The 72,089-nt window shown below is 43.8% G+C and overlaps 2 long non-coding RNA genes across 3 annotated transcripts; both read right to left on the reverse strand.

Annotated features, from left to right (window-relative positions):
- Positions 1 to 4,944: 4,944 nt before the first annotated feature.
- Positions 4,945 to 57,635, reverse strand: LOC137334776 (uncharacterized). 2 transcript variants are annotated; one of them, XR_010966235.1, is made up of 3 exons: positions 57,386 to 57,635; positions 56,702 to 56,916; positions 4,945 to 5,901 (listed from the first exon to the last, which is right to left on the reverse strand). It is a non-coding gene; the product is annotated as an uncharacterized lncRNA (long non-coding RNA). The 2 variants fall into 2 exon arrangements; XR_010966236.1 differs by lacking the exon at positions 57,386 to 57,635 and adding an exon at positions 57,205 to 57,339.
- LOC137334777 (uncharacterized) lies at positions 36,480 to 41,979 on the reverse strand. Its single transcript, XR_010966237.1, has 2 exons — positions 41,868 to 41,979; positions 36,480 to 38,253 (listed from the first exon to the last, which is right to left on the reverse strand). It is a non-coding gene; the product is annotated as an uncharacterized lncRNA (long non-coding RNA).
- Positions 57,636 to 72,089: the final 14,454 nt, after the last annotated feature.

The raw sequence follows: 72,089 nt of genomic DNA on the forward strand, positions 1-72,089 counted from the left end.
GCCTTGGGACGTTTTATTACGTTAAAGGTACTATATAAATGCAAGTTGTTGTTCTATAAGGAGATTTTTTTTTTCTTTGCCAATTCTGCAAAACCCCAATGCATAGCATGTTGGAGCACCAACAGAATAAAAATTTTAAAAGTAATACTCAAATTTCCCACAGCTGAAGGTTGCAAGTTACTGCTTTTAAAGTGATGAAGACCTATAGGATAAGACCACCCAATGAGAATCCTCAGATAGAAATTGTCAATCTGATTAAGGCTCAACACAATTTGGATGAAGTCACATTAGTCTGGCAAGATATATGTCACCGTTTTCGTATTCCATAAAGTTTGTCTGCCGCTCCCTTCTGTGGAATAACCTGGAAACCCTCCTTTGGAGTGATTTCTGTAGGTGGCGTGATTAGGTGGGTCATTCATGGCTCTCCCACTTGTTGGAGGTTGACATGAACCGATTCTTCATTTTTCTAAGGGGTGAGTATTCTCTTAAAGGTAGTGATTTTTAGATATCCCCAGGCGCACCATTTCTTTCCACATCAGAAGCCATGGGTCCAGGGTTGAGGCTGGAGCCCATTTTTTGGTTTAATGAAGAAGAATGGGTTGATTTTACAGCTCTGTTCCATATTGATTTCTTTGTTTATAGTGAGCTTGTCTCACTTATGAGAGATGAGAGGAGAAAATGTAAGTGTACAGTTTCAAATAAGTAATGGGAGATTATTTTGTCTGGCAGCCACTTGCATGAGAGATATCTTAAAGTTCACCAAACCTGCCGAACACCCAGTGTGGCTGCATTGTTGGCATCCTGAGATAATGGATCAATGTACAATGTACAATCTTAGCCATGACCTGAACATGCCCCATAGAGTGTCACTTCTGGTGATGTTTCTAAATAATGCTCACTCACACCAAAGAAACATCATTGTAATTTGCATGGGATGACTTTCAAATAGTTTGTGAAAACACAAGTTTAAGAGTTCCTGCAATGATGTTTGTAGTCCAGTTTTCCACTCAGAAATAATTTTTTTTGTCTTATAATTTTAAAAATCCATTTGAGGTAACGTGAGCATTGCCTGTTTATAGTCAATGCTATTAGAACTTTGAAACAGCCAGTTACATTAAATATGTGCTGTAAGGAATAAGGCTAATCCCAATTCAGCCAGTTTGTAAAATTAGGTGCAAGACCTTTACCTGTTGTTTCAGTGGCATTGGCAGGTGAGGGGAGAGAGCAACAAATTCATGCAGAAGTAGCTTGTCACTAATATGTGGCAACTATGTGCAGTTCAGAAGTGGATGGTAGGGTGGTTTAACTCATTGGTGTCCAATACACTATGCTGTGGTGTGGCAGGTTGCAGGCTCACGCCCAAGTTCTCCATGTGTTGAGTTCCTGATCTCAAGTGTAATGTCAGGGAAGGCAGTGAACATGGGCAAGACACTTCCACGCAGTAAGGAAAATTTGATGGTTGAATCACTCTGGGTCATCCTTTGTGTATTTTCTGGAGGTCTTCTCAAGAGCAGCATAGCTAGAGGCCGGAAAATGGTCAGTGGTGTAAGGGACAGAAAAAGAAGGAAAATTATCGATCTAATAAAATGATTTATGTTTGTATAATTGTAGGAAAGGTGTTTTTCTTTGGTCACTGCTGGACCAATCAAGATGCAATGATTTTGCAGAACCAGGAGAAAAAGCAGTCATGGTAGTTAACTGTGTAAGGACTAGTAATGTAGTGCATTTGACACTAAACAGTGTTGCTGCTTACATTGAAGACCAGACACTCACCCTCTGCTACTGTAAAGTTACAGTCATCTCTGGCTGTAATCTATTGTTATGTTAAGTAATGTAACTAATACGTTTTGTATCTATTGGAATGTTTGAAGGTAGCATTGTAGAGTTCCTTTCTAATTGGTCTATGCTAGCCATATGGGATTATACACAGTCCAATCATAACCAAGAACCACATTATAGATGAGTTACTGTCCTGATTGTGCTCATGTCTCCATAACTTGAATCAACAGCAACAACTTGTATTTATATAGTGCCTTTAACGAATTAAAAAGTCCCAAGGCACTTCACAGGAGCGTTATCAGATAAAATCTGACACCAAGCCACATAAAGAGATATTAGGATAGGTGACCAAAAGCTTGGTCAAAGAGGTAGGTTTTAATGAGCATCTTAAAAGAGGAGAGGTAGAGAGGCGGAGAGATTTAAGGAGGGTATTCCAGAGCTTGGGGCCTAGACAGCTGAAGACATTGCCGCTAACAGTGGGGATGCACAAGAGACCAGAATTGGAGGAATGCAGAGTTCTTGGAGGGTTATAGAGCTAGAAGAAGTTACAGAGATAGGGATGGGTGAAACCAGGGAGGTATTTGAACACAAGGTTGAGAATTTTAAAATTGAGGCAATGCAGGACCAGTGTATTTCATGTATTTCATTGAGCACAAGGCTGATGGGTGAATGAGACTTGGTGCAAGTTAGGGATACAGGCAGCAGAGTTTTGGATGAGCTGAAGTTTATGGAGGGTGGAAGATGGGAGGCCGGCCAGGAAAGCATTGGAATAGTTGAATCTGGAGGTAACAAAATATATAATTATATTAATATATAACATTAATATATTAATGACTTGGACTTGAGTGTACAGGGCACAATTTCCAAATTTGCAGATGACAGAAAATTTGGAAGTGTAGTGAACAGTGAGGAGGATAGTGATAAACTTCAAGAGGATATAGACAGGCTGGTGAAATGGGCGGACACATGGCAGATGAAATTGAATGCAGAAAAATGCGAAGTGATACATTTCGGTAGGAAGAACGAGGAGAGGCAATATAAACTAGAGGGGACAATTCTAAAAGGGGTGCAGGAACATTGAGATCTGGGGATATATCTGCGCAAATCGTTGAAGACGGCAGGGCAGGTTGAGAAAGCGGTTAAAAAAGCACACGGGATACTGGGCTTTATAAATAGAGGCATAGAGTACAAAAGCAAGGCAGTCCTGATGAACCTTTTATAAAAGACTGGTTCGACCACAACTGGAGTATTGTGTCCAGTCCTGGGCACCGCACCTTCGGAAAGATGTGAAGGCCTTAGAGTGGGTGCAGAGGAGATTTACTGGAATGATTCCAGGGATGAAGGACTTTAGTTATGTGGATAGACTGGAGAAGTTGGGATTGTTCTCCTTGGAACAGAGAAGATTGAGAGGAGATTTGATAGAGGTATTTAAAATTATGAAGGGCCTAGACAGAATAGATAGAGAGAAACTGTTCCCATTGGCGGAAGGGCCAAGAACTAGAGGAAATAGATTTAAGGTGATTGGCAAAAGAACCAAAGGTGACATGAGGAAAAGCTTTTTTACACAGTGAGTGGTTATGATCTGGAATGCACTGCCTGAGGGGGTGGTGGAGGCAGATTCAACCATGGCTTTCAAAGGGAACTGGATAAGTACTTGAAAGGAAAAAATTTACAGGGCAGGGGAGTGGGACTAGCTGGATTGCTTTTGCATAGAGCCGACACGGACTCAATGGGCCGAATGGCCTCCTTCTGTGCTGTAACCATTCTATGATTCTAAAAGCATGGATGATGGTTTTAGTAGAAGATGCTTTGAGGCAGGGGTGGAGACGGGTGATATTACGGAGGTCGAAGTAGGCAGCCTTCGTGATGGAGAGGATGTGGGGTCGGAAGCTCATCTCAGAGTCAAATAGAATCTCACTTTTTTTATCCTTAATTATTTTTAATCTCACCCTGTTTCTGTTGTACACAAAGGGATCTGGGCAGCTGTGTGAGTGGGGATAGTGTTTGTGAGGATGATGGCACGCCCCGCCCCGTGTATAGAACAGTGAGCATCACCCAAACTCAGTGAAATTGTGAGCACACAAGTCTCAGCCTGTGTATGAGGGGAGAGTTATGGGTCTAAGAAGAATAGTGATGGACCATGAGAGAAAAGGAAGGAGCAGTGGGGAGACCATCCATCCGAGCACATTGAGCGGTACATGCAAGGGACTCTTGGCTTTGACAGTGCAAATTTTATTCTTTTTTTGTCCCTGAGCAATGCCATAAGAAATCTAGTAGTACAAAAAAACAAACTGCACATTCCAAAGCCCTGCTGAATCGATTGTTTCACTTGAAGAGTACCATCTGTATTTTGTTATTGAAAAATAATGAAGACAAATATGCAAGCACAATGGTACAAATAATTTCAAATATAAACTGAACAATGTTCTAGTGAATTCTTGTATTCATTAAAGTGAAGCAATCTGAGATGGAGAGCCAAATACTTTCCCACTTTGGACACTCCAGATATCCAGATTCACAGTAAAGCTCAATGATTAGTTATTTATATGCATATGTTGTATAGAACTTGCAATAATTCACTTACATTCAGAACTATCAGACTGTATTAAAACTCAAGTTTTCACACAAATTATTTCAAGACACAGTGCATGTTGGGATCAATACATTCGCTCCCCCCCACTGCCTCACCAACCTTTTTCTCTTGTCAATTTCCTCACTTCCTTTCTGCTCCTGAAGTGTTGACTCCTTGCTTGGGATTTGGTTTCAGAAGTGATGGTGTAACCTCAAGTGCCTCGTCAAAGGGGTTATTCTTGATGTGTGAGCCTTGATGATGACCAGCAGACCTTTGGCCTGTGAGGCTTCACAGCTGAGTGCGATGATGTCCAGCTTCCAACAGGTATCATTGGATAGTGATCAGATAGTGGGCATCCTGGATGATTTTCCCCACTCTAAGCCAGCAGAGCTTAGGTCAATGATAGTACCGTGACTGTGGCCCCGGCTGGGATCAGTGAACCCAGTCCTGATTGGGCATTGAACGTGGGACTTTCCTGGGTCTGAATGGATAAACTCACCGAGTCATCAGGACTGGAAGGGTGGATGTTATGTGTTGTACTTATTGGGTATTTTCTTTAAAAATAATAAATTTGAAATCAAAAGAAACTCCAGTTTAAGTGTTTTTGTTTGTCTTTAATTACTAAAGCATAATTATCAGAATCACATTCAAATACAGTATGTTACTTATCCCAAATCACAGATTATTTATAGGCTGATGTTTGTTCACCTAACATTTGACCTATAGAGAGCTGAAAAAGTATTTCTGCAGCTTTAAAACAAATCGCAATTCTCTCAGCTGCATTTACACTACAGCTAGTGGTCTGAGAGTGGTTTACATTGTTTGGTTCCTGCCTTGCTGATACACCATTCATCCTGCCTTGGATACATGTACGGAGCTCTCCCTAGCAGTTAGAAATTTAAACATTTAGAGAGCATGGAGAGGAGAATTCCTGCTCTCTAGGTATTCAAATTAAAGTCAGGTAGGTTTCAAAAATGCCCAGGAGATCAAACATAGCCCCTGAGCACATTGTAAACCAGGTGTGCCACTATACTAGATTTATACTCTGTGCAGTGTCAAACCCAGATTGCTGTCTCAAGGGACTCAGTCTCACTCTGCTTTGTTCAGTTGGGTAAGGCCCTGACTCTGGGTTTACACCTCAAGTTTAGCATCAGTAAGGAAGAGAAAATGTGTTTTGTACTAACACTAAACTTATAAATGCACCCTTGGATTCACTGATCTATGGGTCTGATTACTCTGTTGCCTGATCAAACGACTCAATTATGCTCTTGACCATAATACTTAACATGTGCCACTTCTCATCTTGTTTACTCTGTCCATTCTCTATCGGTGAAGATTTTGTTTCCAGATACTTTGATCTTCCATTGGTTTTATTGCATTGACTCCTTTGTCAAGTGATGGGGCAACACAGCACCCAACCCTTCATTTGATGACTGATAAAGTGAAGGTTCTGTTTGGCACTTCAGGGCACCATCACCAGAGGACAGCAATGCAGTACACTGAGAGTAGACAGCAGCCAAAATCAATGCTGTGTACAGCAGCCACAGAATCTGGAAACAGATATGGAAGAAAATGGCACATCTTAATGAAGCTGCCAAGGTAAGACGACTCAACAGCTATTTACCAGTTAGGTATTCCAAGTATGCATGCCACAAATGTTACCTGTCAATCTGTCCCACATTTATTACTGCCCATATCAAACCATCATAGAACTTTACAGCTTTTCCATTACTTATCATGCATACCAATAATCCAAAGGGGAAAGAAGATGAAAGTGCTGGCAAGGTTGAGCGATGCAGTAGTAATATGTTTGAAACATGTGTGGACAGCATATTGGCTGATACTGAAGATTGAGTTGTTGCAAGTTGTTGTTCTGTTGTGCCTCCCAAACACACAGCTATAAGGTGTTTTTTGTTTTACCTACTGAGCCAGCTTTTCTTCCTTCCACTGCCAATGACCTTGTCACCAGTCCGTCTGCTTTTCAGGCACTGCTGGCAGTCTTGCTTTCCCATTATTCCCGAACTGGGCATTGAAGTTAGGGGGGTTAGGTTAAAATTTCAAAAATCTGAAACCCAATTCCCAACCTGCCTTGAACGCGCACTTCAGGTTTTAACAGAGGTGGGTTTAGGGGTGGGCGAGTAACCTGATCACGAGAGGCGGGCCAGTAATTTAAATATGTTAATGAGGCTGTGTGCCTCATATTTTGGCAGACCTTTACATTTAACGGCTGCGGGCGGCGTTTCCCAGGGCTCTAGAAAAGCGGCAGCTGAAGAGTGGCGAGAACTGCCGGATCCAGCTGGTAAATGCTTTTCCAGAACTGCTTGTGGGCCAGGAGGAGCACGAGTGACCCATGATCTCGTTCCCCACCTCCGCGATCTCATTCCCCCCCCCCCCCGTGATCTCGTTCCCTCCCCGTGATCTCGTTCCCTCCCCGTGATCTCGTTTCCCCCCCCCGTGATCTCATTTCCCCCCCCGTGATCTCATGTTCCCCCCACCGTGATCTCGTTCCTCCCCCGTGATCTCGTTTCCCCTCCCCGTGATCTCGTTTCCCCTCCCCGTGATCTCGTTTCCCCTCCCCGTGATCTCGTTCCTCCCCCGTGATCTCGTTTCCCCTCCCCGTGATCTCGTTTCCCCTCCCCGTGATCTCGTTTCCCCTCCCCGTGATCTCGTTCCTCCCCCGTGATCTCGTTTCCCCTCCCCGTGATCTCGTTTCCTCCCCCCGTGATCTCGTTTCCTCCCCCCGTGATCTCGTTTCCCCCCCCCGTGATCTCGTTTCCCCCCCCCGTGATCTCGTTCCCTCCCCGTGATCTCGTTCGCGCCCCGTGATCTCGTCCCCGCCCCGTGATCTCGTCCTCCCCCCCCCCCCCCCGGTGATGTCGTTTCCCCCCCCGTGATGTCGTTTCCCCCCTGTGATCTTGTTCTGCCCCCCGTGATCTCGTTCCCACCCCTGATCTCGTTCCCACCCCTGATCTCGTTCCCACCCCTGATCTCGTTTTCCGCCCCCCCCCGTGATGTCGTTCCCCCCCCGTGATGTCGTTCCTCCCCCCGTGATGTCGTTCCTCCCCCCGTGATGTCGTTCCTCCCCCGCCCCATGATCTCGTTCCCTCCCCGTGATCTTGCTCCCCCCTCACTGTGAGCTCGTTCCCCGGCCCCCCTCCCTCCCCCCCCCGTGATATCTCTCCCCGGGCTATTAATCCAGTGACTGAAGTTTGCACTTCATGTCTCTTTACAGGTGCCCTTTTATTAGTTTGGTGCCTGTTGCTGCTGCATAAAAAGCTATCATTCTTTGTATACACAGACTTTGGAACTCTTTCCACATATTCGACCGATCCAGAAAACCGGATAGTGATGGTGAACCTTTTTCAGAGATGCAACTTGCAAAGATAAGGTAACAAAAACAGCAATTTAAGTTTTGGGTTTGGATGAAGGTATCGTGTCCCAGGTTGAAGTTCTTGAAAAGCTCAAAATAAAAGGAATCCCTAAAGACTTCATTATTTATTTGTGACTTTTTATTAACCAGTACTGGTAGTAATCAGTATTTTAAGTTTTGTTAATATTTACTATCATTGATCAAACCAGTCGATCACATGGAGAAATGTGTTAAATTTTCCCAGTGTACACCCCACTCCTGAAGGTGCTGACTCATGTTGAGCTACAATTTTGTGTGTGATAGCCAAATTTTGGTGCCATGTGATTCTGAACAGTAGGCCCCGATATTAGCAGGGAGGTGGATGGCAGCGGGGGCGGGGTGGGGGGGGGGTGGCGGGGGGGCGGGGATGGTGATTGGGCACGTGGGTAACCCGCCCAATAAAAAATGTCAATTTCCCATGCGATCACGAGTCAATTGGAGCGGCTTCTGGGTTTGCCGTCCGAAGCTGCGCAGCGGGCGGACTGCGCACCCCACATCACAGTCTGTCAGCTGGAGGAGCTCTATTTAAAGGGGCAGTCCTCCAATGGCTGTTCCTGGAGCAAACACCCACACACCACAATGGAGCAGCACAGGCTGCCTTCTACCCGGCAGACGGGAGGAAGTGACCTGCCTCTGCCACCAAGAAGGCCTGGCTCAAGGTGGCAGAGGAGGTCACCAGCAGCAAGCAACAATCTCCCGTACCTGGATCCAGTGCAGAAAGTGCTTCAGTGACCTAACTAAGTCAGCAAAAGTGAGTACACTTACTGATTCTCCTACATTCCGTCTTCCACGTCACCCGCCCCCACTCCCCAACTTATTCTGCACTGCTAACACTACCTCTATCACATTACTCCTCACACACACTGAAAGCTCATCCTCAACGTACCTGCACTTCCTCACCTCCCCATTAGTAAACCCACCTTTACCACTCAACCCAATCCTCATACAATGTCACAGCTCTGTCTCATACTCACCCTCTGATGCATCTTTTTCACGGTCAGCTGCACCCAAGCCAATGCATTCATCAATTGGCCACGTCACCAAACTCACTCACGCATCTGTACTTTCTCCCCTTATAGAAGAGAGCCCAGAATGCACGGGAGAGGGCGAGGACCGAGAGGGGGCTGCAACAAATCGTTGTCCTCACAGACGCGAGCAGGAAGCACTGGAGCTCAGCAGAACCTTGCGTGCCTGTCCGTCGGGGATGCCGAGACTGCCACCTGACAAACGTCTGGTGACAGAACTTTAACGTTTGGCACACACAATATGAATTGATGTTAACATGCCTTGCCATCTTCCCATCTTCAGCACCTCAGTATACTAATCGCAACATGACACATCTGTGATCATGCTTAATATCGCCATCTGTTCTCTTACAGGGCCTTCAGCGACCGCTGTGATGGCAAGAGGCGATTCCTCAGAGGACATGGTGAGTTACCACACACGAGCATGAGCAGACACTGGTGGCAGGGGCAGCTGCGGAGAGTCTACGTCGGTGGGAGCACTCCTCTCCAGGCTCTGCTCAGCTGGACACAGATGATGAACCCTGGGGGCCATCCTTTAAAAAGGAGAATGATCGAAGGGCATCAGCACATTTGCGAAGTGCTGGAACAGGTGCCACGCACATTCTCCACAATAGCGCAGAGGATGGAGGAGTCCAATTCCTGCATGAGTGGAATGGTGGCACAGGTATGGAGGGAATCTCTGAGATAGTGTCACAGGGACATGAACATCTCCCTGAGATACTATCACAGGGATGTGCAGGCATCTCTGAGATACTGTCGCGGGTAAGTGCAGAATGTCTGCGATGGAGAGAAGGCTAGTCTCCATTGAGCTTCAAGCACGGTTCACAAATGAGTCCATTCAGACCCTGACAACGACCGTTCGGACTCATGATGAGCAACATTCTGCCGCCTTAAATAGGCAGGCAGATACATTAGCACTGGCCTTACAAGGCTTCGCACATGTCCTTCAAACTGTTGTCCAGCAGAGTGGTAGGAGCAGTGTAGATCTGGCACAGGGGAGGGATGATGGCCAAAAGGGACATGGAAGTGGGGACGCACTCAAAGCGCTCCCACATCTCATCTGTTCCCCCCCTCTCAATCAATACCCGCAATGCTGCCTCCTCTCCAAGTGGCTGAGTCTGCCCCTGCACAGGTGCAGGTGGAGCAGTCTTTGAAGGGGCCCTTACAGGCACCAAACCCAGAGGGCATAGGCCCCAAAGCATCTAATCGGTCAGGGCCATGAACAAGAGCAACCTGCAGCCATAGGGGATGCACACCATGTAGAAGTAGTCAGAAGCGAAAGGCGAAGGTTTTGTAAGCACGTAGGATATGAACAAGGGTGTTTGACAGTTGGATTTGATTTTTGTTAAACTCACATTAAATATTATTATTGTCACCACTACTGCCACGTCTTGGCCATTCTTGACTGGCTTCTGTAATAGGGCCCTTTCATGATGTTCACCATTAACACCGACACTTGTTGCCACCGATTGGGTCACTCTACAGTGGGTTATGTGTAGTTGCAGGACTGTTTTGTACAAGGAGGGGTGGGAGGGGGGATGGGGAGGCTTGCATGGGCACTGATCTCTCCAGGTGGGGTGAGGACTGGACTCTTCACACTGTCTGATGTTAGGAGAACCCGTTCACATATCAGTGACTCCCTGGCCTCACGAGCAGCCAGGTGAGTCGCTGCTCTGCCCATGGGTTGCTCCCCCTCCTCCTCCTTCTCCTCCACCTCCTCCTCAATGTGGATGGCAGATGTGGATGGGGCCTTCTCAAGCAGCACCCGTCTCTGTTGTGCCATGTTGTGCAGGGCACAACTCACGACTATAATGCATCCCACTCTGTCTGGTGTGTATTGAAGCGCTCCCCCTGAACGATCAAGGCACCCGAAGCGCATCTTGAGCAGCCCTGTGGCATGCTCAATTGTAGACCTGGTGGTGATTGTGGCTGTCGTTATATCGACGCTGTTGCTCAGTGATGGGGTTCCTCAGAGGTGTCATGAGCACATATGCAGGGGCTATCCCTTGTCTCCGAGAAGCAGCCCTTAAGGATGTTCGGTGCGTGGAAGAGGGGCGGGATTTTGGATTCCCGAAGATGTAGGAATCGTGGCAGCTGCCAGGGAATCTGGCGCATACATGAAGGAATCCTAATTGTGGTGGTCACAAACGAGCTGAGTGTTGATGGAGTGATACCCCTTCCTGTTGATGAACAGATCTGGCTCGTGTGGAGGTGCTCGTATTGCTATATGGGTGCAATCGATTACACCCTGCACCCGTGGGAAGCCAGCCACAGTGTGGAATTCCACTGCCCTCTCCGTCTGGCTGAGGTCGTCCATGGGGAAGTTGATGTAGTGCGAGGTCCTGCGAAACAAGCACTTGTATGCAGACGACTGAGCGACCCCGGAGATGTCCCAAGTGGCACCCTGGAATGATCCGGAGGCAAAGAAGTTGAGGGCAGTGGTGACTTTGACAGCGACAGGTAAGGAGATGCTGCTCAGCCCAGCCGTGAGCAGCTTGGCACAAAGGAGGCTGCAGATGTCTGCGACCATCTAGCGACTGACTCTGAGCCTCCGTATGCACTGCTCCTCAGAGAGGTCCAGGAAGCTGAGCTTTGGTCTGTAGACTCTGTTGGAAAGGTACTGCCTCCTGCAACGGTGTTCTCTCTGTTGTTGCCCTCCGTGCTCTTGTGCAGGTGCCTGTGGTGCAGCACTGTGTTGTGGAGCTCCACGTAGCGGAGGTAGACCAGAGCCTGGCGAGGTTGGTGATGTTACTCGTCCTCGGATGTAGTGATGAATGCAGCCATGGCGCTCCCCATCCTGACGGTGTGAGTTTGAGGGGTCCGCAAAGTAGTTAAATATGTTTGCACAGCAGAGTTCTGGGTGGAAAGTAAGAATTTTGAGTGAAAACACAAAAATCTTGCAGCCAAAACTTTGTCAGAAGTGTCAGAGTGCCCTGCTGCAATAAATGAGGTTTTCTCCCCATCTGTCAAATAAGCATTTGCATCACCCACTGGCTGCTGGCTGAAATACGTCTGTTGCAACAGGGAATGTTTCCCACAGCACCGGAAACATGCTGAGGATGCTTCAAAATCACACCCCTGCCAAAATGTGGAGACAATCAAGTACTTCAACTAGCTCAATAACTATGCAAAAGTATCATCCCGTCGGCTTTAATTGCCGGTGGGACTTCCGCATTCAGGAGGCGCGCACGCACCCAGACGCGTTAATTGGGAACCCAGAAGTCTGCAGGTTGGAGCCGGGCTCCAAACCCGCTCAGGATTTCCGCAATTTTCGGAGCACCTCCACCCCCCCCCCGCCCGCCCCCAATGCATCCACTACTTCACCCGAAAATCAAGCCCTAAGTGTCAATAGTCTATTCAACTGTGGAGAAAACTAATTGAAACCAATTCTATCTTTACCTCATGTGCACTGGATAACAATTAGGAGTGGCAATCCTGGCTGATTTTTACTCCTTTTTAACCCAAGGTCACTGAGACCACTGCTGCCCAGGCTGAGATCAATTAATTCAGCACTGAGCAAGGATCAAAACTGGTATTTCTCAATGTGTGTGACTCAGCACCAGTTAGCACATTTACCTGGTGATCCATGGTGGGGAGGGGAGGGGGTCTGGAAATCTGGTATTTATTATTTATTAAAAGCTGCATTGTGTGTTCAGTCTCAGGAACTCTTCATTTGCTGGCTGTGACTGAGACTGTCGATGAAAAGCAGCCAGAAAAAAAAACTTTGAATAAACCTCAAAACGAAGGAAAAAGATCAAACATATAATAGAGTAACGAAATAATTGTAAAATGCAAAAATTGTTTTTGGTGCATTTTGGGGCCATTATGATGAGGGATAGGGTGTGAGGTAATGGAATACTTTTACAATTTTGCATCTAGTGTAAACAATATGACAGGCAGGAAAGTTCAGGAGCTGATGCAGATGAGCAGATAGGGGTCTGGTATGGATGTTTGGCAGGAGCCTGGTCTACCAGACTCATTCCAGTAAATGGGTGGCTGTGTCCAGTCCACTTTTCTGCATCTTAATGTCATGTGGAGTAAACCAAATTGGATGGACACTAGTATCTATGACGCTGGGGACTTTGGGAGGAGGCAAAATAGAATCATCCAGCTGGCATTTTTGGCTGAAATCACTTGCAAACACTTCAGCCTTGTCTTACATGTTGGGCTCCAACACAGTTGAGGATGAGAATTTATTTTACAAAATATGAACAAGCATATAAATAAGTTATATAATACATTTGTATATTTATAGTAAACAACCTTCTGCCTAACTCCTCAGGTGGACAAAATAATAAAAAGATTGCAATTGTTAGAAATAAGCTAATCTTTGTAAATAATTTTTAAATAATAGTATTTCTTTTGAATTTCTTACCACTGTGGGAGCCTAATTAATGTTCACTGTGTCTTGGAAATTCAAACCGATTTTTCCTTTCTTTCAGGAGTTTCAAACTAAACTTACCTGGTTTACTTCCCAACTTGGACAGAATCGGACTTTTTATATCCTAGAAAAGTCCTAGTTACCAGGATTTTGAATACCTGATAATTTTAGAAAGGCGAACCGTCAGTCACATACGAATCGAACCAATCACACCGCAGTGTTTAAGTTTGAATTATATTTCTCTCCAGCCTATAATTAACAAAATAATGCAACATTGTGTTGAAGTAAGCTTGGTTCAAGAATCAGAACTGCAGTTATTTTTTACAACTGCTTATATTCTGTGATTGGATTTGAAAAAGCAACTACCAAACCAAAACAAAAATACCTCATTTTTGTCAGTAAGCTATACTGAGAATTAACTGTTCATATAACCTGTTTGCATCTTTTTCTTCAAGAACTGTTTTTGGGGGGGGGGTGGTACGCAGTGGTAAATCTGGTGCTGTGACATCTATCAGCAGGAATGGTCAATAAAAGGGGTAGATAATGACAGGTCACATAACATGGGCCTCAGTTGACTCGAGTCGGGTTACAAGTGCAAGGACCTGAGCATTTTATAAAATCCCCTTAAATAAGTAGGAAACTTGTGCTCTGATACCAGCATCTGGAGAGCATTTCATCAATCTGTCCTGGTTAATTCAGCTTTTCCCACATTGAGCAGAAAAAGTATAAATCTCAATGTTTCAACTTCTGGAATATGTGCCACTGCACCCTGGAGATGACAGGGGTATAGAGGCAATCACTGGGGGAATGAAGCAGACCTGTATTCTCTCCCTCCATAATATTTTTTGCTTGGATTATGTGCCTCTTTCACCACCCCCTCCCCACCCCCACTTCAAATCTTGGAATTGCACCTGACGTCTATTCAAACTTATTATATTTGGAGGTTGAGTAGATGGCATCTCAATGACTTCCTTTTCCATTACCCTCAATTTGAACATTTTTTTTAGAGCACAATATCCCTGAGACCACATCTATTCCATCCTGGGAGTCAGCCTCAACAGTTTTGTTATTGCCCACAATAAAAAAGGAAACACAGGTTTGGCAGCTTCAATTGAAATTGTGGATTTGTGTGTTTGAGGTCCTTCTTGCCCTTTCGGAAGTCCAGAGAGAACTAGAGTCTCTCCTAGGATAAAGCATTGAGTAACTAATTTGACATACCAATACTCATTTCTATTAGCACAGAGATAAACTGGGCCAATCAGTCAGCTCCTCCCGGTTTTGCACTGTGGCAGATTGTGATGAATCCCAAAGACGTTAACTGGGAGTTTAGCTGGTTGTATAAACAAGAAGCCAAAGCATCTCCCGCTGTACACACTCTCTTGATGTGCCTGAATGAACCAAACTTTGTGGCTTTGGATGCACCCACCACTATTGAGGTACTCCAAATTCTAAGTTCCCTTCAATCTTAACAAGGCTTATAGCACAGATGGTTTCTCTACTGACTTTTGCAAAACAATGACTGAATTGCCTCCCATACCCCTGAAAGTGTTTCATGAAATTACTAACACTGCTCCCACCCTAACACTTAGAGAGATGTTGATACTGAAAAAGGGCAAGGACCCGGTGAATGCTCCTTTTTTCCTAATTCTCCTCTTAGTCATGACTCCAAAATTTTTACAAAAATCTTGCAACTCCTCTGAGCAGTTTGGTTTCCAAATTAATTCACCCCATCAGACAGGTTTTATTTGTGGAATGCACTCATGGTAATGCCTGGCAGCTTCTCATCATTGTGTCAGGTAAATCTAGTCTTGCCTTCTCTTTAGAAAAGATGCTTGACAGAATGGAGTGGCCTTTCTTGCTGGGGTTAGCCATGGGCTCCATAGGAATCGACACGCCTCCTGCCCCCACTATCATGTCATTAAAGGGATTGTGTCTCCTTCAATTGAACTGCTTTAAGGCAATCAGCACAGGTGTCCTCTGCAAAACCTGTTTTTTGCCTTGGCTATTGAACAGCTAGCTGCTAGCATTCATGTCACTCCAGTCATTAAAGGGATTGGAATGGCATGGAAAGAATACAAAATATTCCTGCATGTGGGCAATAGTCTGCAGCTCTCCCTCCCCATGTTCTAGAGTGCAATCAACACTATAGTTCTTTGTTGTGCAACAATAAGCAATTTTACCAAATCAAAGTCCATGGTTCTGGATAAAGCTGTACCTTCCGCAGTTTGAGAATTTTTATCATGACATTGGTCTAGCAGGTTTTCGGTATTTGGAATATGGATCATTTGTGATGACATAAGCAAATGAACCCATCTCCACTTTCCTTCCTGGGCAGAGTCAGTGGGCCCGATATGAGGAGGGAGGCGGGTTGGCAGCGGGGGGGTCGACTGGGCGCGTGGGTAACGCGCCCAGTGAATTCGGGGTGCTCCGTACGCAATCGCAGCCTAATTGAAAGCACTTACCATGGCTTCCGGGTTTCCCGTTCCAGACCTGCGCGGTGGGCGCACTGCGCACCCGCATCACAGGCTGTCAGCAGGAGGAGCCCTATTTAAAGGGGCAGTCCTCCAATGCTTCTCCTGCAGCAAAGAACCAATTTTGGATCATGGAGCAGGCCAGAGGCAAGGCTGCTCCAAGGTTCTCAGACTCCTCACTCCAGGTGCTGTTCGATGAGGTCAGGAGGAGGAGGGAAACGTTTTTCCCAGCGGACGGGAAGAAGTGGCCTGCCTCTGCCACCAAGAAGGTCTGGCTCGAGGTGGCAGAGGAGGTCACCAGCAGCAGTAACATCTCCCGAACCTGGGTCTAGTGCAGGAAGCGCTTTAATGACCTAACCAGGTCAGCCAAAGTGAGTATACTTACGCATTCTCCCACACTCTGTCTTCCACATCACCTCCACCACCACACAACTCCTTCTGCGCTGCCACCACAACACTCTTGCATCACTCTTCACATCCACTCAGCCATCATCCTCACGTTGCTTGCACTTAGTCACCGCCCCAGTTCCCATTTGAACACTACCACGCAACCCAATCCTCATACAATCTCATGGCTATGTCTCACACGCACCCTCCCATGTATCTCCCTCACGGTCACCCCCACCCACACCAATGCGTGCAGCGGGTCACTATGCAACCATCACTCAATCACACCTCTCTGTGTTTTGCCTTGTTAGGAGAAGAGATGCCAGAAGGCCCAGGAGAGGGATGGTGGCGAAAGGGGACATGGAAGTGGGGACGTCACTCAAAGCGCTTCCATGTCTCACTCGTTGCCCCCCTCTCAACCAGTACCCGCAGTGCTGCCTCCTCTCCAGGTGCTCGAGACTGCCCCTGCACAGGTGCAGGTGGAGCAATCTTTGGAGGGGTCCTCACGGGCACCGAAACCCAGAGGGTGTCTGTGCAAAGCATCTCATCGGTCAGGGCATGGTCAAGAGCAACCTGCCACTACCTCTGCTGAAGCCACAGGGGTAGCACCACGTAGGGGTTCCCGTAAACATAAGGCTAAGGTGCACAAGGGTGTTTGACGATTTGTCATGTTTTTTATTTATATTTGTTTTCTTTCACATTCACAATAAATCTTCTTATTATCACCACGTATTGCCCATTCTTGACTGGCTTGTGCAATAAGTCCCTTTCATGAGGTTCACCATGAACATGCACACTTGATGCCACCCATTGGGTCATTCTACAGTGGGTGTAGGTGTAGTTGCACCACTGTTTTGTACAGGGGGCGGGGGAGGGGGCTGGTGTGGCCGCTCCTCTGTCCAGGTGATGAGGACTGGAGTCTTCAGACAGTCTGATGTTAGGAGAACCGTTCACACATCAGTGACTCCCTGGCCTCACGAGCAGCCAGGTGAGCTGCTGTTCTGCCCATGGGTTGCTCCTCCTCCCCGTCCTCTCCTCCCTGTCCTCCTCCACCTCGGCCTCCTCCTCCTCCTCAATATGGGTGGCAGATGTGGATGGGGCCTCCTCCAGCGGCACCCCTCTCTGTTGTGCCTTGTTGTGCAGGGCACAACAGACGACTATAATGGGCTCGATTTTAGCGTCGGGTTTCCTGCGGGTTTCCAGCGGGGGGGCCCCGAAAATCCCGATATCCAGTCACGTGACCGGATCGCGCCGAGATCCCGGCCACTTCCGGGTGCCGCGCTGACGTGCGGGGCTGCGTGCGCAGGCCCCGCTGGTGGGAATCCCGCAGGCAATTAAAGCCAGCGGGGTTCCACTTGAGTGTATTTACCTTGCTTGTTGAGGTCATTAAATGAGCTGAAGCAGCTATCAAAACAGGAAGTGTGGGATTTTAGCTTCAAAGCAGTGAGTTTCACACACTGGGGGAAACAGTCTCCCTTCAACCGGTCGTGTTCCAGGGTGGGAGAGCCCTCACCCACGCAGGAGGCCACCGCGTCACGTAGGGCAACCCCTGCCCTCCACCACCCCCCGCCAAGCCAGAGGACAGACCGACGTGAAACCGCAGCCCTAGTGCGAGGAACCACCTACCTACCCTGCACAACCCCTCAGACCAACACCTGCCAGATGGGTGGTGCGTTGACATCCTCGGAGGACGAACAGCATGACCAGCCCCAGCAGCCTCGCAGTCCACGCCGTCCGCCTCGGAGACGTGGAGCCCCCCAACACGGTGCTGTGGCACACCCACCTGCACAGCAGGAGGGAGGGCAACCGCAGAGAGAGATGCGTCGCAGGAGACACTACCCTCCACACAGGGTGTACAGACCGAGGCTCAGCTTCATGGACCTCTCCGAGGAGCAGTGCATACGTCGGCTCAGAGTCAATTGCCAGGTAGTCGCTGATATCTGCAGCCTCCTTAACGACGAGCTGCTCCTGGATGGACCAAGCAGCATCTTCTTACCTGTCGCCGTCAAAGTCACCACTGCCCTCAACTTCTTTGCATCCGGATCCTTCCAGGGTGCCACCGGGGACATCACCGGGGTCTGTCAGTCGTCTGCACACAAGTGCATAAGGCAGGTCACCGATGGGTTGTTCCGCAGGGCCTCGCACTACATCAACTTCGCCATGGACGAGCGCAGCCAGATGGAGAGGGCAGTTGGATTCCATGCCATGGCTGGCTTCCCACGGGTACATGGTGTAATCGACTGCACCCACATCGCAATACGGGCACCTCCGCATGAGCCAGGGCTGTTCATCAACAGGAAGGGGTATCACTCCATGAACGCCCAGCTCATCTGTGACCACCGCCAGAGATTCCTACACGTGTGCGCCAGATACCCCGGCAGCTGCCACGATGCCTTCGTCCTCAGGGAGTCCACCGTCCCGCCCATCCACCAGGCACCCAACGCCGGCAACGGCTGGCTCCTCGGCGACAAGGGGTATCCCCTACACACGTGGCTCATGACGCCTCTGAGGAACCCCATCACCGAGCCGGAGCGTCAGTACAATGACAGCCACACTGCTACCAGGTCTACAATTGAGCAGACCATAGGGCTGCTCAAGATGCGCTTCAGGTGCTTTGATCGTTCTGGGGGAGCGCTCCAATACACACCATTCAGAGTGGGACGAATCATAGTTGTCTGCTGTGCCCTGCACAACATGGCACTACTGCGAGGGGTGCCGCTGGAGGTGACCCACACCACACCCGCCACCCACATGGAGGCGGCGGGGGTGGGGGTGGGATGATGGTGACGATGATGGTGATGGTGATGGTGTCGACGACGACGACGACGATGATGATGATGATGATCCGCACCACGACTCGCCGGGCCAGGGAGGCACTCATACGTCAACGGTTCTCCTAGAGTCAGACAGTGCGAGGCGCTCGCATCTCCTCACCTGCACATGCGAGGGGCCCGCATCTCCTCACCTGCACATGCGAGGGGCCATACCAGCCCCCTCCACTGAAGACTGTTGCCAGTACTCCTGCACCCACAGCAGTGTGCCCAATGGGCGGCAGCAGGTGTTCGCCATCATGATGGCCTGCACGGAACGCACCTATTGCACAGGCCGCGGAAGAATGGACGAGAGGTGGCAGGAGTGGTGAGAATATAGTATTTAATATGTACAATGTGAGATAATATAAACAAAAAGTGTACGAATTAATAGACACCCTGGTGCATTCCCTTTGTGCTTATAACGCCTTTGGATTTCTTTTGTGGGTACCCCTACGTGGTGTTACCCCTGTGGCTCCAGCAGAGGTAGTGGCAGGTTGCTCCTGTTCTCGCCCTGACCGGGTAGATGCTTTGGGCGGACGGCCCCTGGGTTTCGGTGCCCATGAGGGCACCTCCACAAACTGCTCCTCCTGCACCGGGGCAGGGGCAGACTCGGCCACCTGGAGAGGAGGCACCATTGCGGGTACTGGTTGAGAGGGGGGCAACGGGTGGGACGTGGGGGCGCCTTGAGAAGCGTCCCCGCTTCCATGTCCCCGGTCACCATCACCCCTCTCGTGGCCTCGGCCCACATCACCCCTTCCACCCTGCTGGACGGCAGTTTGGATGGCATGTGTGAGGCCTTGCAAGGCCACCCCTAGTGTATCCGTCAGCCTGTTTATGGTGGCGGAATGTTGCTCACCCTGAATCCGTACAGCCGTTGTCAGGGCCTGCACGGACTCGATGTGGAGCTGTGCGTGACGCTCGAGGGAGGCCAGCCTGTCCTCCACCGCAGACATTCCCGCACCTACCCGCGACACTGTGTCGCCGGTACCCTCCTGTACCTGCGCCACCAATGCCCTCATGCAGGAGTTGGACTCCTCCATCGCCTGCGCAATTGTGGACAATGCGCGCAGCACCTCTCCCAGTACCTCAGCAATTAGCTGGTGCCCCTCGACGACTCTCCTTTTCACTGGTGGCCCCCTGGGTTCAGCATCTGGGTCCGGCTGAGCAGAGCCTGGAGATGAGTGCTCCCACCGACGCGGACCCTCCGCGGCTGCCCCTGCCACCAGGGTCTGCTCATGCTCACTCGTGCGCGGTGAATCACCAAGTGCTACCCCAACTAGTTGGCGAGGGGGACCCACCGAGGTGCGTGTCTCTGCGCTGGTGGTTGGCTCAGATGTGACGATGCACCCTCAGAGACCGCCATGTCCTCTGAGGAATCGCCCTCCTCAATCGCATCGCTCGCAGACGGCCCTGCAAGAGAACAGAGGGCACTATGAGGCATGTGCACCAACTTTACGGTGCGCCTGATGGCAGGTGATGATACGGTCACCCGCGATCATGAGTGTTGAGTGTCAGCTTTCCCTTACCGGCCGTTTCTGCAGCGACAGACTCGCCATCAGCCACCGACAGGCAATGTCGCGTGCGGGCGAGGTCGAGCGCCTCCACCTCTGCGTCGGTGAGGTCTACCACATGCGGCGGGCCACCTCCGGTGCGTGCCCTTTCCCTGTTGTTCTTGCTCCTCTTCTCCTGTCAAGGCAAAACACAGATGCGTGAGTGGGTGCGTATTGCATAGTGAGACGCATCGAGCATCGGTGTGGGTGGGTTGAGCGTGGGGCAGATGGATGGGAGGATGCGTGTGCCACATGCCCATCCCATTGCATAGGGATTGGGGTGTGTGGTAGTGTTCGGATGGGGACAGGGACGGTGGGTACTTGCGGGCACGGCGAGGATGGTGAGTGAGTAGCTGTGAGGATTGCTGCGGGAGCGCTGTGGTGGCTCTGCAGGAGGGGTTGTGATCTGTTTGGCGTGATGGTGGGGACGGGTTGTGGGAGGGTGCGTTGGTGTACTCACCTTGCCAGACCTAGTGAGGTCATTGAAGCGCTTGCGGCACTGCTCCCATGTCCTTGGGGTGTTGGCCCTGCTGCTGACCTCCGCCGCCACCTCTGCCCATGCCTTCCTGGTGGCGGCGGCAGGGCACTTGCATCCATCCGCGGGGAAGAGCGTGTCCCTCCTCCTCCTCACGCCCTCCAGCATCAGCTGCAGCGCAAGGTCTGAAAAACGTGGCGCAGCCTTTCCCCTCGGGTGAGCCATCATCTGTAGCCTACTGATTGCAGCAGGAGGGGCTTTGGGAGACTGCCCCTTTAAGTGGAGCTCCTACATCGCGTCGACGGTACTGCGCATGCGCAGCCGGCCGGCACGCAGCTGGTGAGCGGAGAACCCGGAAGCAGGGCTTAACCAGTTCAATTATCCCGCGATTGCACGGGGGACGCACGCAATTAGCCGTCCGCGTTTTCCTCGCTCCCGGAGGACCACCCGCTGGGAACCCGCAGGCCTGCTAAAATCGAGCCCAATGTGTCCCACTCTGTGTGGCGTGTATTGAAGTGCTCCCCCAGAATGATCAAGGCACCCGAAGCGCATCTTGAGCAGCTCTATAGCCTGCTCAATTGTAGACTTGGTAGCGATGTGGCTGTTGTTATATCGACACTGTGGCTCGGTGGTATTTTCTCTTGTCCACCACTATACCTGTCAATTTTAGATCTGTTTCAGTAATCTCTTTAAACTGCATTTTTTTTTAACCAACAGATGGAGTAACTGACATTTTCCCTACTGTTGGTAATCAAATATAGTTACATGATGGATATCTCTGAGCACTTCAGACGCTATTAATTTTTTTTTGAAATTGAACAAATTAGAAAGTATTTCCGGACAAGTAACAAAGTTAGATTCAATAATATCCTGAAATAATCTACTAAGTACAATTAGTAAGTAACTGCTGATAAATCCATTTAAATTCAATTATTACTGCCACAGGACAACAGAACTGAAATGATGTTACTCCAGTGATTTGAAGACACAGGAAAGAAACAATATGGACTACATTTACGAGTTGATCTCCCATGGCACTGCTAATGAAATGTTTTTAAAAGTGACTGGAAGGGGGGAGGAGATCAGGAGAGGGGGAGGCAATGGGAAGATAGTGAGGTGCTAGGGAGGGGGCTGGCGAGTGGGAGGGTGAAGCGATCGGATTGGGGGGAGGCAAGGGGAGAGGCGATGGGAGGGGGAAGCGATCGGGAGTAGGCCAAGGTTGGCTGGCAACAGTCCTCAGGACTGCTGTGGAGCGAGAAGAGCACTCCTCCTCATCCTGGATCCCCAGGCAGGCTTTTTTTTTTGGAAACTTACCTATCGTTGGCGGCTGCTGAAGAATCTTGAGGGGGCAGCCTCATTGTTGATGAATTTTGAAAAAGGATCCTTTAAAACAGGCATTAAGCCTGTTCCATATTCCAAAGGGGCCTAACGCCTGTCTTATACATCCGCCCGGGATACCTAGAAATTGGACCCCATGAATTTAGCAGTGGGACCAACATAGATTGGGCGCAGGCCGTCCCACTGCTAAATTGGTCCGCTTTGCGCCCCTTTTACACCCGAAAAGTGGGAGCACACACACCAATTTCTACCCCATTGTCTGAGGCCCCGCCACACACTCTGTACCCTTGCCACTAATTCCATGCCTCTCCCTGGCCTTGTCTCATGTTGAACCAGGTTGTTCAGCCTCATTTAAATGGACCATGCTGCAACCTCAGCATCCTATTTGACCATGAGCTGAGCTTCCAACTCCATATACTCTCCATCACAAAGATCGCCTACTTTCACCTCCGTAATATCGCCCACCTTCACCCCTACCTCAACCCATCTGCTGCTGAAACCTTAATTCATGCCTTTGGCACCTCCAGATTTGACTATTCCAAATGCTCTCCTGGCTGGCTTCCCATCCTCCACTCTCTGGAAACATCAGCTCATCCAAAACTCTGCTGTCTATATCCTATCCCACACCAAGTCAAGCTCACCATTCACCCCTGTTCTCGCTGATCTACATTGGTTCCTGGTCCCTAAACACTTCAAATGTAAAATTATCATCCTCGTGTTTGAATCCCTTCTTTGCCTCACCTTTCCCTATCTCTATAAGCCCCTCCATCCTCCAACCCTCTCCGTGAACTTTCCATTCCTCCGACTCTGTCCTTTTGTGCATCTCCCTCTCCCTTCACTCAACCATTCTCAGCCCCACGCTCTGGAATTCTCTCATTAATCCCCCCCTACTCTTCACCTCTCTCTCCTCCTTTAAGGCCCTCCTTAAAATCCACTTCTTTGACCAAGCTTTTACTCACCCATCCTAGTATTTCCTTCTTTGTCTTGGGAGGTGATTTTACCCCTACTCCTGCCTCCTGAACAGGTGGCATGGACACCACACATCCCTTCACCACCCCCCCATAGCTGGTGGGGTCCTTTTTAACTTATGCATATTTTTACTAGGAGTCCTGAATGGGAAATGGCAGTGAGCTTCCCACTGGGTCTACCCAGCGTTGAAGTGAATCGGGGCCAAAAGAGGTCCCAAAAGGTAAGCTCAAATGTTATTTTTTCTTGTGGGGCCTGGAGGCACCAGTGCTCCTCCAAGCCTCACATGGAAATCTTAAGCCTCCCCTGCACCCCCTCCCGACCGCAGGGACCCCCAAGCGATGGCCTGGCAGTCGATCACACACATTTACCCGGTCTCGGCAGGTGGCCTCTGGGCTACGCAAATTTGCGCTGTTTCCTGCCAACTTCCCGCCCGGAACAGCTAAGAAGTCAGCCAGTGGAATTTAAATGAGGCTCAGGAGTTAAATTACCTCAGGCATCTTTTTTGCTGCAGCAGGTGAGTTTTGAACTGACACTAAAACTCAGCAGCCAAAAACTGGCCCCAGTTAAAATTGGGACGGTGTTGTCCATTTTTGTCTGATTAGGCTTCTGTGAAGCACATTAGGATGTTTTGCTACGTTAAAGGTGCTATATAAATGCAAGTTATTTTTATAGCAAGTACCTCATTTGTCACATTTCATTTTCTTTCACAATTTGTTTGTCATGCTTTTCCATCAGGTCCAAGTATCATATCTGGATGTAATGCCTAGGCATTACTGTAAAGAATGTATACTTACCATTCAGTCCTCCTGATGCTTGATGGTGCTCATCGATCTCCATCTTCCAATCATTTCCTCTTTGTGGCAGTGCAGTTAATATTTAACATTTTGTTCCAGCGTCCATTGTGTACCCTGGAGATAGGTTTTAATTTAACTTTTGGAACTTACATTTTAAATGTATTTACCTTTTGCTTCCTGCCTTGAGCTTTCAGGCCTTCCCTTGTGTTTCCCACTTAATTGCTGCACCCGCCCCCAGACCCTCTTACCTTCTTCCCATTGTCGCGGCCTCACCATCAACATCCTGGGGGTCACCATTGACCAGAAACTTAACTGGACCAGCCACATAAATACTGTGGCTACAAGAGCAGGTCAGAGGCTGGGTATTCTGTGGCGAGTGACTCACCTCCTGACTCCCCAAAGCCTTTCCACCATCTACAAGGCACAAGTCAGGAGTGTGATGGAATAATCTCCACTTGCCTGGATGAATGCAGCTCCACCAACACTCAAGAAGCTCGACACCATCCAGGACAAAGCAGCCCACTTGATTGGCACCCCATCCACCACCCTAAACATTCACTCCCTTCACCGCCGGCGCATTGTGGCTGCAGTGTGCACCATCCACAGGATGCACTGCAGCAACTCGCCAAGGCTTCTTCGACAGCACCTCCCAAACCCATGACCTCTACCTCCTAGAAGGACAAGAGCAGCAGGCACATAGGAACACCACCACCTGCACGTTCCCCTCCAAGTCACACACCATCCCGACTTGGAAATATATTGCCATTCCTTCATTGTCGCTGGGTAAAAATCCTGGAACTCCCTTCCTAACGACACTGTGAGAGAACCTTCACCACACGGTCTGCAGCGGTTCAAGAAGGCGGCTCACCACCACCTTCTCAAGGGCAATTAGCGATGGGCAATAAATGCTGGCCTCGCCAGCAACGCCCACATCCCATGAACGAATAAAAAAAAGACGCTTGAGCCCACTTCTGTTGCTACCACCTCTGGGCATATGCGATTGCTCCCCACTGCCGCAGGCCTGATTACTACTCCTCACTGATTTCCCAGCACTGAATTAAAGGAATGAAGGGGAGGAGAGGAAATAAAGAGGGAGAGAAGAAAATGAAGGTGGAGGGGATTGAGGAAGAAGGATGTTGATGGGAATGTTCACAGGGGGAGAGAGGGTGGGGTGAGATGGGCAAGAGGCAGCAATATGGGAGGCAATGGGATTAAGGGGTGGAGGTAAGGAGGCAAAAAGAGCCCATGGAAGGGGAGAACACATGGGGGGAGTGGGTAAGGGAGAAGACGCGGAATGAGGCTGGGTTTGCAGACATGGGTCAAAGGGGTTCGAGCGACATCCCTTTCACGTTATTTTCCAATGCTGTCCTGCACCCTGGCCAGATTCCTCCCCTCACTAACGACCTGAAACCTGCCTGCAGCCCTGGCCAGATCCCTCCACCATCGATAACCCAACAACCAGCCTGCAATCCTGGCAGGATCCCTCTTCTCACCTGCCACCCTCCACCTGTGGCTCGAAAGTCATGCTGCAGCCCACATCCTAGAGCAAGCCCACAGCTCTAGTCAGATTTCTCCCTTTACCTAGGACCCTCACCCTTGCCTCCACAACCCGCTGATCAAATTACTCTCATCACCGGTGCCTTGCAAAATGTGGTCTGTGGCTGTCTGCAGACCCCTTCCCTGCCCAACAAGCACCCTACAGCCACTACTGGAGCATGCAGCCTGCACTCCTCAGTAGGTGTGATGGATGGGAGTTTCTATTAGCCAAAAAGAAAGATAAAAATAGAGAAAATCAAAAGAGGATATCTATCTATCTATCTATCTATCTATCTATCTATCTATCTATTAAAAATCTTTATAAGGTGCACACTTACTGTACACATCTGTCCAACTTCTTGTCACAATTTTTCAGCCAAATTTTTGCCATCAATATTTTTGTGGTCACATATTGTTGATTAGCTCAAAGTAAAACAGTAGCAGATCAGAACTGAAAAGGTAGGAGGGAGCATACGAATCAAAAATGAGGAAAACACTGGAAAACTGCCAGTGAGATACTGCTGAGGACTTATGAAAACAACTAATTTTGCATGACCAGTCAGGAGAACCCACCAATAAATTAAACAGAAAAAAAATGATGTGAACCAATCAAATCACTCAAAAGACTTTTGGCAAAAAGGTTTGCTTGCCATTTTTAAGAACAAAATAAGAACATCAAAGAATTACATATTTTACAATAACATAATTAAATTCATACAATACTTTGTCTTTGGTGTCATTACCTTGATTAAAGTTTTTATTTTCTAATCCTCAGACTACCAAAACCCTGGGTTTCAACTTGATATTTTGCCCGGATCTGTGACTCTTTTAGAAGACATATCTTTAAGTTTGAGCAGGACTAATTCCCCAGGTTCATCAGTGGCACATAATTAGTCCCACTGCTGGAATATTTCTCTTCAGTTTCCAACAGTATCTAAATGGTGGTTTTTCAAAATTATCTGAAAAGCTAGAGATCAAATTTGAAAAGCTTCATTCAGCTAAAGTTTATGTTGAATGATTTAGAAGACTGTGTGTGTGAGAGAACACAAAGCCCATTTCAAAAATGACTGACTACTCATTATACACTGTTGCAGCTTTTAAGTTTGAATAATCTTATTTCAATGGAAAAATCAAACTCTGTCTCTGTGTGTAACAGTATTTCAGTTTGTGTGATTTTAAAAATATGACTACAAACTGGATGATGAATTTGAGTAGGTTTCCATCTAAATTTTTTAATCAAAACTTGTCATTTCTTGCTTCGAAAAGCATGTCAAGCTGACAAAGAGAATTATAAAGAAAGGAACAGAGACAATGGCCCCGATATTACCAGGGAGGCGGGTTGGCAGCGGGGGGGCGACTGGGCGTGTGGGTAACCCACCCAGTAAAATCAGTGCGTTCCCCGCGCGATCACGAGTAAATTGAAGTCACTTACCTTTGCTTCCAGGTTTCCTGTTGGAAACTTGCGCAGTGGGCGGACTGCGCGCCCGCATCACAGGCTGTCAGCTGGAGGAGCCCTATTTAAAGGGGCAGTCCTCCAATGCTGCTCCTGTAGCAAAGAACCAAAAGAGCAGCATGGAGCAGCCCAGGGGAAAGGCTGCTCCCAGGTTTAATGATGCCTTACTCCAGGTCCTACTGGATGGGGTGAGGAGGAGGAGAGAGATATTCTACCTGGCGGACGGGAGGAAGTGGCCTGCCTCTGCCACCAAGAAGGTGTGGCTCGAGGTGGCAGAGGAGGTCAGCAGCAGCAGCAACATATCCCGCACCTGGATACAGTGCAGGAAGCGCTTCAATGACCTAACTAGGTCAGCCAAAGTGAGTACACTTACTCATTCTCCTACATTCCATCTTCCAGATCACCACCCCCACCCCCTAACTCATTCTGCACTGCCAACACTACTCTTTCACATCATTCCTCACACCCACTCAAACCTCATCCTCAACTTACCTGCACTTACTCACCTCCCCAGTTCTCATCCCACCACTACCACTCAACCCAATCCTCATTCAATGTCATGGCACTGTCTCATACTCACCCTCTGATGCATCTCTTTCACGGTCAGCCTCACCCAAATCAATGCATTCAGTGGTTGGCCACGTCACCATCCCTCACTCACGCCTCTCTACTTTCTCCCCCTATAGGAGAAGAGAGCCCAGAATGCACAGGAGAAGGCGAAGACCAGAGGGGGGTCACAACATCAGGTCGTCCTCACGGACGCAGAGCAGGAGGCTCTCGAATTGAGTCGCACCCTCGAGTGCCTGTCCGTGAGGGACGCCGAGACTGCCACCCGACAAACAGCTGGTGACAGAACTTTAACATTCAGCACTCACAATGGCAAATGATGTTAATATGCCTTGCCATCTTCAGCACCTCAACATCTGTCACCATGCTTAATATTACCTTCTGTTCTCTTACAGGGCCTTCAGCGACTGCCATGACGGCAGAGGGCGATTCCTCAGAGGATCTGCCAGCCTCTGAGGGGACACCATCACATCTGAGTGAGCCATCCACCAGCGCAGATACACACACCTCGGTGGGTCCCCGTCGTCACTTAGTTGGGGTTGCACATGGTGAGTCACCACACACGTGAGTACGAGCAGACACTGGTGGCAGGGGCAACTGTGGAGAGTCCGCGTCGGTGGGAGCGCACTTCTCTAGGCTCTGCTCAGCTGGACACAGATCCTGAACCCTGGGGGCCACCCATGAAAAGGAGAATGATCGAGGGGCAGCAGCACATTTGCGAGGTGCTGGAACAGGTGCCAGGCACACTGTCCACAATCGCACAGAGGATGGAGGAGTCCAACTGCTGCATGAGTGCAATACTGTCACAGGGACGTGAGGGCATCTCTGAGATAGTGTCGCGCGTAAGTGCAGGAATGTCTGCGACGGAGCTTCAAGCACGGCTCAACAATGAGGCCATTGAGGCCCTGACAATGGCTGTTCGGACTCAGGGTGAGCAACTTTATGCCGCCTTAAACAAGCAGGCAGATACACTAGCATTGGAATTACAAGGCTTCACACGTGTTCTCCAAACTGTCGTCCAGTAGAGTAGTAGGAGTGATGTGGGCCTGGTCCAGGAGAGGAATGATGGCGAAAGGGGACATGGAAGTGGGGACGCCACTCAAAGCGCTTCCACGTCTCACCCGTTGTCCCCCTCTCAACCAGTACCCGCAATGCTGCCTCCTCTCCAGGTGGTCGAGTCTGCCCCTGTGCAGGTGAAGCAGTCTTTGAAGGGGCCTTCACGGGCACAGATACCCAGAGGGCGTCGGCCCAAAGCATCTAATCAGTCAGGGCATGAACAAGAGCAACCTGCCACTACCTCTGCTGCAGCCACAGGGGAAGCGCCACGTAGGAGTAGCCGGAAGCATAAGGCAAAGGTTTTGTGAGCACAAAGGGGATGCACAAGGGTGTTTGACGCTTTGTCATGTTTTTAATTTATATTTGATTTTTTTTCCACTCACAATAAATCTTATTATTATCACCACTACTGCCATGTCTTGCCCATTCTTGACTGGCTTGTGCAATAAGTCCCTTTCATGAGGTTCACCATGAACACCCACACTTGATGCCACCCACTGGATCACTCTACAGTGGGTGTAGGTGTAGTTGCACGACTATTTTGTGCGGGGGGGGTGGGCCAGTATGGCCGCTCCTCTGTCCAGATGGAGGGGGCTGGACTCTTCAGACAGTCTGATGTTAGGAGAACCGTTCACATATCAGTGACTCCCTGGCCTCACGAGCAGTCAGGTGAGTCGCTGTTCTGCCCATGGGTTGCTTCTTCTCCTCTGCCTTCTCCTCCTCAATATGGGTGGCAGATATGGATGGGGCCTCCTCCAGCGGCACTCCTCTCTGTTGTGCCTTGTTGTGCAGGGCACAACACACGACTATAATGCGTCCCACTCCGTCTGGCGCGTATTGAAGCACTCCCCCAGAACGGTCAAGGCACCTGAAGCGCATCTTGAGCAGCCCTATAGCCTGCTCAATTGTAGACCTGGTAGTGATGTGGCTGTCATTATATTGAAGCTGTTGCTCGGTGATGGGGTTCCTCAGAGGTATCCTTGTCCCCTCGGGGACAAGGGATATCCTTGTCCCCGAGGAGCCAGACCTTGCGGGTGTTGGGTGTGTGGAAGAGAGGCGGGATGTTGGACTCCTGGAGGATGAAGGAATCGTGGCAGCTGCCAGGGTATCTGGCAAACACGAGAAGGAATCTCTTGTGGTGGTCACAAACGAGCTGAGTGTTGATGGAGTGATAGCACTTCCTGTTGATGAACAGTCCTGGCTCGTGTGGAGGTGCTCGTATTGCTGTATGGGTGCAATCGATTACACCCTGCACCTGTGGAAAGCCAGCCACAGCGTGGAAACCCACTGCCCTCTCCATCTGGCTGAGGTCATCCATGGAGAAGTTGATATAGTGCGAGGCCCTGCAAAACAAGCCGTCGGTGACCTGCCTTATGCACTTGTGTGCAGACGACTGAGGGACCCAGCGATGTCCCCGATGGCACCCTGGAAGGATCCGGAGGTGAAGAAGTTGAGGGCAGTGGTGACTTTGACAGCGACAGGTAAGAAGATGCTGCTCGGGCCAGCTGGGAGCAGCTCGGCATGAAGGAGGCTGCAGATGTCCGTGACTACCTGGCGACTGACTCTGAGCCTCCGTATGCACTGCTCCTCAGAGAGGTCCAGGAAGCTGAGCTTCGGTCTGTAGACTCTGTTACGAGGGTAGTGCCTCCTGCAACGCCGTGCTCTCTGTTGTTGCCCTCCGTGCTCTTGTGTAGGTGCCTGTGGCGCAGCACTGTGTTGTGGAGCTCCGTGTGGTGGAGGTGGACGGCGTGCCTGGCAAGGCTGGTGATGTTGCTCGTCCTCGGATGAAGTGATGAATGCAGCTATGGCGCCCCCCCATCCTGATGGTGTGAGTGTGAGGGGGTCCGCAAAGTAGGTAAATGTGTTTGCACAGCAGAGTTTAGCGTATAAACTAATAATTTTGAGTGGAAAGACAAAAGTGTTGCAGCCAAAACTTTGTCTGAAGTGACAGAGTACCCTACTGCAATAAATGAGGTTTTCCCCCCACCTGTCAAATAATTCCTTGCATCTCCCACTGGCTGCTGGCTGAAACACATCTGCTTCAACAGCGAGTGTTTCCCACGGCAGGGGAAACACTCTGAGGATCCTTCAAAATTGCACCCCTGCCAAAATCTCCTGTCAATGAACTCTGTCAAGACCTCAACTATCTAAATAAGTATGTGAATTGTCATCCCACCGGCTTTAATTGCCGGTAAGGAGTCCCACATGCGGGAGCTGCGCACGCACCCTGACGCGTCATTGAGGAACCCGGAAGTGGGCGGGTTGGAGCCGGGCTCCAGACCCGCTCCGGGATTCCCCCATTTTACGAGCCCCCAATGCACCCGCTCAGCCATCCGAAAATCGGCCCCAATATCTTTCCTCGTTCTAATTTAAGTTATTTTTTCTTTTCCCAAAATAAAGAAAAAATTATTTGAATTTTGAAAGCTCCTCAGGAAAACAGAAAGAGTTTGATTAGCATCATTTGTGTTTTGGTGAGTGTTAGAAAATGTAAATATTCTAATTAGTGACAACTCAGACAGAGAGAGAGAGAGAGACAGTAAACAAAGAGGCACGTGTGTGGGAACCATTCATAAAACAATTAATTCACTGTTTTCAGAAATCTCATAAAAAATTAGAACCTGGTGCTGCAAAACCCAGAACTCTCCCTCCCCTGCTGTCAGGCTTGTGCCCTTCCCTTCCCCTCTCTGCTGACAGACATCAGCAAACCACCATTGAACCAAACCTCACATTCCAGCTCCCTGTTTTCCACACCTCAGGCTTTCCTCCATCCTGATAGCAGACCACCGCCATGCTGTCACCCAATTGCCTCCATTCTAGTCCTGCAAAGTTCAGGACCCCAACCCAATTCTGTCAGACCCAGGACTACTCCCCTCAGTATTACCAAAGCCCATGACCACCCCCATTACAACTAAAGCCCATCCACATGCCAATAGTATTAAATACCGTATTTCTATCTATAACTGCTACATGTTGAATATTATCTTGCAGTGTATCTTTGGCTTTAAAAATAATAACGGATAAAAATAAAATAGACTAGCAGGTCTTCTATAGTGTTTCTTACAGTGAGTCAGAGGTTTTATAAAATGGGTTGTTATGCCAAGTAGTATTACCAGGGACAATAACTTATCATAATTGAGGTAACTGGAAAGGAGGCCTAGGGTCTAGCAGTACTGGGATCAGGTCTCAAGGTATCGAGGAGGTGCCAAGATCTGGGAAAACTGGAGCGGGTTCTGGGGTCACTACAATGGGATCTGGGAGGTCTCAGGATCTTGGACTATTGGGGTAGTTCTGGGATTAGAGAGCAGTGGGAATGCAATCTAAGGGTTTCTAAGCACTGAGTGGGGTTCCCAGGATCTCCGAATTTGGGAAGAGAATCCTGGGTCCCAAAGAACGGGGGAGTATAGAGCACTGGGGCAGACAGAGTCTGGCAACATTGGGGATTGCTGGGATTTGGTAGTTTTGGGTGGACGTAAAGTCTAATGCCTTGTGGAGGCGGGTAGCCCAGAAGAATGGGATCCAAACTGCTCTTGGTTCCTTTCAAACCATCCGATCCCAAACCCTTACTATGTCCTCTCCGATCAGCCTCCTCTCTAATTGGTCCGCAGCCCCTTTTGCTCTCTCAGGACTTTCCCCATTATCAGTAGATTCATGTCTTTACGTTCTTATCTTAAGGCATTTAAGTGGAAATTTTCTGCTTATTAAAATTAATAGATAGAAAATCATGGATTAGGGCCAGGAGCACAGAAGTAGAGAATTTTTTTTTATTCATTCATGAGATGTGGGCTTTGCTGGCGAGGCCAGCATTTATTGCCCATCCCTAATTGCTCTTGAGAAGGTGGTGGTGAGCTGCCACCTTGAACCGCTGCAGTCCATGTGGTGAAGGTTCTCCCACAATGCTGTTAGGAAGGGAGTTCCAGGATTTTGACCCAGTGACGATGAAGAACGGCGATATATTTCCAAGTCGGGATGGTGTGTGACTTGGAGGGGAACGTGCAGATGGTGTTTTTCCCATGTACCTGCTGCCCTTGTCCTTCTAGGTGGTAGAGGTCGCGGGGTTGGGAGGTGCTGTCGAAGAAGCCTTGGCGAGTTGCTGCAGTGCATCCTGTAGATGGTACACACTGCAGCCACAGTGCTCCGGTGGTGAAGGGAGTGAATGTTTAGGGTGGTGGATGGGATGCCAATCAAGCAGACTGCTTTGTTCTGGATGGTGTCAAGCTTCTTGAGTGTTGTTGGAGCTGCACTCATCCAGGCAAGTGGAGAGTATTCCATCACACTCCTGACTTGTGCCTTGTAGATGGTGGAAAGGCTTTGGGGAGTCAGGAAGTGAGTGACTCGCTACAGAATACCCCAACCTCTGACCTGCTCTTGTAGCCATAGAATTTATATGGCTGGTCCAGTTAAGTTTCTGGTCAATGGTGACGCCCAGGATGTTGATGGTGGGGGATTCGGCGAAGGTAATGCCGTAGAATGTCAAGGGGAGGTAGTTAGACTCTCTCTTGTTGGAGACGGTCATTGCCTGGCACTTGTCTGGTGCAAATGTTACTTGCCACTTATCAGCCCAAGCCTGGATGTTGTCCAGGTCTTGCTGAACTCATGACTCTGGATTATTAGTCCAGGCCTCTGGATTACTAGTCCAGTAACATAAACACTATGCTACCATTTAGTGACTTTGCTGACTTATACAATCTTTAATAAACATAAATTTCCATAAACAAACAAAAGATTATGCCATAAAAGCCTCAAAAGTTCATAATTTATGCAGTTCCAAAAAGATTCTGAAGCCTCAAAACTGGTGCAGAAGAGAAGAACTTTGAATTTTCAACTGCAATCCATTCTCCATAAAGAATCCTTTTGTTTTCTTTTCTAACCATCAATAAAGAGCAATGATCACAGATACTTTTGTTTACAGTTGCTGCCCCTCCTAGATTTCTGTCTGACTAGTTCATAACAGAAAACAGCATTTCTTAATAAATGTTGTGAGGTAAAAACTACCCAGTAAAAGCCCAGGCTTTTGATATAGGCTGGGGATTTAAAGTAAAACTTTGACATATGTATTAAAAGGCAAATCAATCGCAAATTTAGTCACATTATTGTGAAATATATCATTTTTATTTATTTTTTATTTTGACTAAAATCTTCAGACATTAGAAATGTCAGTTACTAAAAAGAATGGCAGGCAAAATAATTAACTCTTTTTTAAAAATGGGAAAATCAAACTACTTCTTTTCAGAGTATACATAAAACAAGAATTTTAATATCCGTCTACAGAATTCTGTGTTTGCAGTTAAATCGGAGAATTCAAATTTCCTGTTTTCCAGGCCTTCCTATCAATTACCATACATCGAATAACTTGTCTCAATTTCTCACTGTCTCAATTGTACTCTCCTCAGAGTTTTGGGTAAGTAATTGCTTATGGTTATGTTGCATTGAATTTATTAACCGGTCGCTCTGGAATTAAACAATCCTTCAAACTCATTAGCCACAGGGTATTAAAAGTGCCTGTGTGCAATGCACTGATATACGGGATGTCTTCAAGGTTACCTCGATGAAGGTTGTGTGTACAAACTTCAAATTGCTAGCTGTACAAGCTGCTTCCTATTTTCCTATCCTCTAGACAAATTTGTAAATGTGGCAGTCAGAAAGCCTCCCTGCTACTGCTAAAATGATGATGAAATATGTTTGAATGCAATTGCACATGCCTTTCCAGGCCCTGCACTAACCTAAGATGATGCCAGCTTCCTAGTAGTCTTTTGTAGAAATCTCATGTGTAACAAAAGAACTACGCAGAGTCAGTAGTAACATTTGTTTGGCTTAGTTGGTAGCACTCTCACCTCTGATCAGAAGTTTATGGGTACAAGCCCCAATCCAGGATATGAATGCATAATCTAGCCTGACACTTTAATACAATACCTGAGGTAGTGCTGCATTGTTGGAAGAATCAACTTTCAGATGAAACGTAAAACCAAGGCCCCGTGATAATTTTCAAAGATGACACCACCAAAAGTTCTTTCTAACTGAACCAACAGTATTTGACTATATGGTGAGCAAAGAGTCTTTTCATAATTTCAGCAGCATTTACCAGCAACCACCAGCAGAGGACGTCCAATCTCTTTTAAAAGGCAGGGAAAACGACACAGCGTGAAACTGGCACAGTGCCAACCTTGGAATAAAAATGGAAGATCAGGGTTTTTTTAGGAATTAGCACGTGTTAGAAGCGCCTATTTGAGTGACGTAAATTGATGCAGGGTGACAGCACCACGTGACTCTCTTCCGAACGCTGCCCGATCTTCCCCGCTACTCAACGTTCCAATATCACGTGACTGCCAATCCTGCTGTGTGATTTGCCGAGGCGCGGGGTCCTGGTTCTCGAGCTCTCCGGGGCAGTAAGCGGGCGGATTGTTAATTTGTACAGAGAGCTGTTAATGCACTCACTGCGGCCGTCCTCTGTTTACACGCTTATTTACTGTGCTACCATTTACTCTTTCAATCTGTTTAAAGGATATTTCTTGCGTGGTAACGCAGCATTTCAACAAGCATTTCGTAAAATTCCAATAAAAGGATCCAATTAATTCCAATAAAAAGATAAAATTAGAATCTACTCACCCCCCCCCCCCCACCAATTGCATTTTTGTTGCAATAGTTAGAAACGATCTCGCCGACCGCTTTCGCTAGATTACAAATACCCAGGTGAATTTCTCACAGTGAGAGGCTGACTGTAGCCCCGAAATGTTTTCTGTCGGCATTATTTTAAACCAGTGCCATACTGTATGATCAAATTAAGTTTCAGAGTAATCCGAAGTGGCGACGGTGTTATTTTCGTAAGATAGAAACAGCAATATTTTATCGTGGATTTTATTGACTCTATATTTTAGAATTGGTTGCCTTCTAGACTATCTTGAATAGATTACACTAATATTGTTCATGACTGTATCGTTTTATTTATTTCGTGCAAGTCCTTTCTCTTCGCGCAGTCCCCCTTATCGCGTTTTTCGGTTCCTTTTTTGGTCTCCGCTTCTCAACAACACAAAAAAATATAATACAACCTGTTTTGAATACATTGTAACGGTAATTTTTGACCCAAACCTGTCTACAATCCAGCGTTTTTTTTATATTATTATGATATAAAAATTAGGAACCATTTGAACAATTAATCTTCGTGTTAATCTGTTGGTGTAGCTGTTTGAAACGTATTTATCGTGTTTCTAGATCACACGAGTTTGTTTGCTGTACACAAATCACAGGAGAAAGTCTGTTTACAAAATAAGTACAGTGGGAGAAAGATTTCAAGCAAAGCGCTAACTAATTTGTACCTAGATATATGTACAATTTTCTTCGATACATTATTTATGTTTTAGATGAAAAGAAGAGTTAAGTTCCGACCCTCTCTGCTTCGCTATACTTTATACATTTTATAAATGCATTCTTTTAAATGCATTATTTCTTTTAAGTAAACATAATTTTAAAACAAAAAAACGGCTGTATTCACTTCAATTTTCAGAGCCGGTAATTAACACTTCAGTAATAAAACAAAATTCAGGCTTCAAATAATTAACAATACTTCATTTTAAGATATTGTAAGGATATAAAGGAAACAAAGAGTTAATTTTAAAAATTAAAAATAGGTTTCAGAAGCGAAGTGTTCGGCCTTGTTTGAATTGTATTTTTGGTGCATCGACAATTCTTAATAGTATAAAATCTTTACACACTTAATACAGAGGGCAATGTTCTAGACCCGCATTTAGAAAGTTGTACTACTGTCGTTATGATGTAATATAGACCGTATCTACTGTTTCGCTTCCTGGATACTACGGGATAGATGGAGGATTAATATTTTTAAAAGCGATTGCAATCGTGTCTGGACTTCAGAAAGCTATAAACGTTGTAATAATGATACCTTTATCAGATTAGATTTGAATGAAGATTTAATAAAATACTAGACATTTGGAAATGCATATTCCACGTTTTAGCCCGGTGCCAAATTTGACAAATGGAACCAGCATCTTCATCCAAGTAAAACTGTGATACCTCGTATTCAATGGCCAGTTGAACGGATAGTAAATATTAGTACAATTTTAATTTTTACTGCAAATTTGTGTTAACTAAATATTAACTAACTAAAAGCGCCTCACTGCAATGTATATATTTTTTCAGATATAAAGTGGTAGCTAATGAAGCCGGAATTGTGGTAAACTGGGTGTAGTGTAGAACACCATGTATGCACTCCTTATTCCGACACGTATCTACTTTTAAATGGAGTCGGCTGTCTTTATTAATTTACAGACAATCTATGTCTGGCAATCCTTCCTTTTGTCCTTTTTATGTGTGAGAAATGGAATCCGTTTCAAACAAACAAAATATTACAAAAAGACTTAATTTCAATGAGTGTTATGAAACCAGCCTGGATTTCCTGTGTCATTTGAGGACAGTGTAGGCAGTCAGCAAAAGCCACTATCTCTCTCTCTCTCTAACGGATTCTTTCTGCTTTATCGCCACATCACACAGTTTCAATTCCACATCTGTTTATGCAGGGAGTAATAGTTCACAGAAAAATCCTTAAAAGTAAATCGACTGCCCCCCCACCCCAAACATGACTATTTCAACATGGAATTTCCTGGCATTCTGCTCCGTGGAACAAGGTTATCCATTATTGCAAATTAAGAGAGGAATTTGACCGTTGTGAGAATTGTTGCTAGCAATTTTATTATTTAAAACGTGGATTTGATCTTCTAAGGTGTCTCTATATTTGTTTCGTTTCCAAAAAGGCAACTGAAACAATATGCATAATGTAGTCCTGTAGCTTACTGAAACAAAATGCGGTATACATTTTCTTTTTAAAAGCCTTGTTCTCTCTATATGTCACAATCCAGTAATACAAACGTTTTAATACATATGCTAGTGGTGTATATTTTAAAAATCATTACATGGTCGCCTTTTCATTTTAAAATGTTTATCGTGGGACACTTTAACATAAACTTTTGTAAAGGTGCAATCCACAATAAAGCAAAAACGAACCCTTTTTGCCGGCCTCTCCCCCCGTGACCCGTCAGGGAGCGGAGGAGTGCCCCCCCACCCCCACCGCCTCCACAACTAATCTGGACTCTGATGAATTTAGTAAAGCACAGAGCAAAAATACGGCCCCGAACTCATAGCGAAATATAAACTGTAATGATTCAGAATAGATTCCCAGTAAGAACCTAAATGAAGGGGCTGTCTTGGCACCATCAAAGCGACAGCCTATCACTGCCAACGAGAACTGTGATTGCGAGCAGCCAGCACTGTCACTAGTACCGTAGCTTTACATAAAGCAGTAATAGCTAATATTTGTATTTACATCAAATAAAGCAGTTGTATTTGAAAACAATGCTAAACCGTGTTGTCACCAGAATGTTTACTACATATAGATCGTATTGTAATAGATGTTTTTTTGCAAATTGTGAGTGCTACAATGAAATATTTAGATATTGAAATATTCGGAGGCATTTAGTAAATGTGTTAAAAAGAAAGATCGAACAAAATGGCAAAGATAACAAAGGTCCCAGCATCCTCCCTCTTTTTGAGTAGTTTAGTTGTTGCTGTTGTCAGGTTAGGGCAGGTAAGTTGCGCCTGTCAGCTCCTCCTGGCTACACAGAATGCCTTGAAAACCAAGCCATTTCGTCTGGAATTGCTTTCAGGATTAACCTCGTGTAAAACAGAAACAATATTTTATCATGTGAAACTCGAAAACCACCGAATCAATGAAATTGAGAGTACTTTAAGTAAAAATAATACTTTATAATTTTGCATACATTATAACTCCGTCAGAAGCGATTTGGACTCCAAAGGCGGGTCCCATTTTTAAAATGCTTTTACAGTGTATACAATTGTTTTCGGTTTGCAAAAAGAGAGCAGAAGAGGGCTGCATTCCCAAGGAAAGCCTGCGCACATTTCAGCTGGTTCCTCTATTAAATGTTCCCTTCATTCTCCTCCCTACTAGCTATATCTCACAGATCTCCAGCAAAATCGAAGTCAGACATAGAAGTGACCCCCAAAGGCTCCTATTTATTTTAATTTTCACCGTAAATTTCACTGACAAAGGAAACATTCATAACCAGAACCTGACTGGCGTTTGCACAAGTTACAGGGGAAAGATTTCCTGAGGTATTTTTCTAATACAAAGGAGCGGACAATGTCCGGCCTCCGTGGGATTATTTTTTACTTGTCACGCCAAAATTTAGAGTATAACAATGTTATTAGATTAGAACAAGAGAAGCGCAGGATTTTACAAATACCTAAATCGTCCGGCATTGTGCTTTGTGTTTGCTTTTTAAATTTCGATGTTGTCATTGAGCTACCAGAGAATTCTCTAGTTAGGCCGTTCAATAATAGTGATAACAATTAACAAGTGTGAACCATAAATGGGCTTCACTGTAATACAGTAAGGCTATTGTAGTAGAAACGGCTCTGAAGAGCAGGCTTGAGAAAGATCAAGCAGCTGGAACATCGTATGGGAAACCGACAGTTATGTTTAAAGTCATTTAGGAAAACGTTGATTTTATTAAATGGGTGCCTACATAATGCCGTTATAATATTCTCGCATTATATAACTATCAAAGGGATTGATTTTAACTGTTTTAAATATTTAAACTGTTGTAACTATTTAAATGTTCCGTTTTTCTTGGTGAAATCAGCAGTTTACAAATCAACACAACAATTGAAGCCAGAAATACTACAGGGCATTGGACTCTACATTCGGTCTCCTAAAGTGGTTGAAAATATACAAACAAATTTAAACATGTTCCACTGTATTACATTTATTGTGAAAAATGTGGAATATTAATTTCTGATTGATGTACCCACGATCAAATAATGCATACTTAATAAAAGCTTAATCCAAGGGATAGTTCGTGTTTTTACTTTGAATCAATGCTCCAACTTTCCTCTCGTTTCACTGGTCTATTTGCCGCACTACAGAGTTGTGATGAATTTTAATCCCGAATGGGAGGGGGAAAGTGGGGGCTTAATATTTATTTTTGCCAACTAATGTGGCCGGTCTCGGACGCTAACAGCATTTATCCCCACGTGTAAACAAAGGCTAAAACCTAACTCAACACATGATTCCCCGGCTGACCCTTGCCATATCAAATCCATGGCTTGTTTTTGAAGCACTTATTTTTTTCCCTTTAATAATTCATTTTGGTTGGAATCTTTTTCACAAAATAATTATTCTTCACGTTTGACATTAAATGCTGCAAATTTCAAGCTGATCTGAGGTTAATTATGTTTCTTGTGTTTACTTTTTAATTAAAATTTTCTCTGCACAAAAACTTTCAACAGGGATGAGACAACACGTTTCGGTGGTGTGGCTCGGTGCATCATATCAGTTTCAAAAACAAAAAGAAATGTTTAAACCTTTCATGGAGGAATCTCCAGGGAGTTAAATTAACTCATGAAAAAAACGAGTCCTTTATTTTTAAAAAGATGATCTAAACAGTGACATCGATCTTTTCGGGGAAAGCAAATCTATCTTCCACGCCCGTCTCATAAAATTTGCTCTCATTCGGACTCTGTCAGTCAAAACATTACAACCATCTATTTCAGAATTTTATATATATGTATATATCTATAGTGCAGTCGCCGTTTTGGATTACAATGTTTCAACAGAAATATGATTTCACGTGTTATTGTATTAGGGGATTTGTTAAACTAAACTCAGTTGTCGGCTCAAAATAAGATATATATTCGTTTGTAAATGCAATAGTTTTCTAGTCTCGAGATTTGTTCAATCATGTTGATTTAATATTTTCAGAAAATGAAATGTCTTGTGCAATCCAAATTAATCTTGGAGTTCAATGTATATAATAATTAAATTGAACTGTGAAACGGAAGAAAATGAAGGATATTTGGAGCTCCAAATGTTGTACGTACTTAATATAAAGGTTACCGTTTATTTTCAAGATCTCTAGCCTTAAAAATGAAAGCTTCTCCAGAGATGTTGTCAGTGTACAAACACCTATGTAGCTACACCCCACTGACTGCAAATTATTGTCCTGTGATATTATAGACATTTAAAAGTTTTCAGGGTTTTTTTTTACAGTTGTGTGCTCCTTCATAGCATTTTTATTTCAATTGGTTAAATTAGTGGATTTTTTGCCTTTTGTTTTAAAAAAAATCCAAGTAAAATGATAGGAAATTAATGTTACCTTTTCTGAGTGAAAAAAGAAATTAATGTTACATTTTCTGGATAAGAATGGGATAATTAATGTTACATTTTTTTCTGATGAGAATGAGTAGGGATTAATGTTACAGTATTAATTTCCTGATTTTCATTAGAAAATGTATTATATTTTCAGGGTGAGAATATGGAAATTAAATGTTACACTTTCTAGTGAGAATGGGCAAATTAATGAAATATTTTCTGGTGAAAAGGGGGGAATTAATATTACATTTTTGGTGAGATTTGGGAATTAATGTTACATTTTTTTAGGCGAGAATGGAAGAAATTTAATGTTATATTTTCTGATGAAATTGGAGGAATTAATGTTACATTTTTGAGTGGGAATGGGAGAATTAATGTTACATTTTTAGGAGGGAATGGGGGAATTAATGTTACATTTTTAGCTGTTAATGGAGGAATTAATGTTACATTTTCTAGTGAGAATGGGGGAATTAATGTTACATTTTTGGGTGAGAATGGGGGAATTAATGTTACATTTTCTAGTGAGAATGGGCAAATTAATGTTATATTTTCTGGGTAAGAATAGAGGAATTAATGTTACATTTTCTGGATGAGAATTAATGTTATAGTTTCTAGCTGTAAATGACAAGAAACTAATGTTATATTTTCTGGGTAAGAATGGGGGAATTAATATTACATTTTGTGGGTGTGAATGTGGGAATTAATATTTTCTGGGTGAGAAGGGGGAAATTAATGTTACATTTTCTGGGTGAGAATAAGAAGGAATTAATGTTACAGAAAAATTAGTAAAGATATCTGAATCCTTAGTGACGGAGCCTTTATTGACTATGATTAAATATTCTTATTAAAGGAAAGATGCAAAATAACTAAAATGGATTAAACATTTCAGTTATTTTTCAAAACAATCTTCTAACAGTAGACTGGGGATCCAACCCCAGGCACATTTAGCTTTGAATTAGTTGGAGCTGGTTGCAACAGGCTGCTCAGACACAGCAGAGACAGTCTTAGGTACAAAAGGACAGGTAAACCAGGAAGACACAGAAGAAAAGAGAAAGACCAGGAAATTCAGTTTGGGGAGTGTAAACTGGTAGTGAAGAATCATAAATAATTCACTTACCTGATTTGTTTTTTGATGGTACAGTAGAGAGGAAAGGAGAGGAAACATTGTAGCCACACCATATATTGTCTCCATGTGGAGAGGGAAGAAGCCCACAGGCATAAATCAGGTAAGATTTCTTTTAAAAATAATAGATTTTGAGAAATTGCAGAAGTTGGCAAGACTATCAATTTTTGTGTAATAAACCAGAAAAGACTAAATAAAAGTAATTTTTAAAACATTGCAAAAATGATGATAATTGAACAGGGAGAACTTTCATAATTATATAAATTCACATTATGTTCTCTCTTGTTGAGGAACATCTAAATAAACATCGGCTCCTTTTGCTCATCCTGTATTTCCTCCATAATATTTTTTTTTAATTACAATGCATTAGATCATAGCACTATTCACATCAAATCATAATCTGTAAAGACTTAGTGACTATGGATTCAGATGTCTTTAGTAATTTTTCTGTAACATTAATTCCTTACCATTCTCACCCAGAAAATATAACATTAACTTTCCTATCTCACCCAGAAAATATATCAACTCCCACATTTGCTGACTTTTCCAATATTGTGAACTCCCTGGCATTCTCACAGAGAATGTCATGTTTCGAGAGGTTAATGTCGATCAACAAAAGGCCATACAGGTTTAAAGTCTTTGGGGTGGAAATTTGCTTTGACCCAGTTTCTGGCCAGAAATAGGTGGCACGCTAGGATCGCATGCCAGAAACTGGAGGCCCAAGGCACGCCTGAAATTGGCTGTCGAGCTTCATTAATTTATTGCTAGCGAGCTGTGGACATCAATCAGCCCTCTAGAAGCAGCTTGCTGGTTCACGAGGATGAAGTTAGGCTGCAGCCCTGGCAACGGCCTTCAGGTAGGTTCTGGGGAGGTGGGGGGGAGGCAATTGGGAGGGAAGGAATGCTCCTCCCAGCTCCACATTCATTTAGTATTTTTTTTCAATTACATGTTTGGTGGCAGCTGTCAGCGGTCGTTTTAAGGGCCACATGTAGGCATGTTCATCCTGAACGCATCAGGCCTGGCACCTGCTGTGTACAGGGCAGCCTAAATTCAGGAAGGAGGCCTGAAGCAGGCGTTAGAACCCCCCACCCCCTCCCATATGCATATGCAAAGGGCCTAACACCTGTTTCAGGGGTGGGTCCTGGATGCCTATACTGGAGAATTTACCAATATGGCAGGCGCCACACTTCTGGCGCAGAATGTGCACGCACGCGCCGCATGCCATACTGGATGCTTAGGTGCCCGTTTTATGCCCGTAAAATGGGCATGGCGCCAATGAATTTCTACGCCTCTATATTATAATTCTTCTTTATATTTAATTAGGTTATAAAGACATGATCTAACAGCAATACCAAAGGCAGCATCTGAATATACTGGGTTGATACAGTATGTAGCTTTGCCATGTGCCAGAATAATTTCTGGCACAGTAAAACCCTATCAGTATACATGCTTTTCTGTGCATTGCTGCCCTAATAAAATTACCACAGAATGAATATACTGTCAAAGATTGACTACCGCAGCATCATAAAATGCTTTTAGAACTCTTACTCAAACTGTTGGTTTTATAGGACAGATATAACACTTAGTGAAGTGATTTCAGCATCACATTGATGCAGACTGTGTCGTGTAATTTGGGTTTAAAGTCACCTGAAGTGCACTTAGGCGACAAGTATAAGAGCACCTCCAGGAGGTTGTGTTAGACTGCTATTTTACTGTCACTTTTGCTTCAAAATATAATTCGAGAGTTAAACCAGTCATTTGACTCCTGAATACATTACAGCCAAAAGCAAGCCCTCTGCAGTTTGGAGGCTGCTCTATGGGCTGTTCCCCGGGACGCACACTGCGACAGATATCAACTGCTGCTGGAAGACCATCAGCTTGGTGAAGGAGGCCCTTTGGTCTGTCCGAAACCTGTTGATCTTCCAGCTGAAGGAGCTATCCATGACCGAGTGTTGCCGACTGGCACACTCCAAGGTCCAGGAGTACGTGCTGCGGAACGCACTGAAGCAAAGTGCGCCCTATGCAAAGGCTCCGTGGGCAAAGGCCACCATGTAAGGCCACCCCACTTTGTATTGTACAGAATATTTTAGAAGATATGTACTGTGCTTTGAATTGTAATAATGAGGTCATAGTGTGTGCGATCTGCACTGTATTGGTTCGAACTATATTGCTTGAAATTGTGTCCTTTTACATTGAACTATATGTATCTGTAAATTTTATAAAATAAAGTATATTTTGAAATATAAGAAAAAGTAGTATAACTTCAGCCTGCCTGAGTTCAGCTGTAGAATCCAGTGCTTTTACTGCAAACTTATTTTTATCCACTTTATTTTCACCTCATTTTAGTAAGTTTATTGTGTGCACGGATGTTCATGTGCACATGCAACATTCTGCTGAAGCCAATGATATGTACATGTCCAGGAAGCCAGAAATGGCTTTCCATGTACAATAAATGTACCTGAGCAGAGAGATAGTATAATTATGGTCCATTGCACAACATTCTTAGATTGGTATGCCTAATATAACTATATTTCGATACTGAATGGGCTTCCTAGTGGCTATTGTATAACTGAAGCTGATGCAAAGCCAAATTTCAAACTTATTTTTTTGTTCAACAATTTTCCTTGCCAATGCTCACAGCTTTCCTGCTGTTATCTCCCAAAGATATTCATTACTTGCTGGACTCCAGTTTCATGGCTGCTAGATGCCATCTGGCACCTCATCCAAGTGGCCAATATTTATACGTGAACCTTGGGGGTCTCTTTTAGCAGACTATTCAACCTGAAGGGCATCACAGCTAAACCAGATCCTATCCTCATCTGACTCCACTCACGAACACTTACAGCTGGGATTGCTATCAAAAGCGGACACCATGGCCAAAATTTTCCCTTTCTATTCCAAGGTCACGGAGGCCAATTATAGCTCCACATTGGCTCGGATCAGTTAACTCTGCACAGACCAAACCTTCAACTTTCCTGGTTTGTATAGCTCAGTAAACTCATTGGATAAACTTGTTCAGCCATGAAGGAAGCAATGTTTAAAACATTTTCAAGTTCAAATGAACTTTTTAAACTTTATTTTTAATAAACCAGTTCTATTGGTTCATTCGCAAAATTAAAATATGACCATATCTCAGGATAGTGAAACTCTGGAACTTGCTCCCCCAAAAGGCTGTGGATGCTGGGTCAGTTGAAATTTTCACAACTGAGATGGATGGATTTTTGTTAGGTAAGGATATCAAGGGATATGGAACAAAGCTGGATAAATGGACTAGAGGTGCAGATCAGCCATAATCTAATGAATGGCAGAACAAGCTGGAGGAGCTGAATTCCCTACTCTTGTTTGTATGTTTCTACATTCCTATCTAGATATCAGTAGATGGGGCTCTGCACATAATTGCAAGCATCTATGCAGAGAGCTGTTTTCCCTCGCCAGAGAGTAATGATGGTGTTTGCAGTAACTTGGGTCTGTCATCCCGTATTGTACTCTACATGTACCAATATAACATGTAATATAACAAAGCACTTACAGATCCAATTTACTTTCTCCTTGTACCTCTGTATGGACACTCTTCCAGCAACTGGTACAAATAGTTTAATTCCAAATGTAAACTTTTTTTTAGCTCTGTTGATGGGATGAAGGAGTTTTAAAATTTTTAATTTGAAGAGCAATTTTTATAACCACACCAATATTTGTGTTATGATTTGACTTTTCTGAATGCCACATAATCAATTGCAATGATGACCCCACAATATACATATGTCACTGCATTGTCCAATTTGTTGCACCAGGATAAAATTCTGCAATGTTCCTTTTTCTTGTGATTTGCCATTTTTGTAAGCAGTTAATACAGTCTCAGCCATTTTATAAAATGAAAAATACCTGAGTTTCTGTTATAAATTACTTCACTTATGTAATCCTTTAAACTTTTATATCTAAGGTAATTAATTTTTGTATCTCACAGTGAAGTATTATTAATAAAGAAATTCCCAACACAAGGAACAAAAAAACGGCAAAACAGGACCTCCAGTTACTTCTGTTGAAAACTATTTTGCTGAAGCAAAAAAAAATCCTCTAAATTGTGCTGAACTTTACCAGGTCCAAGTTGTCAGAAAATAGAATGATTCAACAGATTTATTTACTGAACATTTTTTTTCAAGGTAGTTTTCTCTGCCAACAACCACAGACCTACCTGTTTGCAACAAAGATTTTTTTCAGTAATGTTATTTTTTTTATATAATCGCAGCATAAATTACTCTTATAGATTATTATTCTGATTTGCCAAACAGCCAACCCCACCAGCTCCTTTTGACATGCCACTTTTCAACATGTACTTCAGCTTAAGCACCTGAACAGCTTTTGTGATTTTCCAATACTAAAGGACTGTTATACTGCATGTCTCACACCAGTGTAGTTAGGTTTTCACATCGCATCAACACAAGATGAGCCGTGCAACTACAGTTTAACTTTGTCTGCTTGTGACCATTCAGTGTGTTTATAGGGGTGAAAGACTACTTTGAAGAAGTGGTTTCACACTGCTTCAGCTTTGCACATGTTGCAGTCTTACAACCGGTATAAAGCTGAGATTTGAAAATTTAATGTTAAGGATGGTTCATTGGATTGCCTGAAATTAAGGCCCTGAAATTACACAGTGGTACAATAATGTACGAAGGCTTAATTCGCTCATTTGAAATTCCACTCGCCGCTATTTTAGTGGACACGTTAACTTATTTAAAATAAATGGGTTAGCACCTCCACTAATATCGTGGAGAGAGGAATTTAAGACAAATAAGTTAAGCGTCCATCCGGTAGCGTCTCATAATGTGATTTCAGGGCCTAAGTTTCTAATAATAGAGAAGAACTGACATAATAATAGGACAGTTTCACTCGCAGTTGGAAGCCATTGAAGAGAGCTCGGTGACGGGTGTGTTGAAGTACACACACCGATCCCAGATTAGACAGCGAGCATGTGAAGGGCAGCACCATTATCAAAAATAGTCGGGTAATAACACAAGGTATAACTGCACCAGTAATAACCTGCTTTGTTTTGTTCGATGTTAGTATCAAATTGATGTTACTCCCTTGCTCTGCTGGGGAGGTCAGGGCACATGACCCAGTGCAAAAGCTCCCGCAGATAAAAACAGCAGCATTGCAGGGGCAGATTGGGGATTTTTAACTTTAATCACTAGGATTCAATAACTGAATCAAAAGCCGGCGGGATTTCAAAAACTGCATCGGAGATTTACTTTTAATAGTTTAAGGCAAGGTTTTCTTAAATTAAACTCGAAAATAAAGCTGAGGCTATGGGAAGGGATGGGGTCGATGAAAACCCTTTGCCTTTAATATCCAATGCCTTCTCAATACTAATTGAGGTTGACAGCCTTGTATTTTTGTTTTTAATAAATCGCCACCTTGTCAGCCGCTGTGCCACCACTGCACCTCCAGGCGAAAAACTGGCGGGGCACTGGCGAAAGCGCCTGCTGAGAGTGAGCCTGTCAGCGGTCACACTTCAACTTGTTTGCAGAGGTTTGTGCACCTTGCAGGGAGTGACAACTGCTCCCAGTCTGCCCATGCGATCATTTTACTGCAAAAAAATCGAATTACATTTGTTACGTAGCAGCAGAATAAAACCGCGACCGTGTCAGCATTTGTGGATCGCTTCATACTACACAAGTTTAAAACAAGAACTACAAATCCACCAATTTAAAATATTGGCAAACAAAACAAGCGGAAATTCTGCGTTCAGTTCCCCGTCTTACCTAAGTATGTTCGCTGATCCCCCCCCCCCCTCAATTTTGAGCGCATAAGTCAGATTCGTTTTAATTCTTGAGAAGCTCAATACTGATTATTTACTTGTTGATTTGTGTATTTATTTATTCCTCAGTGGCCCGCAGAGAAATCGAGTATGAACCCTAAGACTTCCAGACAGGATACAAGTTGTCACTCGGCAGTGGGTCTAACCCGCCACGGAACCGCTTCTTCTATACAAATCCTCAGGGACAGGTAACACTGATTTTTGTACATGGTGACATGTAAAGGCGTTGCGGTTCAGGAGGCAGTATGGATACCATTCCCAACACAACGCGGCTTTGCACCATTTGTTACAGCAGCCATACTCGGTGTTGCAGCCTGATTCCCAGACCCTGTGGTGCAGTCTGCACATCGTGTCCGTTCTCGACTCCTTTAACACCATAAAACAATACTTTACAAAAATCCTATCCTCACTTTAAAGGGAAATGCAAAATAATTTTCACAATTATTTTGCTTGAATACATGGGTTTGAATGTGTTTGATTTGTTTAAACTTTTAAAGAAAACTATATTAATCTGGAGACGGGGTAGAGAAACTCGGAGGAAGACAGTATTTTTCGGAGTTCCAGTCTATGTGGGAAATCCAAGTGCAGATTTCCTCTGTACATGCGGATAGCAAGGGCTCATTAACTACTACCATACAGCTCCGCAGTAAAAACCTGCATCTGTTTTTTAAAGTTGGTAGAAAGTGTTGAGAAAATATCCTTTAAATATTGAGGTCAGGCGATTTTAGTTGCTTCTTTAATATTCGTGTGCAGGATTAATAACAACCAGCTGGAGTGACTTGAATTCTACAGCTGGGACGGAGATACTGACTCTGGGATTTGCTGCTCCTCTCTCCTCCCCCAGCTCATCTACCCCTTCATATAGATGGTTAAAAGTTTCATTGTCACCCAACATCTGACGCGGATTCTGCCAGCGCTGTCTAAAGTCCGCTTCAACCATTCTGCACAACATTCGTATATTGTTTAATATAAAATATACATTCTTATATTGTTAATTGAAATTGTTCCTATTCTGCAACTTCCTCTGCTGCTGATGGTTACATCAGGCTTTGAATATTCCTTGTGCACGTCTTTCCGTGCACTCTTTTGATAGAATTTGAGCTTTGAACAAAATAGTTTAAGGATACTGTATCTCGACTTCTTCGTGGAAGTGCAAAGATATGGAACCAGTCAAGCTCCTGTTGTACGGAGCATCGGTTGTTTCGCGCACCTTTCACATTTGTAAATTTCAATGTGCGGCAGAAAGAGACTTGACTGCCAATTGCTGGTCTATTGGGTGTCACGATATGCGAGTGTTGACCATCCAGATTTCTCTGGAGATGGTCAGAAAATTGTTTACGCTTTATGAGCAAATTAATGTTTCTTTTTTAATTCTAGGAATATTATTGAAATATAATTTAAATAATTCAACGATCCCGCGGCGCCCCTACATTCTAACCCATAGCGTTGAATGGAATCGTTTTATATAATAACATAAGGAATAAGATGAAATATGGTTATTTGCGTTTAGTCGAAATTACAGAAAATTAAATGAAGGGGTTCCCCTGAATCCTTTAATTAATTGAAATGTTTGGACTGTGCTGACGCTGCCACATGTGCTTCCCAAACATTTAAATGTGAACAGCTGAGAGAAGCCCTGAGCAAGTGTATCCTGATCTAAGACTAGGTGCTGCAATATAATGCGGCATCATAGCATAGGATAGCAACACAGTTATTTGGGGGAATCAAATATTTTCAAGTCTGGAATTCTCCATAATCAACTGAGTATTAGTTGAGAAATCTGTTGGAAGAAAATGTCCCATTTGTACAGACAGAAAAAAAAGCACTTTATTAAAATGTGCTTCATTTATCAACTTGTTCCAAGATGGATGTGTGTGCATAATTTGCCTGCATAGTTGAACGTGTGTACATATCACTGTACAGCATGCAGATAGATTTTGATGCAGAGTTGAATATTTGTATATATTTGCCTGCACAGCTATGTGTGTTGATGTGAAGATTTGTCTATGCAGTTAATTGTCTGTGATTTGCCTGCAAAGATGAATTGTGTGAATTTTTGCCCGTGACAATAGATTTTCTTGTACAATTGAATGTGTACATCTTCCACCCTCCATTAATTTGAGCTCATTCAAAACTCTGCTGCCCGTATCCCAACTTGCACCAAGTCCCGTTCACCCATCATCCCTGTGCTCGCTGACCTACATTAGCTCCCGGTCTGGAAACACCTCGGTTTTAAAATTCTTATCCTTATTTTCAAATCCCTCCATTGCCTCACCCTCTCCCTATCTCTGTAACCTCCTCCAGCCCTACAACCCTCCGAGGTCTCTGCGCTTCTCCAATTCTGGCCTCTTGCGCATCCCCAATTTTAATCGCTCTATCATTGGCGGCCGTGCCTTCAGTTGCTTAGGCCCTAAGGAATTCTTTCCCTAAGCCTCTCCACCTCTTTCTCTTCCTTTTAGATGCTCCTTAAAAACCTACCTCTTTGACCAAGCTTTTGGTCACCTGCCCTATTATCTCCTTATGTGGCTTGGTGACAAATTTTGTTTGATAATGCTCCTGTGAAGCACCTTGGGATGTTTTACTATGTTAAAGGTGCTATATAAATGCAAGTTGTTGTTGTGTACAGATTTGTCTGTACAGTCAAGTATGTGTGTAGAAATATGCACAGTTGAGTAGATTTATGTCCGAACGTATAGATTTGCCTGTAGTCCTATGTGTGCATATATTTGCCTGTACAATGTTTATGAGTTGAGTGTGCATACATTTGCCTGTACAGTTGAGATTGTGCAGATTTGCATGTACAGTTCAGTGTGCATTAACATTTCCTGTATAGTTATGTGTCAGTGATTTTCCTGCACAGTTGAATGTGTAAATTTACCTGTACAATTCAGTGTGTGAGGATTTGTCTGTACAGTTAATTGTGTGTGATTTGGCTGTAGAATTCAGCACGTGTGTAAGTTTGTCTGCACTGTCGTGTGTGTGAAGATTGTCTGGACAGTTGTGTGTATTTATGTAGATTTGCCAGTAGATCACCTGTATAGATTTGTTTTTAAATGAGTATGTAGTTTCCTTGTAAAGGTGAGTGTAGGTATGCTCTACAGTATGTCCTTTTGCCTGCATGCATCTATCTCCCACAATCAGTGAAAGAAAGAACTATAATATATAATCCCTTTCATGACCTCAGGATGTCTGAAAGTGCTTCACAGCCAATGAAGTACTTTTGAAATGCAGCCTCTGTTTTAATGTAGGGAAACGTGGCAACCAATTTGCACAGAGCAAGGTCCCACAAACAGTAATGAAAAAAATGACCAGATATAATCTGCTTTAGTGATATTGCTGAGGGATAAATGTTATCTTGCTCTTCTTCAAATAGTGCCATGGAATCTTTTACGTCCATCTGAAAGGACAGACAGGTCCCCGTTTTAACAACTCACCAAAGAGACGACACCTCCAACAGTGCAGCACTCTCTCAGTACTACATTGAAGCATCAGCCTAGATTATATGCTCAAAATTCTGGATTTGGACTAGAACCCACAACCATCTGACTCAGATGCAAGACTGCTGCAATAAGCTAAGGCTAACACCTTACACTCACATGTGGAATTCTCTAACCTGTGTCTATATGTTAATACAGTACACTGGCAAATGCACAATTGAGCATGTATTCTATAATGTTATATGTTAAATTGTCTGCATATTGTAAGGATTTGTCTGCACAGTATGTGTTATTATCTAAACTGTGTTTGTACAGTGGGTTTATTTACATATAGATCAACAATGTGAATGTCAAATGATCAAAACTCGATGTCCATTTGTCCCTGCACTCTCTTTTTCCCTAGAGTGTGATTCTACTTAATAACTGATTCCATTTTCCTGTACAATGTGTATGTGGAATTCTATGTAGTGCGCATTTGCTGAACATTGGATCTGGGATTCTATTTTTTGAATAGTGTGTATGTGTAATCCCAGATTCACTAACGATTTGTTCATAGTCTGTCTGTTTTTGCATAAATTGAATGCATTTACACTCTATATAGAGAAATGAATAGACTGTAAAAGGAGATCCTTCCAGTATAAAGAATACCACTTATTGATTATACAAAAAATCACTCACAAGCAGATCATTATATCTGCCCATTTCCCTATATAGACTGTATGTGCTACTCTCTATACTGTGTGAATTTTCCAGTACAGTGTGTGTATGCTCCTCAATAGTATAGATTGCAATGTACAGTATGTGCTACTCTTAGCCATATAGATTTCACTGTACAGTATATATAAGCTACTTTTACAGGATGGATTTCATTGTACAGTATGTATGTGGTATTTGTGCTGCATGTATTTCACTTCACAGTGTATATATGCTTCTTCGTACTGTATAGATTTCACTATATAGTGTGAACATGGTTCCAGGTCAGAACAGCCCAGCTTTCTTTCCCTTTTTAAGATGGTATTGCATCTGTGGCAAAATATGATGCTGGGAGAATGGCGGACACATGCTAGATACAACAATATATAATATATTAAAATATCTTATGTTTGCGTGCACTTCCTGTCAACTTTTTCCAATATAAATTCCTATGTTCACATTTATAATAGAAGTTACCTTTGTAATCTTGTCACACTATAATTACACCCTCCCACCAGTAGAGGCACAGCAGCACTCAACCACTGGCAGGAAATGTAATTACAGCGTTTCTCTGCCGATTCTCTTCAAAATCTTCATTTAAGTCAAGAAAATCATTTTAAAGCCTCTGCAATCCTATTTGGCGTTGGTTTGCTAATGTGATCAGAAAGGCAATCTAACATGGCCACCGGAAGTTATCCAGTGACATTAGGAACACCCTATAGGCTGAGGCACAAAACTGTGGCACTACTGCACCACCAAGTGTAATTACAGTGTGACAAGTTTACATAGGCAGTTTCCATTATAAATGTGGACGTAGAAATTTATAATGGAAAAAGGTCACCGATGTGCACAGATTTTTAATATCAATATTAAAATTCGTATCTGGGTCGTACATTCTATTGGAAATTACCATGCAAACATTTCCTTATGGCGATTCCCATATTGAAATGTACACATTTGCCTGTTATACTTCCCTGTGATGCCAGTAGGTGGCACTCTAATAGGTGTTTCAATATTAATTTTATGTCATAGCTCCCTGTTACACCACCATGTGGTGCTGTGTTATTGTTTTTACAAAAATCACTCAAAATGCTTCCTGAAAAACTTTTTTCCACCATTTTTTCTGAGTAACTGGAATCTATAATGTCCAAGATAAGGCTTTAAAATACACATTTCACAGTAATATACTTAAATGTATCAACTGAATTATCTTTTGTGTCTATTAATGCATTCCTTAAAATTTTTAGTTGAAGCCTGAGCCTCTCCCAAAGGGGTGGGCTTGGAGTTGATATTTTTGCTCAGCTGTGATTCTGTTAGCTGAATGCACATTATGCAGTCTGAGCATGTGCAATGCACCCAATTTCCCAGGATGTATCAGTACTGTTTAGTCTGGGGAACTGCTAGAATATTTTTCTTTAGCTTCTAGCAATTTGTGTTCAAATTATTTAAAGAAAATCTAGTGTCCAAATTTTAAAAGCTTTATTCAGAGGAAGTTTGTTTTGAATGGCTGTGGTTTGGGATATAAGTGATGGTGAAATGGAGTGATTGATGTATGAGGAGTGGAATGATGCCATGGGAACAGGTGTTTGGGTTGATGTTTTATACTAATAGGAAAGAGAGAAAACTTGATGTTATGGCCAGGCCTCCTATTCAAGAAAGGAGGGAGAGAGAAAACAGGGAACTATAGGCCAGTCAGCCTGACATCAGTCATCGGGAAAATGCTAGACTATTATTAAGGACGTGGTAACAGGGCACTTAGAAAATCATGAAATGATTAGGCAGAGTCAACACGGTTTTATGAAAGGGAAATCGTGTTTAACAAATCTATCAGAATTTTTTTGAGGGTGCAACTAGCAGGGTAGATAAGGGGGAACCAGTGGATATAGTATAATTGGATTTTCAAAAGGCATTCAATAAAGTGCCACACAAGAGGTTGTTTCACAAGATTAGGGCTCATGGGATTGGGGTAATATATTAGCATGGATAGAGGATTGGGTAACGGACAGGAAAGAGAGAGTAGGAATAAACAGGTTATTTTTGGGTTGGCAGGTTGTAACTAGTGGGGTGCCGCAAGGATCAGTGCTTGGGCCTCAGCTATTTACAATATATATCAATGACTTAGATGAGGGGACTGAGTGTAATGTATCCAACTTTGCTGACGATACAAAGCTAGGTAGGAAAGTAAGCTGTGATGAGGATGCAAAGAGGTATAGACAGGTTAAGTGAGTGGACGAGAAGGTGGCAGATGCAGTATGATGTAGGGAAATGTGAAATTATCCACTTTGGTAGGAAGAATAGAAAAGCAGAATATTTTTTAAAAGATGAGAGAGTAAGAAATGTTGGTAGTCAGGTGGATTTGGGTGTCCTTGTACATGAATCACAAAAAGTTAACATGCAGGCACAGCAATCAATCAGGAAGGCAAATGGTATGTTAGCCTTTATTGCAAGGAGTTTGGAGTATAAGAGTAAGGAGTTCTTGCTGCAATTGTATAAGGCCCTGGTGAAACCACAGCTGGTGTACTGTGTACACTTTTGGTCTCCTTACCTAAGGAAGGATATATTTGCCTTAGAGGGGGTGAAATGAAGGTTCACTAGATTAATTCCTGGGATGAGGGGGTTATCCTATGAGGAGAGACTGTGTAGAATGGGCCTATATTCTCTGGTGTTTAGAAGAATGAAATGAAATGTATAAAATTCTTAGAGGGTTTGACAGGGTAGATGCTGAGAGTCTGTTTCCACTGGCTGGAGAGTCTAAAACTAGGGGTCATCGTCTCAAGATAAGGGGTTGGCCATTTAAGACCGAGATGAGGAAAAATTTCTTCACTCAGAGAGTTGTGAATCTTTGGAATTTTCTACCCCAGAAGGCCATGGATGCTCAGTCATTGAGTATATTCAAGACTGAGATCAATAGATGTGGGATAGAGCAGGAAAGTGAAGTTGAGGTAGAAGATCAGCTAAGATCATATTGTAAGGAATCTTACAACACCAGGTTATAGTCCAACAGTTGGACTATAACCTGGTGTTGTAAGATTCCTTACATTTGTCCACCCCAGTCCATCACCGGCATCTCCACATCATGATCATATTGAATGGCGGAGCAAGCTCGAGGGGCTGTATTGCCTACTCCTGTTCCTATTTCTCATGTTCTTATATGGCCTGGTCACAAAAGGGGTTAGGATACTGCTACAAAGTGAGAATGAACGAACAAACATTAGGAGACTAATATAAGGCTGTGTTGTGGGAGGAGAAGGGGTGATAGAGGGTGTAACAGAAATAGGTCAGAGTGCAGCATTGAACAGGCATTGGTGGAGCTGGTGCAGGCAGGGAATTAGCATAGGAAGTAGTAGGGTTGGTATGGTGAATCCATAATTTAATTAAATTGTTTGATATGAAGTACAATATTATTAAGTATGAAAAGCAGATAAACAAAAAGTAGTATTTTAAATTTAATTCAATTAGTACTATTATTTAGAGTTTACAGAAACTCTGGTTATGGTTGGGGTACAAGAGGTATTGAGAGAGTGGGATGGGGTGAATACTGAGAATGTGACAGCTATTTCTGAAGGATGTTCCACTGCAATGGTAACTGTCGTCTTTTAATGCAAGGAATCTTACAACACCAGGTTATAGTCCTGATGTGGAGATGCCGGTGATGGACTGGGGTTGACAATTGTAAACAATTTTACAACACCAAGTTATAGTCCAACAAATTTATTTTAAATTCCACAAGCTTTCCACACTGTTCACCTGAGGAAGGAGGAAGCCTCCGAAAGCTTGTGGAATTTAAAATAAATTTGTTGGACTATAACTTGGTGTTGTAAAATTGTTTACAATAGGTTATAGTCCAACAGTTTGTGAAACCTTTCACTCACTCACCTGACGAAGGAGATAATCTCCGAAAGCTTGTGATTTTCAAATAAAACTGTTGGACTATAACCTGGTGTTGTAAGATTCCTTACATTTGTCCACCCCAGTCCATCACCGGCATCTCCACATCATGTCTTTTAATGCGTCCGTGTAAAGGGATTGCAACCCCACTCGTCTGGGTGTCTATGTGAACGTGCAATAATTGCAATCTACAGTCCGGCACAACAGTTGCAACACGCTCCTCATGCACAGTGCACTTCGCGCGCACGTTCAGTTTGCTGGAAAACCCCGCGTGCGTTCTTTCACGCTGCCGCTCTTATTGGCGGGCAGCGCCAGCCGTGCGTACGAGGCAGTCCACCCACTTCCGCTTCCCAGGTGAGTGAGAAAGGCACAAAGAAGGAGCTGTAAGCTACAAAATGGCGCCGCGTTCACCCAGCCGTCCCCATGAAAAAAAAACAGCAGCTGAAATCCCAGCCACCAACAGCAGCTTAAAACTAAAGAAACCGGGAAGCATTGGTCCCAGATACTTCGGGGAATCTGTCCGAGTTCACTGCTCCTTAACTTGCACTTTTCAGCTTTCCTCCCCTCCCCCCCCCCCCCAAAAAAAAACAAGTCTGCAGAGCTACAAGAAAAAGTCAAGTTCAAGTTTGACGGCAGATTTAAATAAATTAACATAAACCCCAGGAAAAAAAAGTTCTTATACCTCGCGTGTGAAGGGAGAGATTTAAACAATTTAAAAAGCCGGACACTGAAATCGATAAGGTTGTAGAGTAAGAGGCGTTAGGAATTTACTTATTTAATTTTGCGATTAGAGTATTGATAAGGTGAATCAAAGTTATTTCATTTTACAGAAGCATTATATATTTTATGCATTAATTTATTGGGCGCCATTTTTGACTTGAGGATAATAAATAATAGGAAAAGTCAAGTTTAAAGCGGAGAAATTATGCAGCTGGGGGGGGGGGAGAATCGTAACATTGAATAAATCCAACTTCAAACGAATCAGAGTAACTTACGGTTGCGTAACATGAACTTCTGAAGGAAACTACTCTTAACATGGTCACTTTCAGGCATTTTTCACTTTCCCATGTAAGAGTAAAATAGATTTTTTTTTGTAGCCAGATATTCATGATTTTTTAAAACTTTTTTTCTGATGGTTCCTCACTCCTTCCCGCCGCCATTTTCAATAGTTATGATTTTTTTTAAAGTTCAAGTGCATCGCTGGTCGATTCTACAAAAAAAACATATTAAATGAAACTTTTACTGATTTTACTTTTCGTTCTCAAAACGGGAAAACGCGACACTTTTTAAAAGAACGAATCTTTACACTCAACACATTTTCAACCACTTTTTTCTTCCGCTATAACTCGAAAGCAATTTAAGCCAATAAATGAATTTCTGCAATTAATAATAATGCCAATCACAAAATAACGAAAAAAATGTATTGGAAAAAAAGTGACTCCAAAGTGTTTATCTTCTTTCATTTTATCACAAGCTCAAGTGTATGTGTGTGAAGTACCTCGCTTTAGAACAAGGGAAGGAAAGCCGTAAATCGTGATTTAATATTGTTACTTAATAATTACACTTAAAATGACATTGTATCGGTGACGGGATGAGCCACTGTGCGAAGTGGCGAGAAGCCGTCAACTGTCCGTCTGCTCTCTGCATTTTGTGACACCAAGCTAAACATAAACACTTACTGTATCAAATGGTACAACACCAACGAGTGCGTGGATTTGTTTTAAAATCAAACCTCGATTTCTCTTTGTTGTTGGTTTCTACAAACGGTAAGGCGATATAATCCAGGCACGGTTTGAGAGAAGTAGTGCTGTATCTAGTTTTAAAAGCTGATTTACTCCAAAATCTATCGCAACAGTTTTTTCTCTCAGTAAGGTAGATCAGCATATACCCTAATGGTTCTGTTTTTATTTTTTTCCCGAATGATACGAAAAGCTTATGTTCGTATTGTGAGAATATACACGGGTATAAATTGGAGAAGTCTTTTAGAGGCTTTTTTTTACAGTTTTGACTAATATATTTAAATTGGGGAGATGAGTATATAGTCACAATCAATAAATTAACATTTTGATTGGTATACGAATCTGTTGTAACTGCAAGGATATAAAAGATAAATTGAAGGGCACACATTGACGCAGAATATGATTGGGGAGACTATACTGACCATCCATCTTTTTGAAAATTAATAATTGGCACCATTTACAATGTGTAATGTCTTTTGTTTTTGAAAAAGTGAGGCAGTGCAAAGTACTTTTTAATGTAGTGTTGTAGTTTCAAATAAAGTTTATTTTCCTTATTTTATGTATAGAAACAGTAATCAATATTGTACAATGTTAATAGATCAATATATTTTAGTAAACCATACTATTAAGTCCACAAATATCAAATTCTGAGTGTGCAATGAAATAACTGACCAAAGAACTTTCTTTTAAAAATAAACCTTTGTCCCTTGTGCAGCCATTCTGAGTTTCTCTTTCTAAAGTAATTTTTTTTTGAAACCTGCTTTGCTCCCTCTTAGTGACTTCATTCTTCCCCATACTTCGAAAAAGTGCAACAGGCTAGGTCATGGAATTCTCCCTTTCCACCATCGTTGCTGCCCAATGTAGATTGACAGGGACTGCCTTTAATGGGTGGGTTAGGTTCGCTGTATTTTTAAAACAAAAACCCTGGTCCTTCAGGTGAACCATTCATCTGCTGAGATTTCAAGCCGAACCAAGATCTGCTGAAATGTGCTTGTTGAAATTGGTTCACTAATCTGTACCCAAATGTGGGTTGAGGCTGGATGCAAACATAAACTCACTGAATAGGAGGCCAATCTCAGTTACTGCTGTACTTGTCACAGGGAAGTCTGATTGTAAACAATGTAAATTGACCTGCCCTTGTTTATTGTATATTGGATTGGGAGTGGTAATAACTGACATTGCATAACAAATAATGGTGCAAAACTCATCTGAATAGGATTCAGTTTAAAAATATGTATCAGAATGTGATTGAAATTCATTTCTGGGTCAAAGGGACTTAAAGGGTCCACAGAAAAACAAATGTATATTGTCCAAATTTTAGATAAGTTTTTGATCTATGGGGTGGGGAATTTGATTCCATCTTTGCATATCACACGATTGTACTGGCATAACCATTATATGTTTGTGCCTGTGCGAGTGAAACAAATTACTGCATATTTTATTTTTCAAAAGTCCAAAATTGTTGAATTGCAGGCGTAAAATAGTTAAATATTTTCTGAGCTTAAAATTATTCTGCCAAGTCAAAAACATTTTGAAGGCCATTTTAACCCACTTATTTTTAACTCCTGATTTTTTTTTAAACTTCATCTACTTTATGAGGGCAGCAGTAAACCACTATAACATGTTCAAACAATAGAATAGTACACTTCTATTTAAATTGCTATTTTTTTTTACGGTTAAGGAGAATACTATGAAAAATAGCTAAAAGTTTTTCCAAGAGTTAATTTTAACTAGCAAAGTGAGAGTTACGGTGGGTTTTTACAACAATTTGACAGCTTCATGGTCATTTTTTTTTTACTGATATCAGCTTTTTATTTCCAGATTTTTTTAAAAACTAAATTCAAATTCTCAAGATGCCTTGCTGGGATTTGAATTCACGTCCTCCGAATTATTAATTTATGCCTCTGGATTACTAGTTCAGTAACACTTTCTCTGGTTTCTCTCTGAGCTCATCTCGCCCATGAGACTGACCTCCTGACCCTATTCCCACTAAACTGCTGACGACCCAACGTCCCTTCGTGGCCTCTATGCAAGCTGACATTGTTAATGGTTCCCTCTCCTTAGTTACTGTCCCCCTCTCTTTCAAAGCTCAAAAATACAGTCATCATTCCCCTCCTCAAAAAAAACCATCCTTGTCCCCTTTGCCGATCTCTAATTTGTTCATCACCGAAGTTCTTGAACATGTTGTCGCCTCCCAAATCTGTGCCCATCTTTTGCGCAACTCCATGTTTGAATCTCTCCAATCAGGTTTCTGTCCCTGCCACAGCATTGAAACAGCCCTAATGAAAGTTAGAAACAACACCCCTCTACCCATGACTGTGGCACATAATCCCCCCTTGTCCTTCTCAACCGCATCATCCCTCCAACCCCTTTCCTCTGTTTTCCAGCTCAGTGGGACTGACCTCATTTAATTCCACTATTACCTATCTGATCGTAACCAGAAGTGTGTCCAACAGTGGCTTCTTTTCTTGCCCCTGCAGTGTTACCTCCGGAGTCTCCCAATAATTTATCCTTGGCCTTCTCCCCTTCGTCATCTGCATGCTTTGGCGACATCATCCACAGACTTGGGGTCAGATTCCACATGTACGCTCAAGACACCCAGTTCTACCTCTCCACTACCAATCTTGACCCCTCCACTGCTTGTCTGACATCCAGTCATGGATAATCCACAGTTTTCTCCAGTCTAAACACGGGGAAGACTGAGTCATCGTCTTCGACGCCCACCACAAACTCCGTATCCTTGCAACTGATTCCATCCCCTCCCAGCCTTTGTCTTAGGCTGCAATATCGGCTTCCTATTTGACCCTCACTTGAGTTAATGATCCTATATCCTCTCCATCACTTCTGTAACATTGTCCACCTCTGCCCCGCCTCAGCCCACCTGCTGCTGAAACCCTCATCCATGCCATTGTTACCTCCCAAAACAACTATTCCAGTGCTCTCCAGACTGGCCTCCCATCCTCCACCCTCTAAAAACCTCAACTCATCCAAAACTCTGCTACCTGTATCCTATCCCACACCAAGTCCAGCTGAACCATCACTCCTGTCTTTGCTGACCTACAATGGTTCCTGGTCCCCCAGGTTTAAATCCTTTCATGACCTTGCCTCTCCCTATCTCGTTAACCTCCCTATAACCCCGCAGAACTCTCCATTCCTTTAACCCTGGCCTTTTGTGCATACCCCCTGCCTTCGCCCCGCTATTGACGGGTGTGCTTTCAGCCACAGAAGCCCTCACTCTGGAATTCCCTCCTTATACCTTTCTACTTCACCACCTCGCTCTCCTCCTTTAATGCCCTTCTTAAAAACCACCTTTTTGACCAAGATTTTGGTTACCCCTCCTAATATCTTCTTTGTTTTGGCGTTCATTTTTGTCTGATCGTGCTTTTGTAAAGTGCTGTCCGATATTTTTCTCTCTTAAAGGCGCTATATAAATGCAAGTTGTTGTTATCCACATTAGTTAGCATCTGCCACCTGCCCTCCTGAAGTCTTTTACAGTCTTCCTTGCTGTTTGCCAAACCACTACTTTTGACTCATCAGCAAATTTCAAGATTGTGTTCCCTACACCCAAATAAATTTGCTGGCTGCTGGTTTTTCTGATCTGTGACAGCCCAGCCAATCCCCATGGAGAGGCGCATTATAAAACAAAAATTTATTCATCAAAAGGAATTAGCCTCTGATTGACTTAAGATATGCCTATTTAGACCCACAGTGAGTACACTTTGGCCTTAAAGAAACAGCCAGATGAAACAAAGCTGTTACCTGGAAGCTAAACTTCACAACTGTTCCAGACTACCCATTTGCAACACTACGGAGATCAGGTACTAATATATTAAATGTTTTCCACATAGCACCCGTTGCACTTCAAACATGTCTGCCATATAAAAAAATCTCTCATCCTTTTTCAATTTGGCTCAAAATTACCAGCAACCAATCAAAACACACTAACAATTACCTCATAATCCTTGAACATATTTCTCACAACTTTCCTTCTCCAAATCCTAGGTATGCTTGTTATCTCCAATCTCTTTTTCTATATATAACTGTTACAAATCGGGTCGGCCAAAGGTACCTTCTCTGGTTCAGCGGCATCAGTCGCCCCTATATGCGATCTGACTATTTTACTTTTAGCAGAGTTGACACATACTGTTCTAAATCAATTTACACAATGGCGTAACCCAGGAACGTATCAATAGCACCTCCTTATAATCTCAACTTGATATCAATATCTTTCACACAAATGCTTCTTCAGTCTCTCTGAAGGCAGATTGAGCAAACACTTGATGGGACAACGCCTGACATGAATCGATAAGTTGCTTTAGTTCACAGTAAGGTGAACATACATAATGGCAGTTATGATTGGACTCGATTCAAACAGCACAAGTTATCTTGATGTAGTGATACAAAATAAAGAATATGACATGCGTCCCTGTATCATTGGGTCATCCTATTTGATTTAAACAAGATTAGTTTTGACTATTCCTGCATTCCAACCTTCTCACACCCTTTAGCTGATGACTCACGCAGCATTCTGTTTCAAAAATTGATTCTTGACTGACTGCCTCTGTGTGTTTTATCTCTCACTGTTCACACTCAGAAAAGAAAGGACTGCCAGACCTCCTGTCAAGCACCCAGGACCAGCTACTCCCCAACACCATTGGTGTGAGGTATTTATTGATTACCATGATAACTAATAAATTGCTTATTATTTAGAGCTTTTGAGAAAGCAACATCAAAACTTGCTCATTAACATCTTAACTACCTATTGTCTCAGTCCCCTTTTAATTTACAGGAATACACTATGCTTTAAAACATAACATTTAAAATTAACTTTTTCTAAATCCATTCTGTGGAAAAAAGGTCAAAAGACCTCGAAATGTGACAATAACATTTATTGAATGTACACCATATCCTGCAATTTACTGTAAGCAATGTCACAGTAGAGCCACTAGTGATTTATAATTACTAAATTAAATTGACAAGCTAACTTGTCTCAGGCTGTGCAATCGATGATAGAACACTAAATTTTGGATTTTAGCTAAGGAGTTTGTGGAATGTCACCTTGATTATTGATCAACATTTTAATACAATTTTAAAAAATCTGGATAACATGGCAATAACAGTCCAAGGGATTTCGGACAAAAGTTTTGGTACAATAAGAATAGTTTACTGTGTCAGTCAAACATTAAATTAATCTGTTGAAGATTGTTTAATATTGAACTTTCACACTTAATCTTGCTGGCACAAAGTCATTTAATATGGAAATGAAACTGATTTTCATTTACAGTTGTGAATGTAGGATTTGGTTGATTTCTTGCTTTGTGACTCACTGCCAGTCATCTCTTGTTCTTTCCAGTTCTTAATAGACTGTAGTCAATGCAGAGAACTGCAGTGGGTCAAGCAGTCTCGAGGACCTGGTTCAAATCTAGCCCATACTGATTGGGCAGACTGGGGAAATTTTCATCCAATGTGAAATGATTTTGAGCATTCTCAATCAATTCCTAGTGGGCATGGACCTACAGCAGAACTGTCCCTAATTCCGCACTATTTCAATCTCAGTCAGAGAAGCCACAGGATGGCCAGCGTGGGAAATGGAAAAAATGCCACAGTGGTGCATTAGGGAACGCTCTTCTGAGGTTGGGGCAGAGTAGAGCGAGTATTATTCTGCATCTAACGGTACTATGTATGAGTACTTGATGCTGACACTGAGTACTTAAAAAAGGAAGAGCGCTGTCCCTCAACACTATTATCCCTAACCTTGATGAGAACAACATTTAAGGAAAAAAATGAGTGTTGAAAATCTGTGGACCTTCCATGCACTCCTGCTGTTATTTTGGCAGGATTGTGCTGGAAGGGCCAAATTAGGCTGGAATCTGGATTCACTGGATTGCAGCCTTATGATGGGGATTTTGTAGGTCCTTGTAAGGGGCAGAGCCTCCGTCCACCCAAACATAGGGAGCAGTGTCGGGAGCAGAGTCTCCCAAAGTTTTCTGAGTCCAATTCCTCCCAAAGGTCTGGTGGATTATCGGTGGTCAGCATGCCAAGTGATACCACCAATTGGTGGTTTTGGGGCCACCCTGGGATGAAGTGAGACAACCTCCCACTGACCCCTGAAAGCCTGCTGACATCAGTAACAAAGGTATCAGTGGGTATATGTTGACACTAATGCCAGGAACGGGTCGCTGCAGGTTTTCGGCTCCCTGTAGTAAACACTGACTACTTTTTTCTGCCCCCAGGTTTTTGTCAGTGCTGCTCCTGAGTCGGTTACTAAGCGCTAATTAGGGGTGGCCCAGCTGATTAAATTTCTTGTTCAGTGTCAGGTTGGCTCAGTGATAGCACTCTTGCCTTTAAGTCAGAAGGTCCAGGACTTAAGCAGGTAAGCTTGGCTGACACCTCAGTGCTGTACTGAAGGGGTCCTTCATTTTCAGACTTGCCATTTTTTGGATGAAATAAACTAAAGCCCCATCCGTCTGATAAGAGAATGTAAAAGATTCCATGGCACTATTCGAAGAAGAGCAGAAAAGTTCTCCCAGTATCCTGCCCAGCATTTAACCCTCAAGCAGCACCACAAAATACAGATTGACTAGTCATTTATCTCATTGCTGTTTCTGGGACCTTACTGTGTGCAAATTGGCTGCCTACGTAACAACAGTGACTACATTTCAAAAGTAATTAATTGGTTGTGAAGTGCTTTGGGATGTCCTGAGGACATGAAAGGTGTGATATAAATGAAAGATCTTTTTTTCATTGACTTTGGAAGTGGGTGATTGGCGGAGAGCCTAGTCCCTACTCTGGATTATCACCTTGACATCACAGCAGAGCTTGCTACGTGGGAAAATTCTCATGTCAGATCTGCAGCCTGCCAGCACGTCCTACAGAACCTTGGTGCACCAACAAGTTACCCACACAACTGCGAGATGACAGATGTTTTTAGTGGGCTCGGAGAAGGCATGGTTCTTTATATCACAGTCTAAATATGAAAGCATCTTTGGATTTAAGAAGAATACTATGCATAAAAGAAAACAATTGTTACACAACAAAGAGTAATGTCCGAGGGAGGGAGGGAAGGGTGTCCTGAAAGTCCAGTGTTCTGTACCAGAAAGTGAATGGGCACTGGTTCATGTCTGTGATTTCCCAACGTTCTCAGTCTTCCGAACATACAAAATTGATGGGCAGGAAAAGACCAGCTGGTCCATCAAGCCTGCTCCACACTCATGATGGCGGGAACATCGTGACTAAACCCTCTCCCCCCACCCCAATACCCGCAGAAATGTAATCTCCTTGAAGAGGCAAAAAACTTAGAGCCAATAAGGGAAAAAAGTACTCTAGAAAATTCCTCTCTGACCTCCCCAGGCAATTGAAACCAGTCCAGAAGACCACACAGTCCAGGAGACCAAGTATTATCTATAAAGTCACTTACTTTCTATATGATGCGATCTCTGCCTCGGTCAGGAACTGGTCCAGTTCCCTCTTGAACATAGAGAGTCAGCACCCACCACACCAGCCAGCAATGTATTCCAGAGGCTCACTACTCTTTGTGAAAAGAAGAACTGCCTAACATCCAGTCCATTCCTACTCTCACATAGTTTAAACTCGTGTCCCTGGTCCTCCCCAATCTGTTAAACTGGAACAATCAATCGATAGGGCCGCTATCCAGCTCTTTAATTATCTCATAGACCTCTATCAGGTCATCTCTAAGTCTACCCTGCTCGAAAGTAAATAGACCAAGATTCTTGAGCCTGTCTGAGTAGCCGAGGTTCTTTAAGCTAGGAATCATTTTTGTAGCTCTCCTCTGGACTTTTTCCAAGACCACTTTATCACCCACCATGTGAGGGGAACAAAACTGGGTGCTATATAAAAGCTTTTATCATGTATTGCTTCCATGTTATAGGAGATCTGAGATTGCTTGTAAGGAAAATGTGTTTCATTCCCTAGCACAACTGAGGATATAATAATTATCGTGAATGTCTGCCATTTAAAGTTTTTAGCAAAATTTCTTCATAGAATAATTAAAATGAACTATTTTGCAGTAAGATCATTGTAAACTTTTGCAGTTTTGTGGAGGCAAGGTCTTGGTTGTGTAATAATGATTTAAAAAAATTGACAATCTTTTTTTCCTGGTTGATGTTGGATGAAGGATATCTTGTGCAGGATGGTATGTTATGGCATTATTTTTAAAGATCTGTAAATCCTGAATACTATTGTGAACCTGATTTATAAGCCTCAATTTTACAAGGTCTTTCGGGCAGCAGGCATGTGTCAAAAAATTGCATGCCTGACCTCTCACACCCAATTTCCCAACAGCAATTTGTGGCAAATTATGAGGCCATGCTGGCATGCACAACCTAATTTTAATACATAAATACAAGGGAATAGGATCCCATATGGAATTTTATGTCTTTGGGCAAAGCTGTGCCTTTTTTTTTGCATTTTTATGTACCTATTTCTGCTTTTTTTTCTCCATGCATTAGTTGGCTTTGCTGGGCAGTCCTCCATTTTTGTTTTTTTCTCCGATAATACTTTGTTCCATTATTCGTGGTTGCTGCTGGCTTTGACGTCATATTATACAAAGAGGTGGAGATGACTGTTCCTTTAGGGGTTCTGAAAGTTCTGCATAATTGAGATGAGGAAGAGTGATCCGTGAGGGGCAATAAATGCAGGTGCAGTGACTCCAAGAGGTGTTTTGGTACACTAGTCACTATCACGGGGCATACATTTATAGACCCATCTACACGTACCTGGATGTGTCAGGAAACCTGTTCAGTGACTCACCTTCACAAGTTAGGCTTGTGCCACTTGCTGCACAGTGACCTGCGCACAACATCTTGATCAGGGGCATCTCTTCTTGTAGAAGTGAAGGTTACCACCGCATGTTACAGAATCCTTTCAAGCCGTCCTAGGAGACATCTACCACATTTTGCAGTCTGTAGCACATGTATCAAGCTCTGTTTGCAGAGGACAATTCCTGCATCACTTGTCCTGTGGAAAGGAGGCACAGCTGGATAGGATTCGCTGCTTTCACCAGGTGGCATAGTTCCTTGAGTGAAAAGTGTCGCACAGGGCAAAAAAAATCGATTTGCACTCAATCTGTGTTCGGGGGTAACTGACTACAGAAACGTTATTATGCATGTTCAGGAAGCACCCATGTTGTCTTCATTGTGTAGCATTCCGTTGTGCCCACATTATTGAAGAAAAAGTGCTGGGTGGATGGTTGTTTGAATAACAGGGCTGTCGTCCACATCCATGGCTGCAATCTCACTGAAAAACCCGTAACAACAAGGGAGCATCTCATTCTGTACATCTCAGCATCTTTGATGTTTCCTGGCTGCCACCTCCACCTTCAAGAAAAGTGTGCCATGCCGGTTAGGCATAATGAACGAGAGTGTGCAGAAAGGGCAGTGTTTGTTTGTAATGCTTGAAATGGTACCTCTCAAATCTTGCCAAGGTTCCCAACTTCGGCTTGTGGCATAACTGATGGGCCTCAGAATAAATGCGTGTAAAAGTGAGGAGCACTGTCGCCTTCACCTTGCTCTTGATACTAGCACACTTCTTTCTCACTTGCAGCCAGATAGGAGAGAACTGAGCGACCTTTGTCCATTCAGCTGGCACACGTGTTTTTATTAGAGGGTGGACTTCAGCTCCAAATACAGTCACCTTCCTTTGGTGCAACTCAATGCAGTGAGATCTCCAAACCTTCAGCATCAAAAGGAGCAGTGTTGCTCACATATCTCTTCTGTGCTATTGTAAGCAATTAGACCATTTTTCATGCCATCACACAAATTTGCCTTTTATGGTAAGCTGCAGTCCTTCGGGAGCTGCTGCCTTGCCGGACTCTGTGCTCCCCATCCAAGTCTGCTACAGGTCAAGTTCTCTGGCCAAGCTTTTCCTGTGCCAGTAGCCTATTGAAATTAGGGAAAAGGGACTTCCATTGCAAAATACATGGCCTATCCTTGTGCTACTAGTGCAGGTGCACCCATGCCATGGGCGTGAACAGCTGCAATTTCCTGGGATTGCAAAATCAGGGCTATAGTCTCTTGGGTGAGTGAAAGGATGGCTGTAAGTCTCTGCCGTGATTCAGCTATGATGTCTGCTCTATGTGCATGTTTTGCATGTGCTGTCAATTGTTTTTGATTTTCACACGGCATGTGACATTAGCTGGACATGTTTCTGAAATTACCAGTTAATAGGGATGGTTAGATTGCTTGGTATTAATTATTTAATTCCACTATGTATTGGTTTCTGTGTGGAATTGATAGAATTTGATGCAGCATAACGGGAATTAATATGTGAACGATTATCCAAATATATTATTTTCTGAATGGAGTGTTTCCAAAATTATTAGGAAATGCAGCATCCTTCCATACAACCTATTGATTATGCAATCTATGAAATGAGAATATGTCCGAACGGTATATGGAAAGACCTAGCAACACGGTGTGGCTATAACGATAACACATAGGTTGAAGCTTGTTAACAAGACACTGAAACCCACGGGTTCAAAGGAATCTTAAATTACATTAGCAGAGCTTGTGTCATTTATCAGTGCTATCTGAAGCCCCAAAATGTGTCATTTAAAACACACATCATCCTGTGTTATTGTAATATAATTCAATTAGAGCTCAGGCTATTTTTTTCAGTTTCTTTTTGGCAGCTGCATGTATCGTTGTGGACAGTTATGCACTGCAGGCACTTGCTGCTAAATCACATGATTTGAATTGAACTGCTGTTGTGATGTGGATTGAAGAGAAATCTGATTTTTTTTTTACGTACTGCACTGTAGAGGAAATGGCAAACCCTATATATATAATAGGTTAACTGATACTCTATTTTATGGCTAATTGTGTCGTGTGTACCTCACGTACATTGCTTGTTAAATTGAGGATTAAGATCAAGGACATGATGCCTCAGGCAGATAGCGCTGATATTAATCCAAGGTCACTGTAACGAGAAAAAAAAAGTGCAGTATATTGAATGACAATTGTTCTATATATATACAACATATTATTAAAGTTAAAATTTTAGTAATATTTTAGGTTTTGTTCTTCCACCCTTTCCCACACTATGCACTTTTTTCTGGTCTAGAGTAGAACTACAGACAATTCAGAATTCACTAGGGTGGCCCAGGAATTTCTGCCTGATATCACGTGTCCCAAAGATGCCTGTTCCTGTCCCAGACATATGGTTGTTCTCAAGCTCCCAGTTCATGGTTGTTGTTCATCACTGTTATTGTGCTGCCCATCCATGTCTATTACTGCCCAAGGCAAACTGTTCAGTCAAGTGGAATGCTGCCCACTCAAACCCACCAGAGTTATATTTTTAAAGAAATTAATTATGGCATTTTGCTCAGCTTTTCCAAGATTAATGCTTTATTAAAAGCTCAATCATTTGGAATTGGCAACACCAGCTGAGAGGATGAGCAGGGAGCCTTCTCCCAGACATCTGCCAATGCTATTCTTGATTTGATCATTAGGAGCTGTGTGAGAGAATCCCAAAGTGAATATATTCTTTATCTTACCTAGCAACTTTGGTGATATTGTGGTTGGTGGTCACCTTTTTGCCAAAATGAGCACAACAGACAGTATTTACTCTCTGAACTTTGGTATATGCCCAGTGAAAATGGATATGCCGCACGCTGTGATGTTGAGGGTTATTTTCAAAGATTATCTATGTAGCTATGAGATAATGATAATAGATAAATGTTAACTGCAGTTGAGATGACCACAGCACTAACCTAAGGATTACAGAAGTGTTCGATGCTGCCATTATACAGCAGGTATTGTTTGATAATGGTACCACTTTGAACAGAGTTGTACTGCTTGCTCCACATTGCTGTTATGCACAGAGCTATGCTAACAAACGTCTGAAATTTGGGGACATTTTTCATTTTAAATGAAGAACCCATTGTCTTGTTAGCCCTTTGATGATGTTAAAAAGTTAAAGTTGGTCCACATTACTGCCTGGGGTCATTTTTAAATTTTGCACCAGTTTATGTAATTCTGCATCACTTTGCAGTAGATGAGTGGATTTGAGTTTTTCCTGGTATTTTTGACTTATCTGGGATGCATTCATCATTATCCAAGTTTTTATCAGTGAGACATACTATGCCCTTCACTGGAGTGTTTGTACATAAACAGTTTGAAGGAAATCATTAAAAGAGATCATCTTCAGAGTTTATATTTTATTATGTAATTGGTTAAATCTTTTGCGCCTTGTACTGTTCTGCACTTTTATTTTGTCTACTTTCTCAGGATACTTGCCATGGGTTTTGCATTATTGTTCCCAGATATAAAACAATTGGCTGGACTGCTACTTCTTTCTGAGATTTATTTATATTTTTGTAAATATTCCTAATTTTTTCAGTATATTGCATTTTATCATTTTAGCAATGGTGATTGAATTCATGAACATAAGAAATTATAAATGCAAAATGGCCATTCTTCCCATTTGGCGCACTCCATGTTGTGTGTTTCCTTGATGTGTTTCAAATAGGCTCTGCTGTTTCTGTTCTTCCCAAAAACTAAGTTTGTGTCCTTCCACCCCTCCATTAACCAAGAACTTTTGCATTTTCTTCTTAAAAGATCACAAGATACTTACGGATGAGGAATGCTATTCGGCCCATCTTAATTCACCCATCTAGAACTCGCCCCCCCCCCCCCCGCCTCATTGCAGCACCTAGGTGACTTTGGACCTATGGTTCCCAAAGCCTTCCACCATTGAGAGTTTTCCTCACCTCTTGCCTGGGTGTGTTGTAGACTAATTGATAGAGATTGATTGCCATGATTGGTCAACAACTCCATTATTGTTGTAACATCGACTACTAGGATGGTGGAAGGTGAACTAGTTGGACCGTGGTCTTTTTTGGTCTAGCAACTCCTATGTTCCCGTGGAGCACTGGGAGAAGCGTGAAGGGAGGCAGAACGTCTGTCATGGTGACTTCTGCAGTTTGAAGTGAGTGTTGTGATGTGTTGCCGGATCATGATGATGCAATCCAAAATTGGATTGATCATGTTTGCGGCATTGTGACAACTGGCTAAAAATAAATCTACTGTCATTCTTTATTAATTTTCTTGTTGTTTCTGTTCTCTTTTCTTTGATTTTGGTTAACAGATTGAATTTGACTATTTAGTACTGTTAAAGATTAAATTCAAGCTCCCACTGTAATACTTTTTTGTCCTTGGTTACATACCTGTGCATGATCAGCATATTTAATTTGGATTTTATTGAATAATTCATTGACTTCTGCTAATCCACAGAGCTGGCTCTGTGACTTTCTATTTTCACTTCTGGACCCATTCTTTCACTGATGTTCCCTGGTTAAAGGCACTCAGCTTGACTCCAAATAAAAACAGTTCACAAACACAGAACAAATATGGGCTTCTTATCATGTGAACCCATAATATGTCAGAACAAGGCCATTCAGGAGCGAAATCAGGAAGCACTTTTTCACACAAAGTTTTGTAGAAATCTGGAACTCTCTTCCCCCAAAAGGCTGTGGATGCTGGCATAATTGAGGCTTTCAGGACTGAGATAGATAGATTTTTGTTAGGTAAGGATATCAAGGGATATGGAACAAAGGCGGGTAAATGGAGTTGAGGTGCAGATCAGCCATGATCTAATTGAATGACGGAGCAGGCTCAATGGGCTGAATGGCCGACTCCTGTTCCTAATGATCCTAACACATACACGTATTTTGAATTTTCCAGAATACAACAAGCAACTCACCAAAAGAGAAAATCAAGCACTATAATAAAGATATGAAGTTATTTAAAATCGAGGCAGACAACCAGGGCCATGTGTATAAGAAGGAAAGAGATTAGCACCAACAATGGAACCTACTGTACATTTAACAGATGAGAATCCCCCAAGGATCTATCCTTGGCATCCTCTTCTTCCTCATCTACATGCTGTGGAGATGCCGGTGATGGACTGGGGTTGACAATTGTAAACAATTTTACAACACCAAGTTATAGTCCAGCCTGACGAAGGAGGAAGCCTCCGAAAGCTTGTGAATTTAAAATAAAATTGCTGGACTATAACTTGGTGTTGTAAAATTGTTTACAATCATCTACATGCCACCACTTGGTGACATCGTCTAAAGACATGGGTCACGATTTTAACATTGAAGAACGGGTGGGTTGGGGGCAGGGGGGCATTCAACATCGCAACCATTTCAGACCCACCTCCAACCTGCCCATTTCCGGTTTTCACCGGGGCAGGATGAGGGGCGGGCAACCAACCCACTCCCAGGAGGCGGGTTGGTCACTAAAACCTTTCAAGGAGGCTGCGGGCCTCCATTTTTGCACGTTTTGCAATGTCAAGCCCTGGGATTCCCGGGCCTTCTCCTTCATGCCTCGTGAGAAGAGGTGAGAAGGCCCAAAACAGCAGGTAAGTGCCTTTCTGGCACAGCTTGTGAGCCCAGAGGAGCAGGATTGCTTCCTCCAGGCCCAACACGCCTACCTGCAACGACCTCCCAACAATCGCAGAACGCCCCACCCCCCCCCCCAACGATGGCAGACTCCCCCCCCCCCCCCCCCCCCCCACGACGATCGCGGATCCACCCTCCGATCTCTGACCCCCCACCCCCAACGATTGCAGACCCGCCACGATCTCCGACCCAGCCCCCCCCCCACCCCCGCAATCGATCGTG

Source organism: Heptranchias perlo, chromosome 18 (assembly GCF_035084215.1).
Source record: "Heptranchias perlo isolate sHepPer1 chromosome 18, sHepPer1.hap1, whole genome shotgun sequence".
NCBI lineage: Eukaryota > Metazoa > Chordata > Chondrichthyes > Hexanchiformes > Hexanchidae > Heptranchias > Heptranchias perlo.